Here is a 72,089-nt window from a genome sequence, read left to right as displayed (position 1 = left end):
TTAAAAGGTGGTTTAATTAAGCTAAGTAGTTCACCCTTTGGTGCACCAGTTCTTTTAGTGAAAAAGAAGAATATGGTACTTATTGTATGTGTATTGACTATTGGGCCCTTAATAAAATCACTATAAAAGAATCGATTTCCTATTCCTCATGTTGATGATTACTTAGATAAATTAAGTGGTGTATCTAAAATTAATCTAAAGTCAAGTGTGTATGCTAGAAAGTCAAGTGTGTATGCTAGAAAGTGGTGTTCATAAAATTGCAATTTGCACAAAGTTTGGTCACTATGAATTTTTAGTCATCATGACTTTTGGTTTGACTAATGCACCAGCTTCTTTTTCTCGCATGATGAATTGCATCTTTTTGAAACATCAAGATTGTGTGGTTGTATTTCTTTGGTTTTTAGTAAGAGTGAAGAAGAACATTATGCACATTTAGATTTAGTTTTCAAACTCTTTCGTGAAAATCAACTTTATTTGAATCCAAAGAAAAGCTCATTTTTTAAAACTAAGATTGAATATTTAGGTCTTATTGTTTTTGGTGATGATATTCGTGTTGATCCTAAAAAGATCAAATGCATTAATGAATGGATTAGACCTCAATCTATTCATAAAATTTGTTCTTTTCTTAGATTATGTAGCTATTATAGAAAATTCATTCGAAATTTCTCGTATATAGGTCTAGCACTCACTAATCTTCTCAACAAAAAGAGCACATCTTTTCATTGGACTAAACATCATCACACACTTTGAAATATGCAATTACACATGCACCAATTTTGCAATTGCTTGAACCTTTCTTTTTGCTTATGAATGAGTCATGGTATTAGTGCTATGTTGATGCAAGATAGTCACCCCATTGCATATGAAAGTAGAAAGCTAAAACCTAATGAACTTAATTACAGCACTTATGACAAGGATTTGGTAGCTGTTGTGCATGCATTGAAATTATGGAAACATTATTTGATGGGTTCAGAATTTTTGATTAAAATTGATTCAGTATCAACTAGAGCATGAGAATAAAGTTGTAGATGCACTTAATTACATGCCTTCCATTCATAATATTTCTATGGTATTTGCTGAAACTTTTGCATACATGATTAACACTTATACTCATGACAATGATTTTTCTAACATCTATGCACAAGTTTGTGGTAATGCATCTTTTGTTTATGATTTGTATTCTTTTCACGATGGATATTTGATTTATGAAAAACGATTGTGTGTTACATTTCCTTTTTATGAAATTGTTCTCAAAGAATGTCATGAACCACTGTATGTATGAAACTGTGGAATAGCCATCACTATTCACATAGTGGAGTCCTAATTTTTCTAGCCTCACATGAGATGTAGCCACCTATGTTGCACAATGTTTCACAGACCAGCATATTAAGCATCACCACCATGGTAAGCAACTTAATGCCTTTGCCTATTCTTGATTCCCCATAGCAACACATTTCTATGGATTTTGTCACTGGCTTATCACTCACTCTCGAGCACAACACAACATGATTTGGACCATCATTAGCAAACAAGCTTATTTCATTCGTTAAGAAAACCCTTTCAATTAAGCAAGCAGCTCTTTTGTTTGTTAAGCATATTTTTGTTCAACATGTTATGCCTCAATCAATCATTTCTCCTCTACATTTCATCCTGAGTTCAATGGGCAAACTGAGGCTACTAATAGTATAATTTTAGACTTTTTAAGGGCTTACACACATGATAGATTAGGTACATGGGCTACATACACACATCTCCTTCAATTTGCATACAATAACACTCCCCATTCTTCCATAGGAAAATCACCCTTTGAGATTGTTTATGGGTATTCTTTGCCTACTCCTTTGTCTCACATTTCTAATGAAGTATCACATGTTGATGAAATTGCACAACAACATGCTCAAATTTTAGAAAAAGCAAAACAAGCCATTCACAAAGCACAAGGTTCTTATGTTAAACATGTCAACGAAAAGTGAAAACCCATGGAATTTAAATATAGAGATTTTGTTATGCTTCGTATTTAAAAGTGACATTTGAAGAGTGTAGAGACCGATCCTGTTCTCAAGCTCACCCCTAGGTATTATGGCCCCTATAAAGTCACTAAGGGGTTTAATGCCAACTCTTTTCGTTTAGCCATCCCTGACACTTAGTGGATTCATAATGCCTTTCATGTTAGTCTTCTCCGCCCCTTTAAAGCCCCTTTACCTACACTTTCCATTCTCGATGACCCACATCTTTTAGTTGAAGACTTTGAAATCCTTGTCCCTGAAGCCATCATAGAGCATCAAGACACTTTCACTCACAGTGGCCTTTTGCATCATAAGTATTTACTTAAGTATAGGAATCATGGCCTAGAAATTACTAAGTGGATACTTGAGCGATTTTTTCAACCTCATCATAATGTTTTGGAAGCCTATCAAAGTTCAAGAACTTCATGAGTTAAGAAGCTTTATGGGCATGTGTATCTATTATAGATGCTTTATTTCAAAGTTCTTTATAATAGCAAGTCCACTCCATGATTTGACAAAGAAAAAGGTAAAATTTCAATAGACCACGAAATAAGATAATGCTTTTAAAGAGCTCAAGGAAAGGCTTATGAGACAAAACCACTTTTAGTATTGTCCGATTTTAATAAGTCTTTTAAAGTTCATTGTCGTGATGCTTGTGGTGATAGCATTGATGTGTACTCATTCTCATCCATTCACTCATATCGACGACACATTATCTCACATACACATTCACATTTATTATTCTACATACACATCCATGTTCGTACATCCACATCATACATCCAATCCACATCCACATTCACATCCATACATCCACATCTACATGCATACATCTATTTTCACATCCTCATTCATACATCCGCATCCACATACATACATCCACATCCGTATCTAAATCCATACATCCACATCCACATCCACATTCACATTCACATTCATACATACACATCCACATACATACATCCACATCCGTATCTACATCCATACATGCACATTCACATCCATACATACACATCCACATTCATACATCCACATCCACATCTACCTTCATACATCCATATCACATCCACATTCACATTCACATTTATACATACACATCCATATACATACATCCACATCCGTATCTACATCCATATATCCACATCCACATCCACATTCACATTCACATTCATACATACACATACACATCTACATTCATACATCCACATCCACATCCACATTCACATCCATACATACACATCCACATTCATACATCCACATCCACATCTACATTCATACATCCACATCCACATTCACATCCACATCCACATACACATCTACATTCATACATCCACATCACATCCATTCTCGTCCTATCACAACCCATATACATCTTATCCCATCAGATACACTTCTTACCTCATCCCATACACATCTTATCACATCCTAACTCATCTTAGCACATCCTATCACATCTCATATACCTCTTATCACATCCTATCACATCTCATACACATCTTATCACATCTCATACACCTCTTATCACATCCTATCACTTCTCATACGCATCTTATCACATCCTAATGACTATTTTAAGAGAATTCTTATATTTGATATAAGATTTCTTTACGCATCTATTTATGCATAAATTCCATTTTAAGGAGAATAACACTTTCAAAATAAAAATCAATCTTTTATGCATCTTCCTATGCATAAATTCATTTTAAATGAGAATGACACTTTTGAATTAAAAATCAATCTTTTATGCATCTTTCTATGCATAAATTCATTTTAAATGAGAATGACACTTTTGAATTAAAAATCAATCTTTTAGGCATCTTCCTATGCATAAATTCAATTTAGTAGAAATTACACTTTTAGAATAAAAGAATTTCTCTTATCTAATTTATGTATAAAATCCATTTATGATGAAAATCACACTTTTAGTATTAAAAAATATCTTTTATGCATACCTCTATGCATGAAATCCAAATATGATAAAAGTAACACTTTTATAATTAAAAAAAAATCTTTTATGCATACCTCTATGCATGAAATCCAAATATGATAAAAGTAATACTTTTACATTAAAATAATAATCTTTTATGCATACCTCTATGCATGAAATCCAAATATGATAAAAGTAACACTTTTACATTAAAATAATAATCTTTTATGCATACCTCTATGCATGAAATCCAATTATGATAAAAGTAACACTTTTACATTAAAATAATAATCTTTTATGCATACCTCTATGCATGGAATTCAAATATGATAAAAGTAACACTTTTATAATGAAAAAAAATTATCTTTTATGCATACTTCTATGCATTAAAATCAAATATGATAAAAGTAACACTTTTATTATAAAAATTTATCTTTTATGCATACTTCTATGCATTAAAATCAAATAAGATAAAAGTAATACTTTTATAATGAAAAAAATTATCTTCTATGCATATAATCAAAATGCATCTTTTATGCATGAAAATGATACTTTAGAATATAGAAACCGTAAGGATTAATCTTTTAGAAAGATGAATTTTATCTCACTAATTTCTAAAAATTTCGCCATAACCTCCTTTGTATGGCTGACCCTTTTTCAAATTTTTAAGTCTTTAAGACTAATTAAAAGTGCACCAAGAATATTGAAATTATCCTAAAGTAAATATTTTTTCACTTAATTAAGACAACATTATAAAAACTTGACTTTAATCATTAACCATTCACCTAGGATAGAGAATGGTTGGTTTTACTACCTTGCAAACCAATTGTTGCCACCCCAATGACAATTCAAGACCGTGGTAAGGAAAAGGTAACAGAGTGCTCCGCACCACTTCTTCCAGAGTTAGTTTGGATTCCCAAACGATATCATTACCACCTAGCTCAGGAAGGGGGGAGCCACATGAAGCTTCTAGCTCCTCATGCCAGGCACATACTGATATAGAAGTTTCTACATGCTCTACACCTACTCTTATCAACACCCAAAACAAAACCGATGAGTCTACGTCTCCCCTTGTAATAGTATCGTCGAAAACCATTTCCTCCATTCGTCAATGGGAGCGTACACTACCATCTCTGCAATTGGATGTGGCCACAAGAGTCATTAAAAGCTATCTGCCCACATCACAACCTATGACCCGCTGGACAAATTGGTTTCAAGAGGCTGCAACATCATTGCAAATAATATGATCTACCCAAGGAAAGGGGGAGCATGTACTCACGCTCGACATTCTAATGCTTCCTCCTTAACCTTCTCCCCTAACCATGTAATTGCCAAATTTAAGGGGATGTATATATATAGCTTCATACATTAAAAGAGCAAGAGCACAAAAAGAGTAAAAAGAGCAAGAGCACAAAAAGAGGAGAAATATCCGTATACAATCAAGAACTAGATTGACCTGTCATAAACCTATTGATGCTATATCTGTGTTTGCAGATATGGCAGATGCACGATCATCATACACTTCATCCACTCCCACCTTTGGTGAGAGGTATCATCTGTACCTTTCCCAGATATTTCACATGTGCTATCCTATAATTGAAACTGAATGGGATCATATAGATGTACTAGCCAGAGAAGAAAATGTTAAGGAATTAGAATGGCTAATTCGCCTATTGAACCATGACTGACCCCTACTCCGTAGAGGAAATATCCCCGATAGCCCAATGCTTTCCTTTTCCACAAGATGACTATCCTCGCATGGTTACATTCTTGATGAGTTTATGTGGATGGGAAAATGAAAAGGAAATATCTGATAATGATGAATGGACGGATGAAACTCATGGCACTACTGAGGTTGACTTTATTTATTTGGATGATACGGATAGAGGCTTAGCCTTAGGGCTAGAGCCAGGACTCTACAACATCCTCTTACCGTATCGTCAGTAGTAGTGTGGTGACTGGTAAGTAGGTTAGTGTTTTCAAGTTTTTTCTAGTTTGGATTTCTTAAACGAGTCTTTAATTTTTCACACTAATGTGCCTCTCGAGGTATAGTGCTTGTTAGTTGATTGTACAGGTTGAAAAGTTTGAGGTGGGTTCGCTTTCAAGTCTTGAGATAGCCGCAATGCTTATACATTAATATCTCATCAAATTGCGGGCATTTCTCTCATCGAATCAAGGAGATCTCCAAAATACAGGTGTAATTCTTCCATACCCACTCTCTTTCGTTTTTTCTGTTCAATTAATTGCATGAACTATAATGCATGACCACATGGAAATTGTCAATGTACTGCTTAGTTTTTGAAGTTGCTTGACGTGCTAGTGTAAATCATTGATGAGCTTAACCTTATTGGATATATTCCTGAGAATGCATGCATCTTTAGTTAACCTTGGAATACGATTGTCTTAGGTCTAGGGTCAAACCATCTTAATGTTTGACACCTGGCCAGGTGTGTGTTGACCTCTAGGACATAGCTTTTACCCCTTTGTCGAAAGGATGCAAGACAAATTATAGTTCAGGAGCGAAGATCAAAAGAAATTATTTAAAAAAAAAAGCCTACAATAAATGGCAATACAAGTCTATGATGTGCTTTAATGTTGGCCTATCGCCTTATTGATACTTGGTAGGCGAGAAGTATTCTACTCCACACCGATGCCTTGGTTGGTAGGGGGTAGCCTTGCCTAAAGTGAGCTAATATATTCTTGGATAATGCCTTGTGTTAAACATGGTACCAGGATCGATGTTAGTTTTGCCTTAGGAAGGTCACCATTGTGTATAAAAATTGTCACGTGCATAAAGAAATAAAGGCAAAAGGCTCCTATAACTCTGATGTTTCTTGTGTCCCTAGGCTCGTGGTATTAACTTATTCTTAGAGTAGACACAGTGTGGTCATCTGTTTATTTATTAAGCTTGGTTATTTTCCTTGACTTAGGCCAATTATAAACCTTGATTAACCTTTGACACCTTACTAACTCTTGATTTACTTTCAATAATTTTAAACTCCTCTTAATTTGCTACACTAGCTCATTCATGTGACCCTTAAACTTTCTCATAGCAACATCCATTGTGGTCTAACATGCTTGAATTTATACACTTTATATCTTTTGAATTTCAGCATACTTTCACTCTACTTCCCTGTTTTGTAGACGGTCCACCACAACAACCCAATCGAGCTTACAATACCATAGCTTCCGAGGATGGAATCTACATCAGGAAGGGGGCATGTTAACCTATGACGGACATAGAGACGTACTATATTTTACGTCATTAATTTAAATATTCTGAGTCATGGGCCGGGCTTGCCGGCACCATATGTTAAGGATAAAGGGATTGGGTGATCGCCGATGAGAGGTGCACCTTAAATATCAGCACGGTAAGGGTTAGGATCGGCCGGCCATGTATGGGCGCCCATGTGTGAACGGCCAAGTCACCTATAAGAGTCAAATGTAACCCTAAAACCCTCATTCTCATGTGTTGTGAATACAAGAGTGCTCTTGCCTTATCTCCTTGGTTTCCTTCTCCTGTGTATGAGAGAGAGAGAGAGAGAGAGAGAGAGAGAGAGAGTGAGAGAGCGATCGAGCACTGTGTAGCGGCACGGCGGCGGAGAGGCGGTAGAGCGGGGCGGCTCCTTCTTCACTGCGACGCGGGAATCCTTCAAGGCGGCGGTTGAGCGGTTGAGCGGTTGAGCGGTGAGTGACACACCTTTTGCATTCTGTTTGAGCTTGCTTTCCTGGTTGTATGCTTGCAGCCATTCGTAGCTCGCATACGGTGTTCGGCAAGTCCCCAGTACGACCTGTGTGGCAAAAGCGCACAGTGGTGTGTGTGTGTGTGTAGCCTAATAGATATATAATCTAATATATCTGTATATCCTAAAATAAGTAAAAGACTAGTCTCTTTGTAAATACACACACACACACTAAAATACAAATTATAATATAATAATATAAATATAAACATGTGTGTGTGTGTGTATTTACAAAGAGACAAGCCTTTTATAAAAGTAATACTTAGAACCAATAAATGTATATATTTGTGTATTTTTTTATATATTTGTAGATACATATATATTTGTATATTTTTTATTAAAAAATTTTATTGTGATCATTCTCAATCATGATTGCTCCACCTTGTTTTATCATTTCAACCGCCTACATTCTCAATCGTGATTGCTCCACCTTGTTTTATCATTTCAACCTCCTTCATTCTCAATCGTGATTGTTTGCTCCACCTATTCCTTCGTTTTTATATTTTCATTTCACATTTTTGTCTCTCCTGTCCTTTCTGTTTCACATTTTTGTCTCTCCTGTCCTTTCTGCATCTTCGTATTGCCTTCCCTATGGAGCACACTGTTATCTTTGAGTGGGAGCTTGATGGCTGTAGCAAAAAATCGCAAACTTTAATACTTCTCCACCAGACCACGCTTGTCAGTCTCACGGATATCTACGAGGGTTTTTGCCTTCTTCACACGCCCTTTCTGGAGTGAAAGCTACTAGGACCGATGGAAGCCTTCAGGAAATCATCGCTCATTATGATATGGAGGGCCATAAAGCTGTCGTAAGCTTTAGATCCCAATCCGTGCGATGAGCTTCAACTGTCTTTGTCAAAACATAGATTAATGTCTTGTTTGTACTCTCGGCTTGGCCATTCGCTTATTACGGATAATAAGGAGTAGATTTATGATGGGATATCATGAAATTTGTTGTGAGCTCCTTAATCACTTCATTTATAAAATGCGTACCATTGTCGCTCACAAGTTCAAAAGGACAACCGAAGCGTGTGATTATATTTTCAAAGAGGAACTTGGCTGTTGTCCTTGCATCTGCCTTACGTGTCGGCTTCGCTTCAGCCCATTTGGTCATATAGTCAGTGGCCACAATAATATAGCGAGATTGTGTGTTTCGGGCCGTTGGGCTAATTGGACCTACAAAGTCTAAACCCCACTTTTCAAATGGTTGGTTTACTTTGATTGGATGTAGGGGCATCTGATCTTTCCGTTGGGGTTTCTTGTATCGTTGGCATTCATCGCAACCCTTCACAAAGAGTGATGCATCTTGGAACATAGTGGGCCACCAATACCCTGATTGTAAGATCTTTCGCGCAGTTAAGTCTCCTGAGAAGTGACCACCAGCTACGCCCATATGTGCCTCTTGCAAAATGTATAGATACTCATCCTCTCGGGCACAACGCCTAAGAACGTCATCCTTTCCTCTTTTATAAAGAGTCCCGGCTATCAGGCAATAGGGTTCGCATTCTTTGATCAGCTTTCGAGCTAGATCTTTACGAAGCTCCTTGGGTGGAAAGCCATTAACCAAAAAGTTAACAATCTTCTCACTCCATTCAGGCATTGTCTCCACCATGAACAGGGAAGTGTCAGGTAAGTAATCATCAACCCCCGTAGGAGCCTCACCATTAGGTATGCAAGACAAATGATTAGCCATAACATGTTTTTTGCCAGGTCTCACAACAACAGTGAAATCAAACTCAAGAAGAATCAATAGCCATCGTGTGATTCTTCCTGTGGAGCATGGTTTGTTCACCAGATACAACAATGCTTGATGATCCACATAGAAAACAAACTTGGTGTGGCAAGGAGGTAATAACAAAATTTCCTTACTGCATATATCATTGCCAACCCTTCTCGCTCCGTAGTGGTGTAGTTCATCTCAGCATCGTTCAACTGACTGGCAAAGCTAATGGGGTAGTCTTGCTTGTGTTCTCCAGGTTGAGTTAACACACACCCAATAGCAAAGTTTGATGCATCAATATGCACATGGAAGAGTAAATCCCAGTTAGGCATTCTCAAGATTGGAGCACTCGCCAAGGCCTTCTTTAATAGCTCATAGGCACGGTCACATTCTTCGGTCCAAATAAACTCAATGAGAAGCTTATACAATGGTCGAGCTATCTCGGCGAAGAAGAGAATAAACCTTCGATAATAACCAACGTGGCCCATAAAGCATTGGACTCCCTTGTAGTTGGTGGGTGGTGGCAATTCCAGAATGACCTTGATTTTACTCTCGTCCGTGGAAATCCCATTTTTGGACACTATATGCCCTAAGATAACTTCATGTTTAACCCAAAATTGGCATTTGAAAGGATTTAAGGAGATGCGATATAATCTACACCTTTCAAATATTTTTCGTAAACACATCAAGTGTGGGGTGGCAAACAATCAAAGATGGTTTTGCCACTGGACTTTGTGATTTTTCATTATCTAGCATTTGAGTGTTGCTTTGCAGTAGCCCCTTTGAAAGTAATAATCCTACCCCTTGCTTTTCACCTAAGCATGTGTGTGTGTGTGTGCGCGCGTGCGCGCATACACACACCTATGCCCACGGTGGGTGTGTGTGTATTTATGTATGCATGTGATGTGCGTATGTGTGTGTGCGCGCACGCACACACACACACACACACACATGCTTAGGTGAGTGTTGCTTTGCAGTAGCCCCTTTGAAAGTAATAATCCTACCCCTTGCTTTTCACCTAAGCATGTGTGTGTGTGTGTGTGTGTGCGTGCGCGCACACACGCACCTATGCCTGATAAAAAAACAGGAGCAGGATGTAACACACACAAGAGAAGCAAACCCTAATCCATAACCATCAACCATAAAGAAGGAGAGAAGCCATAGTCACCATCTCTCTCACACACACAAAGGAGAACACAACATAGTGTTATGTCCACACTACAAAGTAAACCTAATGTAATGTCCACACCACACATGACCAGCTGGACGCGGTCATAAACACACCACACGATATCTATCTACCATACTGTCAGTCTGTCTCAGCACCCATGTGCTATCCTCTAGCTGTATACGAGCTTGATATTTCAACACTCCCCCTCAAGCTCGACATGTCCATCTCTAGGACTCCCAATCTAGTACGGAAATACTCGAACTTATCCTTACCAAGTGCTTTGGTAAAGATATCTGCAACCTGCTCATCTGTCTGCACATATGTCAAATCAACATGCCCATCGAGCACCTTCTCTCTGATGAAATGATAATGGACCTCAATATGTTTGGTCCTGGCATGATAAACTGGGTTGCTAGCAAGCTGAATACTACTCATGTTGTCACAATGAATGACAACGCTCATATCACTCTGTAGCCTGACATCATCTAGCAACTTCTTCAACCACATAGCCTCACATGCAGCTATGGCTGCTCCACGATACTCTGCCTCTGTGGTAGATAAAGCAACTGTAGGTTGCTTTTTACTGCTCCAACTCACAGCTCCACTACCAAGGCTGAAAACATAGCCACTGGTAGATCTCCTGTCATATGCACTACCGGCCCAATCTGCATCTGTATATCCATAGACATGCATGTCTTTTCCTGCCTCATAGAAAAGACCATAATGCGCGGTAGTTTTGACATATCTCAGAATCCGTCTCACAGCATCCAAGTGAGGTTTACGAGGACTCTGCATAAACTGACTCACCAAACCAACTGCATAACTGATATCTGGCCTCGTAATGGTCATGTAGATAAGACTACCAACCATTTTCTTGTACATGGTGATATCATCAAGCTCATCACCCAAATCAGCCCTAAGCTTCATGTTTTGCTCTAATGGTGTCAACATTGGTTTGCATGCTGTCATACCATACTTTGCCAGCATGTCAAGTGCATATTGCCTTTGCACCAACCATATACCCTTGCCTGTTCTAATCACCTCAATGCCAAGAAAGAACCTCAAATCACCAAGGTCTTTCATATCAAACTCTTTGCATAAAGAGGCCTTAACCTCATCAATGCCTTTCCCACAATCACCTGTGATAATCAGATCATCAACATAAATGACTATCATCACGATACCATCATGTGTCTTCTTCACATAAAGTGAAGAGTCTGCATTTCCAACCACAAATCCAATACTGACAAGATATCTGCTGATCTTGTCACTCCAAGCACGAGGTGCTTGCTTCAAACCATAGAGTGCTTTCTTTAACCTGCAAACAAAGGTCGGATATTTTGGATGTACATAACCTTCTGGCTGTTCCATGTACACCTCTTCTTGTAGATCACCATTCAAGAAAGCATTTTTGACATCCATTTGATGTAAAGCCCAACCTTTTTGTGCTGCTAATGCAATGATAGACCTCACTGTAGCCATTTTAGCCACTGGGCTGAAAGTTTCATCATAATCAAGACCATAAGTTTGTGCATATCCTTTAGCGACCAGCCTTGCCTTATGTCTCTCTAGGCTGCCATCTGACTTGCACTTTACCTTATACACCCATTTGCATCCAATTGCATTCTTTCCTTTAGGTAACTCAGCCAATTCCCATGTATCATTTTTGTCCAAAGCATCCATCTCTTCATCCATGGCTTTCTGCCATACATGCTCTCCAATAGCCTCTGAATAGCATGTAGGTTCCACATGCTTTACCATAGATGTCATGTATGCATAATGCATAGCAAAATCTCTATATGTCAATCTTTCCACTGGATATCTGACTCTCTGGGATCTCCGCAATGCATGCGGGTCACTCTGTACACCTGTAACTCTGGCATGTGGTGGCACATATCTGTCCTGCCTAGCACCAGGTGTGCGTACAACAGGTATGCCGAGCTCCTCATCCAAACTCTCAGAACTAGAGGACTCATAACCTGTGATCCCAATTCCCTCGACTTTCTTCTTGCCTTTATCCATAGCACTACTCCCAGTGCTCACACTCTCATGTCTCAGACGTCCTGACCATGGACGTACACTGCTACTACTCTCAGCTTCTGCTGCTGGCCCAGACATAGTAGTAGAGCTAGAACTTGCTTGTGATGGCAAGTTCACAGGCACATTAGCCTCAAGTGTGTCAATGACTCCCTCATCTCTTGCTTTGTACCAACTAGCAAGCTCATCAAACACTACATCACGTGAGATGACTACTTGTCTAGTTTGAGGGTTATAACATTTGTAAGCCTTTCGATCCTGTGCATAACCAACAAATACACATTTCTCTGCCTTAGGATCCAACTTCCGTCTTCTTTCATCAGGCACATGAACATAAGCTACACATCCAAAGACTTTCAGATGTCCAATATCTGGCCTGTAACCTGTAAGCCGCATCTCAGGCGTGCTTCCATGAATGGCTGCTGTAGGTGATTTGTTCAGGATATACACTGCAGTAGCACATGCTTCTGCCCAATAGTAATCTGGCATGCTCTTTTCATTGAGCATTGCCCTTGCCACTTCACATATGACACGATTCTTTCTCTCAGCCACACCATTCTGCTGAGGTGTATACCTGCATGTCAACTGTCTTCTTATCCCATGCTTCCGCAAGAAATGCTCAAATGCTTTTGAGGTGTATTCACCACCTCCATCTGTTCTCAGACACTTAATCCAACAGCCATATTGTTTTTCTACAAGAGCCTTGAAATCCATGAATTTTTCCAGCACTTCACTCTTCTCTCTCAAAAAATATATCCATGTCATCCTGCTGAAGTCATCTATAAATGTCACATAGTATAGACTTCCTTTGATAGATGGGTTTTGTGCTGGGCCCCATACATCACTGTGCACTATCTCAAGTGGTCTATTACTCATGTTTCCTTCCCTAGGAAACCTCAACCTTGCCTGCTTCCCAAACTGACAGGCTTCACAAACATGCATATGTCCATCATATTTGAATCGAGGCAATCCACTGACAATGCCCCTTGTTTGCATGTTCTTTAATCTCTGTATATTGACATGTCCAATCCTCTTGTGCCACATGTCAATGTCCTGCACAATCCCATTACTCTTTGAAAACATGGCTGAACTCAATTCTGGTATGCCTGCATCCAATTTGAACAACCTTCCTTCCTTCTTGCCCTTGGCAACCAATCTACAGCCATGCTTAAAATCTTCCACAAAACAGCCTTTCTCATTGAATCTTACTTGTAATCCCTGCTCAACCATTTGGCCTACTGATGCCAAACTCTTTGTAATGGATGGTACATATAACACTTCTGACATATTTTTCACATTTCCATCATGCATCTTCAAAGGCACACTGCCAACATGTGTTATAAGATGCTGAGTATCATCTCCTGTGACCACATAACCATTTGTATCCAATGGTTGCATCTTCTCAAACCACTCACCATGACATGTCATGTGGTTTGAGGCACCTGAATCCATATACCATGACTCATCTCCTGCATTCTGAGAATCCATTGTCCCCATAACATGCTTCATTGCAAAAAGATGATTCGAACTCCCATCATTGTTACTGGTAGATGCATAATTTCCATGTTGTGGTCTTCCATTCCTCACATCATTCTGCTTTTTGTAACAATCTTTTGCCAAATGTCCAAGTTTACCACAATAGTAACATTCAATCCCATTCAAATTTTGTTGAGGACCTTGCCATCGTTCTCTACCACGAGCACCTGTTCCAAATCTCCCCCTATGGGATTGAAATCCACGACCTCCACGTGATCCAAATGAGGACTGTGAATTCTGAAAATTCTGATTTGATTGTGGTTGAGTAGACCTATCATTCCAACCACGTCCTCCACGGCCTCGAGGGGTAAATCTCCCCCTGCCTCGAGAGCCTCTAGATGAGTAAAAAGCCTGATTTCTTGCATGTTCATCATTGCTTGACGAGGATGCACCACCTGTAACACTCATACCACCAAGGCCAAGCTTCAATTCTTCCACAATGAGCAATGACACAAGCTCATTAAAGTCTGGCATTCCTCCCAATCTTACTGAGATGGAAGTGTCAAAAGATTTGTATTCTTTGCCTAAACCACGCAATGTGAGAGCAACCAAATCATCATCATCCATTGGGGCATGGATCGATGACAAGGAATCAGCATAACCCTTGATTTCCTGAACATACTCATGTATACTCCTATTCCTTCGTGTGACACTGTGAATCTGTTGCTTTAGTTGTATCTTCCTTGCACCAGTGTCTATCTCATACATTCGGCACAATATACCCCATGCTTCTTTCGGTGTATTTGCATCTTGGATGTGAATAAGCAAGGCATCTGTTACACATATGGAAAAATAATGCAACACCTTCGAAGACCGCTCTACCCATTGCTTGTGAGCCAGTAACTGAGCATTATTTGGTTGAGGAGGTAGATATGGCTCCGGGTCTTCCTCCGAGACGAGACTCCATAAACCTTTGCCTTTCAAAAAACTCTTCATTCGAAACTTCCATACTTGAAAGTTAGTGCGGTCAAGCTTCTCTCCAACAATCTGTATCGGACCATCTCCCATTGTTGCAAAAAAATAGAGGAGATGTCCCCTTTCGATTACAATGTACGAAGTACCTGTAATGCTCCAAATCTCTCCAAATCACATCAAATGCTTGCAAATTGTGTGCATTATCATCCCACAATGGTTCACCAACAATGTACACTCGATCAAAGTTGAAATCAAATGAAACTCCTTCACAAAAAATTTTCTGGTTTTTTTCTCGCCAGTAAATTCTCGCCAGTACCAGTCAAGATTATGCTCTAAATCCTTCAAATCTTGTCCAAATGCAATGATTCAACTTGCAATAGCTTCCCAACACATTGCTCCAACATATCCTAGAAGGGTTTGATCCAATTCTTCAAGGGGAATGAGAACCATCAATCTTTCTAACCTCTGGTTTGAATTTTTCTGCACCTGTCAGGTACCACCTCTCACTAAAATTGCTCTATCTCCTTCAAATCTTCTCCAAATCCAAAACTTTTTGATTCAAAAGTTTAGCAACTCATAGGACTTTACTTGTACCAAAGGAATTAGGCCAATTTGATATAGACAAAGAATAATGCCTTGATTAAAAATGCTCTGTTTCTGGACAGAATTTCTGCAAACCTGCACACCTCTGATAAATCACTTCAATGAGCTCCAAATACATGAAATGAGCTGCAACCAAGCATCACAAGGCCTTAGCAATGTCTTTGCTAAACTCTCCAAGCTTTAAAGCATTCAATTTGGTGTCCAAATGAGTGAATTAGACCAAATTCATTGCAAACTTTTCAAGAAACTCTTCCAAAAAGCGCCGCCTTCTCTTGGAGCTCTAGGAGAGAGGGGTAATCACTAATGAGTGGATAGGTCTCTTAGCAATGACCTAATCTATCATGGGTATGAAGGGTTTGACTCAATTTTGAGTAGAATTGCCACAATTGATCCTCCACCGGGCATATGTTCTCTGTTTTTGTAGAGTCCAAAAAACCAGAATTTTTTTCTTCACAAATTGCCTGTAATGCATCAATTTTCATGCAATGGTTTGCTCCAGTGTTGCTAATACATGTGCCCTTTCACAATACATGAGAACCTCTGTGTTTCCTTTGTATTTGCACCAATACTTTTGACAAAATACATTCCTTCACAAGCTTTCCATGAAAGCTTCAAAACTAGAAATTTTCTGCTTGCTTTATGCACTTCAATCTTCACTGAACTTGCTCTTTGATACCTGCAATCCGCAGAGGGGGTCTTGCTACACTCACCAATGGTCCTTAGCTCTCAGATCTGATGCCGGTGTGTGCTCCATAGCTTTTCCTTTGCTCCAAGCTCCAATGGCTTCCTTCACAGCTTTTTCTTCTTCTTCTCTCTTCTCTCACTCACTCTCACAACTCAGCTAATGAGCTCTTGGCTCTGATACCATGATAAAAAACAGGAGCAGGATGTAACACACACAAGAGAAGCAAACCCTAATCCATAACCATCAACCATAAAGAAGGAGAGAAGCCATAGTCACCATCTCTCTCACACACACAAAGGAGAACACAACATAGTGTTATGTCCACACTACAAAGTAAACCTAATGTAATGTCCACACCACACATGACCAGCTGGACGCGGTCATAAACACACCACACGATATCTATCTACCATACTGTCAGTCTGTCAGCACCCATGTGCTATCCTCTAGCTGTATACGAGCTTGATATTTCAACAATGCCCACGGTGGGTGTGTGTGTATTTATGTATGCATGTGATGTGCGTATGTGTGTGTGCATGTTTAGTGTGTTTGTGTACACGTGTGTGTGAGAATGTGCATGTGTATGTTTTTCATGTGTGCATGTGTGTATGTGTGTGTGTGAGAGAGAGAGAGAGAGATAGAGATAGAGACAGAGACAGAGATAGAGACAGAGACAAAGAGAGTATGTGTGTGTGAGTGAGTATGTTTGTCGTATGTATATGTGTGTGTGCATGTATTTGAGTGAGTATGTTTATTGTGTGTGTGTGTGTGTGTGTGTGTGTGTGTGTGTTTCCCTATCCACAGCTCCATCCTCACGGGGGTGCCATAGAGTAGTGCATGTTGCTCTATAGCACCCCACTTGCAAGGGGTGCCATAGAGTAGTGCATGTTGCTCTATAGCACCCCACTTGCAAGGGGTTGGGGGCCATTCATGGGGGAAATGCAAGGGAGAAGATTTTCCCTTGCTTAGCCCCCCCCACCCCATTTCAAGGGGCAATCATAGATTAGCTAGGCAAGAGAGGGCTGGAAGCCAACATGCACATACACACACACACAAACACATCTTGTCTGTATACAGACAAATATATAAGAACACCTTGTCTGTAAACACACACACACCTAACCCGTTGGTGAGCGAAAAACTGGGATGGAGCCTCTATACCAACCCGAGAGCACAACACCCACTAAAAAAAGTAACATGCACACACCAAGAAGACAATATAGGGAGCACCACCTTACGTTATGGGAGAGTAAGGAAACCGAACCTCACACACACACACACACACCCCCCAAAAAAAAACATACAAAAGATGAGAAGCTATTTATGAACAACGTGATTTTGTGAGATGATGGGGATGATTAAATCAACTTTCAAAATATGTATACAAATCCACTTTAAGACTCCTCCTTTGCTTTCCTTCCAAACTAACCACTTCATATGCATGTAGTTTTTCTTAGTGCTTCAAAACATCCACCCAAACAACGCTCTACACAAGGAGACCTTCTCCACTTGTGGAGCCAAAACCACCAAACACACAATGGTGGAGGTGATGAATTGAGTAAAAGATTAGTCACACATATGCAAATGAAATGAAAGAAACTAGTTTGAATTAGCACAAAATGGAGAGAGAGCACGAATGTCAAACCTTTTGTGTGACAATGAACGAGAGAGATGATGATGTTCCAAAGCCTCCAAGCCTTTCTCAAAAGAGTATAGAGACTCTCAATGATGGGATTATTAAAGGATATTAGTACATGGATGTAAGCATTCTAGAATGATGGATAGGTGAGGAGAGATTAAGAGATGGGAGAGAGATTGGGTTACCTCCAAGAGAGAGAGCTTGGAGAGAGAGAGAGATAGATTGCAAAAGAGGGTTTGGCTATGGTAAGGGCACTCTTGGAGAGCCTTCTTCAGCACTTAGGGTGAGAGAGTGGTGGTGTATATGTAGAGCTTGCGCAAAACATGGACCAGGGGGGCCTTTTTATGGGGTTTCCAGCCTTGGGTTGAGTAACTAGAGTTACAATTTGACCTTGGTTTAGGGAATTATTATTATTATTATTATTATTATTATTATTAAGAATACAGATCAGAAAACTACCATCCTGAGCTTGCTTTGTATAGAGAAAGTGATCCGTGTCACTCCTTTTGTATGCCTGAGAGAGCATAAATGAGTGGAACTTATGATACCACTCCCTTGGTGCCTATTTCAAACCATACAGGCTCTTCTTTAACTCGCACACCAAGTTCTTCTTGCCCTTCTCAACAAACCCTTATGGGTGGCTGCATATAGATATCCTCATCCATGCTTGTCTTAACATCCATTTGGACAAGTTCCATGTCCTCTCTAGCAACCAACCCAAGAACACACCGCAAAGTAGTCATCTTGACAACTGGAGAAAAGATCTCATCAAAGTCAATACCCTGCTGTTGCTCAAAGCCTTTAGCAATGAGTCTTGCCTTGTACTTTGCTTTGCCATCATTAGGCGTAACCTTTATCTTATAGACCCATTTGCATGGTAATGCCTTCTTATCTTTAGGCAACTTCACCAAATCCCCAAGGTCTCATTCTTAAGTAGCGAGTCCATTTACGATTTCATAGCTCTCTCCCACTTCTTCCTATCATCCATTTGCATGGCCTCTTTATAGCAGGAGGGCTCTCCACAATCCGTCAACATGACATAGTCAAGAGATGGAACATAACGATCACGAGGATGTGAAGTACAGCCTGAACTGCCTACTGTTCCACTACATCACCTTGCACTTCAGGAGCTGCATCAACAATAGGTGTTGGCTGTCTTGCTATTTTTCCATCTTCTTGTTGGAACACAACTCTCCTGATCTCCACTGTAGGTATAAGCTTCTTATGCAACTTATCTTCATTGAAATACACATCATTGTTGCTGCGCGGATAACCTTTCTAGCCTCTAGATCCCATAGACGATATCCCATCTCATCAGAATCACCATATCCAATAAATATTTCGAGGCTTTGGTGCTAATTTGTCCCTAAACTACAATACCTCACGGCCAAAGACCCTAAGATGCTTATAATAAGAAGGTGGCTTTCCTGACCAAAGCTCTTCTGGAACCTTCTGATCTATAGCCCTATTAGGAGATATGTTGATAAGATGAACAGTTGTGGCAACTGTTCCTGCCCAAAATCCATTAGGCAACCCAATGCTTGACAACATACTTCGTACTTTCTCTTGAATTGTACGGTTCATCCTCTCAGCAACACCATTTTGTGGAGTGTTGTTATATGGAGAAGTCAACTCTCTCTTTATGCCTTTAGAATAACAGAAACCTTGAAAGACTTTAGAGATATACTCCCCACCATTGTCCGTGTGTAAACACTTTATCTTTTCGCCACAATGGTTCTCCACTAGTGTTACAAACTTTTGAAACACTGAAAAGACATCATCTTTTCACCTGAGAAGATATACCCACATCTAACGTGAATAATCATCAATAAAAGTAATAAAATATGAAGCTCCACCCAATGACATTGTAGGCGTAGGCCCACACACATCACTATGAATAAGTGCTAATGGCTCATTTTTTCGAGAATCAATGATCCAATCTTTTACATCCTGACCATCTAATGCAACCAGCTGTGCAGTATTCAAATTTGACGTTAACAGCACATCAAAATCTTCATTCTCATCACACAGAATCTTGATCCTCAATGCTTTGGAATTTTCTAAACTCTTCTCATCTTTATCCTTTCCCTTATCACGTTTCCACTTATAACAATCTTTCTTCACATGGCCCTTATTTTTATAGTAATAGCACTCAATGTCCTTCGTGCTGTGCGACCACATGATTTGCTATGAGACTGATTTCTCTCTGTAGGCTTCCCCTTTGCATGGGATCTCCCCCTCACCATGAGGGCACTCAACCCCTTGGCTGGTTCCATGTTCTTTCTATTTACTTCTTCTGTTAGAAAACTGCCTTCAACATTTCCACTGGTAAGACCATCAGCAGGGGCAGAATTACTAAGAGCTGTCCGAAAGGTGTCCCAGCTCTCCGGCAGTGTGACCAACAAGAACATAGCTTTCATAGAATCATTAAACGTAATGCCCTATGCTGACAACTAATTGACAGCTGATTGAAAATAGTGTTGAACTCATTAAGGTGGTTGGACATGGATGTTCCTTTCTGCATCTTCAAATCAACCAATTGTTTTAGCCAATAAACGTGAGAAGCTGCACTCTGCTTCTCATATAAGTCACATAATTTCTGCCATAAATCATAACTGGTGGTCTTGTCTTTGACATTGAAGTAAACAGATTTAGAGAGTGTTAGCACAATGGTAGACCTGGTGAGCTCATCCAAGTCTTGCCATTCCTCCTGTGGCATAGTTTCTAGTTTGACTCCTTTCAGCTTGATAGGCTTAATCTGCTTTTTCTGCACCAAGACATTATAACTCTGCTCTTTCTAGAATGGGAAGTTAGTGCAATCTAACTTCTCAATGTTGAACAATGTATTCTCCGAAGAGGATGCCATTTTTAACCCTGGAATAGCTCACGTGCAGATTTCTGTGCAGCCCAAAATTATGCACAACCAAATTTTGACTGCAGAGTTTTGGTTGTATTTGGATATCACAACCAAAGCAAACTCTAGTATGGATTGTATAATCGCTGAGAACACTACTCATCTATACACATAAATCAACTGAGAATACCACTCAACAAACGCATATACACAGCAAAGTGATACTGCAGTCCAATCTCACTGATGACTGACTACCACATGTCCATACATAGGTACAGCTTTAAGGGGTTTATCGAGGGATCGCTGCAAAAACCTATATCACCGAAGAGATCTCAACATCCGAGAATCTCCCAGCTCAATAAAACCTCACCTCGACCCTCACAAAAGGCTGCAATCCATCTTTGTAAGCAAGATACATTCCACAGTTTCATACATAGGGCAAACCATAAGCCAGGTAAGCATACGTCTGGCAATGCCCAAAAATGTATAACAAGCGCACTAGTAGCAGGCGTCGTAATAACAATGCATAAACGCATATACATAGTGTTTTCCAAGATTTACTGTGCCAATCACTCAAATCTGAGCCATAAATCCTGACTCTAACCAACAAAACAGCAACACCTAAATTTCACAATCTGCGTGACGACCTGTAGACCTGTAACCTGTATTTCTGTGACCTGCAACCTGTAGATCTGAACCAATATACCTAGTTCTTGCTACCTAGAACCTGTCTTTCACTCAGAAAGACCAAATCTGCAGAATGTGCAAAAAATTGACCTACTACAAAAAATGACGAAAATGCCTGTGCAGCACTTACAGTGTCGAAACGGGGCCTGAAATGACCTTAGATGCAAATTTAGAGCAGACCAAGGGCTTCACCCATTCCCAAATGTATGTCGACCTTGATGCACTCGTCGAAGGGCATCTCATTCTCAGAACATGACCTTGTGTGCTGGTGGTAGTACCCTAGAGCTCGAACCTCGCTTTGATACCAATTAAAGTGTGCACGCAGAGCGTGTGTATGTGTGTGTGGAGTAGCACAGAAATGGAGAAGAAGAAGAAGACACAAGATGTGGACTCCTTGTCACAATGGGTGACTAGGGTTTGAGAGAGTCCTTATTAGTTAGACTACAAAGAATGGTGTCCGGTCGCCCACTTACTTAGGGCTGGCACAATGGGCTTTACCACCCTAACAATGGTGGGTATCCAATTGCCCCAAAAGTCGGTACGGGTACCCTCGCGGCTTCATAAGTAGTAAAATCGATGAAACCTGGCTGAGAGGTATTCCTTTGTAATTTTCTTGCCTTGAGTGCCAATTCCACGATCCCATTTAGCATGGCTGCCTGTAAATCCTGGGTGAGCAGAATTCAGGGTTATCCATCCCTTGAATAAAATATTCACACTGTATTGGGATGGCCAGCTGTTCAACAGTGGGTAACCGATTCAACAGCTGACGAAATTTGGCAGCATATTCATGGATAGAACGGTTTCTCTGCTCTATCTGAGGAAGGTGAGCCAAAACATGAGCATTGGTGTGCTCCTGTTGGAAAGCGTCCAAAAATTGAGTCTTGATCTGTGTATATGTTATAAAATTTCCAACCGCAAAATTGTGAGACCCACGCCATTAGCCGGCCCTGCCATTTGGGACACAAAGGTCCTCTTCATAGCCAAAACTTCAGTGGGCAGTCGGAGCAGTAGGATCGGCAAATGGATGGTTAGTGAGATAGGCTTCCTCAAAAAGTGTGCAATGCTCATCAGGATCTTCGGCGCTCAAAAATGTTTGATACTTAAGCCCCATGTCTTTCTGAACAATTCGAGCTACGAGGGGTTGAAAAATTATAGGAGACTGTGGTGAAGGTGGGGATGTCGGTGAATATGGCGGTACACGTGGAGGAGATGTATTCACGGAAGCTAAAGAGGTAGGTTAACATTGTCCATGAAATAGGTGGTACTCCACCACTTGCTGAAAAACAGGACCACCACTAGGAGAATCAGGGTGAAGGGTCCCTTTTGCTTGCTGGCAAGGAATGAGCAAAGGGATCATACCAAGTCGAGATGGTGCGGCGGATTCATGCGACAAGACAGATTCCTCTGTTAAAACAGTGCCTTCCTCTGAATCAAATGACTTGACGTCGTTGGTGTGTGCCCATCGGCGTTGTTGGCGGTGGGAGCATTCAGTGGGGTCGCTCATGAGAGTGGCATAAACAACAAGGACAGGCCCGTTTCATGAAGCTCTGAAATGTAGCAAGAGCATTGCCCATTCCAAAGGGAATTACTGGTGTGCTGCGAAGGGCTCATGGTTGAACGGCTTCGTCCATAGAAGTCACCCAATTGGCAAATTCCGCACACAGGTTAGAGGCAAATGTCTGGTATTCACGTTGAACCTCTTCTTCTGGGGTTAGCCAATTAGTGAATTCCCGACACAGAAACAAGGCAAAGGTTTGATATTCTTCTTCCTCCGTGCACCAATTGCTAAATTCCTACAACGTCCATAATGGAATAGAACATCATCTGACAAGAGGACCCATAACGGCTGCCGAAGAAACAGGACGGAATGAAGAATGCTCTTAAACATCATACATGTAGTTAAGGAAAATGAAAAAGAACCAAACAAAACATCTCTAAAAAAAAGAAACAGAAAGATGCCATGATAGTAAATTAGGTGATGGTGTTCATCATGGTCGCCAAAGTGTTACCAACTAACTTACTCATTCATAATTGGCAACAGAATCTAATCTACTTGTTAAATTAAACCCATCTAATAATTCAAATAACAATGAAACAGACAATAAAAGAAACACATAGAACATGATAGACAGAACAGCCCATAAGAGTCATTCTCATCGCATCACACAGATTCATACATCCTTCCAAGAATATTGCGCTGGCAATTATATAACCAAGGATTCAGATACAAACTCACATAACTGCTTAACTACTTATCCCGTGACTCTTCTATTTGCATGACATCATTATCCTCGGCATTATATAAAAGAAAGAATAAAACACCCTATAACACAGGTTGTATGGCTTCGTTGTCTACTTGGAGATTTATTGGCTCCTCGGCCTTCTGCTACTCTTGTCTAGAGCGATAATCAGAGCTACATTGCGATTGTGAAGAATCCTATGTTCCACTCGAACAAATCATATCGAGGTACATTATCATTACACTCGGGAGCAGATTTGTTCTCAACAATCTTCATTTATCCTATTGTCCTACTAAGGATAATGCTGCAGACATCTTTTACAAAAGTTATACCACACAGTTTGTTGCTGCATCATTTGTGCACTCTTGGAGTTTGCTCTCCATGAGGATCTGAGAGGGGGTGTTAGTAGAGTAGGTCATCTCCCTATTGGCTAGCACAAAATTTTGGTCAATTTTTTATCCTTCTAGGTTTTTTCCCGGGTTCTCTCATTTTTTTCCCAGGGTTTTATGCTCACAGGACTCATGCATTTCACTCACATGCACCTTCGGCGCCGCCCAGCCTTATCATTTGGGCCCCTCAATCTAATGCATTTATTAGGTATCAGGTTTTTTGTGCATTTCTAATTTATTATTAAAATTGGATGGTGGAAAGTTGACAACTTTCTAGAGATCCTTTATGGCCATATGTAAAGGTTCTCTGGCTACCATTTTGTATCATCTGACTATCTCATTAATAGAGTCCTAGCCTTCTCTCTCTAGGTGCCCCTTGTCTCTCTCTTCCCATGCTCTCTCTAGCATTTCTCTCTCTTCCCACACACACACACACTCTCACTCTCACTCTCTCTCTCTCTCTCTCTCTCTCTCTCTCTCTAGCGTTTCTCTCTTTCGCCTGCTGCCACTCTCACACCCACTTACCCTACATAGTTGGTGCCAACTCACTTGTTCACATCATTGGTTCTAGGGGGGATTTGTTACCATGATATGGTAGTGATGTGTGTGAACACACTTAGGACCGCCGAGGTAATTTTTTCCTTGTTAGGAGGTTTTTTGCCCATGCATGTACTTGTGGCCAACTAGGGCTACTTCGTCTTTTGTACTTGGTATACTTAGCAATCTTATCTCCTTGCTTGTCTCTGCTCTCGAGCTTCTTGATCTTGTTGTTGTTGGGTGCATGTGTGTGTGCTTGCATCCTAACCCTAGATCCAACAACCCAAATATGGAAAATGTAGAGAGAGAAGGGAGAGTCAAAGAGGTCCTATGTGGAGAGGTATAAAGAGGAGAGTTGTGGAAGGGCAGCCAAGTGTAGAAAGATAGAGAGAGAAGGGAGAGTCAAAGAGGTCCTATGTGGAGAGGTATAAAGAGGAGAGTTGTGGAAGGGCAGCCAAGTGTAGAAAGATAGAGAGAGAAGGGCGAGTTGGAGGCTGCTAGGGTGTGGGGGATCCTCAATGTGCATCAACATGTTTAGGAGATGTGGAGGGTGGTTTAACCACTATATATACCACCTCCATTTGCATTGAGCTTGTAAAAGCCAACTAGTTGTCAACTTTTCAATCGACTGTTTCTAGTCATCCTCCAAATCTCGAGGGTTATGGGAGTGTGGCCTTTTAAAAAGGTCCAATGTGGAAAGGCAGAGAGAGAAAGAGAACATATTACTTATGAACAAGTCCATGCTACATATACTAATGAAGGATGTTTGAGTTAGATGTTGTGTAATGATTAGTTGAGTGGTCCAATTCCTCTTTTGTGTCAATTGATATCTTCGGCAGTGCTTAAAGTAAGACTATGGTTTGGACCAAGCTAGGCCTACGGTAAACATCAAACCTTAGTCTTTCCTAAAATTAGAAGCACTTGCCATTAAAAGAAAATAGGAGAGGCACATGACATGACCAAGCCTTCCTTAAACTTCATTTTGCCCCATCATTCAATGCCACTCACTTGGAATTAATTTAAAGGGTCTCTCTCTCTCTCTCTCTCTCTCTCTCTCTCTCTCTCTCTTTACTCTAAAAAAAGAGAGCTCCTCCCTTTTTGTTTTTGGTTGCAATGAATTAAGTCAAAACAACCTGTTAAAGATTTAGAGTATATGGTATGCTCCCGCCCATCAAGAAGATATTATGAGAAATGCAAGGAAAGCTTTATAAGAGCCCCCTTATGAAAAAGAAAGTTTGAACTTTGGAACTTTTAAAAAATGGGTGGAAGGACTTTTTTGTATTCATTCAATTAAAATGGGAAAAATCCATAAGTAGCTCATTAGCTGAGCTCATAAGGTGTTTTGGTGTCAAAAACTCGCTGGTCAAAAACTCGTTGGCTACCCTGATGGATGCTCTTGCCCCTTCTTTGTGGGATGTTGCTAAGTTTCTTTCTAATGCCAACATTTGAAAGAAAACTGGGAGAAAACATTAGTCGAGGCTTTTAGCGTGGGAACCAAGCCTAGTTCTACTGGTATCACTGAGAGCGATGGAAAGTGCACTTGACCATGAAAAAAGTGAAAGGAGAAAAGAGATGCCACGTGGCAAGATAGACTAGTTTTGCTAGTGTCCAGACTCATGAAAAATATCAAAGATGGTGCTTGATTTCCGAGGAGCTCGCTCTAGCAAGATGGCATGAAGTAGCAACAAGCTTGCATGCAGTAGCAGGGCTTTCCCCTGCTTCCCTTGAAGCTTCCGTCCACTATGGCTCTTGCTACATGCAAGCACATCATTCAAGCTCCAGTCTCTATGCCTAATTTCATTGAAAAGATTCAGGAGCTCCCCCCTTGCAGGATCTCACTTCTGCACAGAGAACCTCTTAAGAGGAGGAAAAGCAAAGGCTCTCATAGAGCTTCAGCACCTCCTCAGGCCATCTCAGCTCCTCCTTCACATCTTTCTTCTTGCCCTCCAACAGTTTCTGCTGTCGAAAACCCATCTCTGAGAGCTCCAAAAGGGCATGCCATGAAGGCAGTTGAAGAAGCAGAGGATGAGAACTTTTTGACAGAGCTTAAAAGATCAGAATTGGAGAGCCAATGGGCATGTACGGATGAACATACCCGCAACACCCACAGAGAAATGGGACATGAATGTGGTCGGCTCTCGGCTAGGCAACGCCGCTTTCTCGCAAGGAAACAGGGAATTTGCAGCAGCAGTGTCTTGCATGGGATGCCAACTCAGTGCCTCGTCGATGCCAAGTCACCGCAAACTCAGCACTATGTCAATGCCACATCAGCTTCCTCGGCCTCTTCTAGCTCAACTGCTGCAAAGGAGAGCTTGCTAGAGGCGCTTCAGAGTGTCAGCACTCTTGGTTTTATGAAAAGCAGGATAAAAAGAGCTCTCCTTACCAAAGAGGAAGAAACTCTGCTCTCGAAGAAAATGAAAGTGGGTCAGAATTTGAGAGCTGCTAGAAAAAAGTAAGCTTTTCTTACACCCTGTTTCTAGTACATTTGTGGATGTTATTTTCTGTATGTATGCAATGGCTAAGAAGGGTCCTCATAGACCCAGTGTGAGGGGTGCATGGGTGTGTGTGCATAGTGAGACCTTTAACGCAAGGGGCACCCACTTTTGGCACCGTCTGGCTGAGCTGGGGTGGGGTAGGATCCTTCATATCCGCAAAGCTGCACGAATTTTCTATAGCAGGTGAAAGCGTCATCATAAGTATTGAGAAAGTTTGCATTCTCCCAATGCATTTGCAAGTTGTTTTAACAACCTACTGGTACCTTCTATGGAGCTCGATGCATCATTTGGAGGATCCTCTATTGAAAAGGTCTAGGTTCTTCAGGAGGAGTCTTATTGGGTGGCCTGCAAGTCATCAATATGAGCTTCGGCCTCCCCGATTGATAATTTTGTCATTTGACAACACAGGGGATGGCTCTATTTTACGTCTTCTTCTTCTTCTTGTCATTTACGGATACTCTAAATTGTCAACTGATGGTATTGATATGGCTCTCCTTTTAAGGCTGCTTCTTGTTTACATATTTACATTTTGTCAATGATGGACTTTAGTTTCTCATATGAGTGAGATTGATAAAGCGATGTATCTAGTGAATGTCGACATGGGCCATCTTAATATTAGCAACTATGACAGGGATAAAAGGGATGCTGGAGTATAAGACAGATATATAAATGAGCAAATCCTTATATATAGCAAAAAATGTTGTTGCCATAGCCAGAATTTAACTCTTGCAGAGGCTATAACTAAGGCTACCGTATGATAAGGCTTTCATCAACTACAGAAAAGAGTGGAGTGCGTTGACTATACTAAGGCTACCATGTAATATGGCTTTCATCAACTACAGAAAAGAGGGTGTTGACTATACTTATTACCCGTTTCAATCGTGAGAAAAATGAGGTAAGTACTTTCTCACAGTTTCTAATACCAGAAGGGAGCGAGGTTACAAATAAGGGTCGTCATAGTGAATATGAAATGTAAAATTTGAATCCTATCTTAAGTGGTGCATATGCCCTATCAACTATCTCTTTGTTGTATCATATCTTTCTATTTGTTGTTGTTCCCTTAGTGTTAGGCTTCATTATGGCTGAGTCTGTCTTGCATCTCTGGAGAATGTGCTCACGCGTGCGTGCGTGCGTGCGTGTGGACTGCAAGTGAGAGAGCATATCTTAATACATAGTTCCTACACCCACACTTGGGCACTGACGACGTTAGTGGCGATGTTGTAGTATCTAGTCTTTGTACTATGCATAATCGAGTTGATAGTTATATTGTCTTGTAGAAGACTACTGTGAGTATATAAAATGCACATTCCTAAAATGTGAATTTGGGTATGATCCTTCCTATGCCCACTTTCAAGAAGCAACGGAGGTCAAGCATACACGAAATTTAGCTTCTCTTGGGCATGACTATTGTAGAGAGTGAGGAAAGTCAAGGATGTGCTGGCAAAACAAGGATATTAAAATGATGGATTGGACGTACTTTGAGATATCTGCGGATTGAGGAGGCTTATGAGTATTGGGAAATCTGTTTTTGTACTGAAATGATGGCTGCAGGGTGTTTGAGTAGGGATAACTAGCAAGTTCTGTAGGTGCATAAGTGAAATTTGTAGCACAGTAGCTATGAGGGGAACTGGCCTAGGACTAGATTCTTGATACAGTTTGAAAACTGGCATATCTTGATACAGAGTTCTATACCCACTATTGGGCAATGATGATGTTAGTGGGGACGTGGAAGTATTCAGTCTATAGTATGCACAATGGAGTTGATAGTCATATGGGTATATAACATGCTCGTTCCTAAAAGGTGAATTTGGGCATGATCTTGGATTAATTTGGGTACATAGGACTCAACTTTATCTGGCATCATCATGTAAGAAAGTGTTGGTGAGTACGTTTTTGGTTTTGGGTGGTATCATGATGCAACGATTCTTTGTGAGTATGCTTTTGGAGAGAGCTTGCTGGATAGGATCTCACAAGAAACAAAGCTCTGATCTTTACTGTTTGGGCCCATTCCTAAAAGGTGAATTTGGGTATGTTCCTAGATTCATCTAGAGAGAGAGTTTAGCCGTATTAGCAGATATGCTGATTTCACATTTCGAAGTTTTCGTCCGAGTTGCGGCCAATTCTTTCTATCTTTAGCGGTGCATTTGCCCTATCAACTACTTATTTGATGTACTAATCCTTTCTATTTGCTACTTCTTGTAGTGCTAGGCTTCATAATGGCTGAGTCTGCCCTGCGTCTGCGGAGGTTTTGACAGAAACTCAGTACAAAGGCTTTTGTGTGAATATATGTGCACACATGTGCGCGTGGAGTGCATGTATGAGAGCATATCTTGATACAAAGTTCTACATCCAGGGTTGGGCAGTGATGATGTTAGTGGGGATGTTGTAGTATGTAGTCCATACTATGCATAATGAAGTTGATAGTTATAGTCTCGTGGTTGACTACCTTGAGTATATAACATGCACGTTCCTAAAAGGTGAATTTGGGCATGATCCTGGATTCATCTAGGTGTATACAATTTACTTGTTTTCATAAAGTTTCCAGTTATTTTGGTCTCTTTGTTATTTTGATCAAGCTCATTTGTGGTTTCAGGCTGACGAAGACTTTGGGCTATGAGCCTTCAGATGAATTATGGGCCCTCAACGTCAAGCTTTCTTATAGAGAACTGCAGTCAAAGCTAATTGAGGCAGATAAAGCTAGAGATTTCATGTTCCTCGCCAATCTACGGCTTGTCATATCAGTTGCAAACAAGTACTCCCGTTTTGGGATTAGTCTGGCCGATCTTACTCAGGTATATTATCATTTCTTCATAGCATTGCTGACAATTCCAGATGCATGAAAACACCTGAAGGCTAGCTAGCCTAGAGTAGTAATACGCCTCCACATTCTTTTTGAGAGAGTCTTCTGTCTTAAGCTAGGAAGGTGCTGCGGGGCTCCTTAGAGGACTCGAAAAGTTCGACTACACCAAAGGCTTCAAGTTGTCAACCTATGTGCATTGGTGGATTCGCCAGGTACATGATGTGTGTGGTAGGAAGCATCTTAGCCTTGTGTGACCGTTGATGTTGGTTATCAACAGGGTGTTACTCAAGCCCTTGGAGAGCATTCTAAAACTGTGAGGATACCGCCATATATGCATGCGAAGCTAACGCTCGTCTACCGAACAATGGCTAAATTGAAGGAGGAGGGCGTACCAGTGTCTGTAAAGGTATGTTGCGTTTCCATCAAATTTCAAGTGCTTGTATTGTATTAAAAGGTGCGTGCTGGCTTGCTGCTCCATTTGCTCATTTTGGCCCTTTTTTCACCAGCTCGTATGTATGCTGTAAATTTGTCTTTAATCATGGATGTATCAAGATATACCGTCATTCTCTATCATATGCTAGAATGGGATTAATGGGGTCAATTGATTCTTGTAGAGTTTTTATTTGATTAGTATTGAATATCGCAGATGCGCACAAAGATTATCTGCCTGTTGTGGTTTGTAGAAGCTATTGCTTATTCTCTTGACTTCGTGCTCTATCCACCAATTCAAAAAGTGAGCCAGAAAACAAGGATAAAATGGCAGTGATCATGAAAAGCACGGAGGATGTCACAAGCTATCAACCCTTTTTGGAAGTGCTTTGAATGGTTAGCATGGTCACTACTCATTGAGGACTGATGGAATTTGGATGCGGAGCACAATGGAAAAGTGGATGTGGATATCTTGTTTTGAAGTTCTGCAATTGCGAACCTTTAAGCACATCAGGGTTATAGCTTAGCGAGTGGCCCAGAGGACCACACCAACCTTGTCATGGACTGACGCAACAAGTTTTTGGCATTTTCCCTTGTAGGAAAGAGGCCCCCTTTCCCTTATGTTTCCCTATAGTGTTCAACATCATGAGCTTCTGCAGACAAGGCTCTGCATACCTAGCTAGGTGCAGTAGGGGGCAGGGGGGCTGCCGCCCCCCCCTCCTGGGCCAGCCCCGTCACCCACTGCACCTAGCTAAGTATGCTCCGCCCCTCCTGCAGAAGCTGATGTTGTCATCGTAATACATAAATGGGGAATCCTAGTGGAAATTATGTTTCTTTTTGTTGCCTAAGCCTACATAGATATCCTGTTTGCCCATAAAGTCCTAAGCGCAGGTGGCGCCGGTAAGGAAAATTCCTGTTTGCCTTTCCCCCTCACAACCCCACCTTCCCCACTTCCCCGCCGCCCACGCGCCCCCCCCCCTCCCCAACACCCCTTGCCCCCACGTCTTTTCTCTCCCTCGCCTTCCTGCTCCTCAAAAACAACAGAAGAATCATTTTTTCCAGCTGAGCATGGCTAGAGTGGGTTAGATAGGGTTGATGTGGTCGGTGGCTACAACCAAAAGAGGAGTCTGGCTGGAGCAGGACTATAGCATCTGAGATTAGAGGATGAACTTGGATAGAATTGACAGACGGTGCAGAGTGACGGATGGAGTCGAGTGGGGAGCTTTCCCTTGTGAAGCCTGTTGAGAACGAGTAAAGCCAGCTAGTGTGAGGAGAACTCTTTGATACCATGGTGGAGCAAAACTTGCCAGAGCGGAGATTCCATGTTAATGGATAACCTCCACACAGTAGATAATTAGGCCCCTGTCGCATATGGGCACCCAGACAGCCACAAGAATGGGGTGTCCTGTGCTTGTGGTGTCACACTGGGCACCCAACATTAAAAATCATAAAAAGCTGCCATTCATGTTACATCCAATGAGGTTAGTCCAGTTGGTGTATCTGTTCACGTGGGCCAGATTCAAGTTTTGCAAGATGCAATCACACCCTTTTTGAGAAAGTTGTCTGCTGGGGGGATCAGGTTGGTCGAAAAAAGCTTGGCCCAGACATCTGACACCACCAACAAAACTTTGCCCACTATGCTTGTCCGTGTGCCCTAGTGTGACAGCAGCCTTAGCCCTAGTTCTTCTGCTTTACTTCGAAATCTGATCATGGGCATGAGTCGTAAGGATTTTATAAGAACATGCTCATTTTTATGAAAGGGCCTCTATACTCCAGTTTCATTTTTATCAGCAAATTTCTTTGCCCAATTCTCTTGTACTCCCAATTTGTTTCTTTATTTTGTTCACATTTCCACGGGGTTCACTCGGCTCATCTCACCATATGAAGCTCTTGGCATGGCTCCTGTCTCTCCTACTTCGAAACAACACATTTGTCATGCAAGGTAAGCACGTAGATATGCTCATGCAATACAACATTGAAATAGATAATCCTCGTTTGAGAGATTATCCCTTATGAGCATATATGGCCAAGGTTTTGTTTTACTACACAAAGCATAATTGATGATGCTGGTCATGCTCTTACCTTTTCTGCTTCCAGGAGAAAGTGACTCCTGGGATTGCATTATCGTCCTTTGTGGAGGAAAGTTCAAGCTCAGCTACTACGTTATCCCCCCATCCCTCAAGATATTGTGAATGATCGTCTACTGGATTGGATACTTAAAAAGGAAGGACGTCTCTTGGTTTTTACCCATAAGAATGGCGACCTAAATCTATGCATCATGTGATTATAGAGAGTCCCTCATTTTATGAACATGCTAATCTTATCTGGGGGATGCGAAGGTCGCATAAATGGTGGAGCATGATGCTTCAAACAATACTTCATGAAATCTTTTTGTCACTGAAAGAATGCCTCTCTCTGTGGGGTCATGTTGCATAAGTCCTCCCCGTGGGCATATTTCTATAGGAACAATGGATCACATCAACACAATATCATTCCTTTCTGGCTTTAATGGAAACAATTCCCCATGTGTTTTGGAGTTGTTCGATGGTACACACATTCCTATTCCAATGGGGGTCTCCCTTCACGGGCCCCTTCTGGATTTTTGAAGTTCTCCCTGCCTCTTTTACACAACATGAATTATCTTTAAATGGGTCGCACTTTTATGCTAGGTTTATTGAGCCTTACAAGTGCATGTCTGCCCGACCACACGTGTGAACTGCCAATTAGCACTTAACTTATTCACTTATTTATCCATACTTATGTGATTGCCAGGTGGCAGATTGTACTTCACTCTTATCTTGTGACGAGGTCTAAGGCCCTCACACCTTGTATCATGTCACTTATTATTCATTTTATCATTTTTATGAAGTTGAGTCTTTTCACCTCTTGTGTGGTTCAAACTTCAGTCTCTCAGCTAGATGCGTTCTATCTTCTCCATGGCTTGATCTTATGGTGGGTGCACTCAACTATGGTATCAAATCAGACAAATATATTCTTCATCTACATCTACAACCCTTTTCTCTCGCAGACATCTCCACATGATGCCGCTTCTGCAAAACCTAATTCTAGTGCAAAAACCCTAATTTCTGCAAAAAACCTAATTTTAGCTGAAACCTAATTTCTGCATCTGAAACCCTAGCCTAGGCTGAAGCCCTAATTCTACAAAAATCCTATTTTTTGCACAATATGACTTTCTAGTGCGCTCCACAGCTTCATTGTAGCCATGGATGGCATCAAGTCATATTTTGAGGACTCGTAATTTCGCACTCGTTTGGTGGCCTCACCTTGTACTTCTAACTTGGACAATTGGCAGACCCAATTGATAGCACTAGAAATAGGTTGCTCGGTTAGTGAACAAGACTTAGATGGGATCTCGTGCTTATGCTTATACCAGAGCTTCTATCTCATGAATAGGGTTGTTTTGGTACGGCATACAGATCAATTAGTACCATACCTTACTGTGTGTATTAGTAACATTTCAAACCAAATTTTGGGGTACCTTTTTTCTTGAAGTTCTAGATTTTAAGGGATGCTTGTATTATATCTTTCCTTTAATAAGTTATGCCAATGTGACTTGAAACAATGTGTCTAGCGTCTATTGTTTAGAAATGGTTGATATTGTGCTAATTCTTTCTATCTTTAGTGGTGCATTTGCCCTATCAACTACTTATTTGTTGCTCTCATTCTTTCTATCAGCTACTTCCCTTAGTGCTAGGCTTCATTATGGCTGAGTCTGCCCTGCATCTATGGAGGTTTGACAGAAACTCAGTACGAAGGCCTTTGTGTGAATATATGCTCTTATGCGTGTGTGTGTGTGTGTGGAGTGCGTGTGTGAGCGCATATCTTTATACAGAGTTCTACACCCACTATTGGGCAGTGATGGCGTTAGTGGGGATGTCGTAGTATCTAGTCCATGCTACGCATAATGGAGTCGATAGTTATATAGTCTTGTGGTTGACTACCATGAGTATATAATACGCACATTCCTAAAAGGTGAATTTGGGCCTGTTCTTGGATTCATCTAGGTATATACACTATAGAATTAAGTATGCTACTAAAAAAAACTCGTACTGTACGCCAAGGAATCTTGTGGTACCAATTAAGAAGAAGAAGAACAGCACCTTGGTCCTCAAGTAACAGATGCAAAAGAACACGAGGGTAATATTAAATTTCTCCATGTCTATTTACATGCTGCACCATTGAACTGCTTTGGAAAGTATCTATATTGGTAGATGTCCCTCCGATTGAGATTCTTGTAGCTAACAGAGTAGTTGCATAGACACACGTGTTATATCCCACCCAATTGCACCTTTTGGAGTCCTTGCTCCAGTTGTGAGTCCAGCTGGTTCTCACCATGCGGATGCTCATCAACAACACCAGTGCGGCTGCTCTTCTACTAAGTATAGCATCCTAATTTTCCCTGTTGAGGATTGGGAATTATTTTCATGCAAGGGGTGCTTTGTTGGCCGTTCCATCATTCAGCTTCTCCTTCCCTATAAACCACCTTAACGTTTAAGAATTTATTATCCATCTCCTTTTTGTCAAGGGCCTAGACATTGCTCTAGTATGAAGGAAGACCTTCCCTTAGGACTGCAAACTTTTGTGTTGATGGCGTTTTCCATTATCAATTGTTAGGTTTATTTGGCCTTATAAGTGAGTGTCCGCTTGACCATGTGTGAAATACCCCTTAGCCACTTAACCACTTATCTTATCCATACCTATGTGATTGCCGTGTTGCAGATTGTACTTCACTCTTATCCCATGACCAGGCCTATATAATGTGGCCCTCACACCTTGTATCACATCGCTAATTATTCATTTTTATATATCTATTAAGTTGCTCTATTGAGTCTTCACACCTCTCATGTGGTTTCACTCTCTTAGCTAGATTTATTTTTCCACTATTTCTAGTAGTACCACATGTACATTGGGCCTCATTAGGACACTTGAATTAATGACATAATGGTGTTTATTAAAAAAAACCAAATGTGTGTGCATGTGTGTGTCCTATAAAAACAAGTGGCTTGTGTAGATGGACACATCATCTGCTATCATGGGGGATGTCTCTTCCCATGACTGTATAGTAGAGAGGGCACCGTTCTTACAATCTGTACAGAGGCTATGTAATCAGATTTTGTTTACACAAAATCAAGATTTTTGTCACAAAACAGCTCAAGTCTAGCTTCCAATTCTGTGCACAGCTTGAGAAAGGCTTTGTAGAGCACATTGCCTGATCAACTTTGTGTTTGCTTGCCAATTTTCTATTTTGATCAAAGCCGGACTTGGCTCATGCTGATGTGGTAGATACTTATGAAAATTGGTGGGGTGGTGTTTGCAGAGCCTCTCAAAAGCTTTGAATATGTCGAACGATATTGTGTCTGTCGTACTGAAGGTATTAGGATTTGTGGGATTGATTTTTATCATAGTTTGATTCATAGTTTTTTCATACTCAGACATACGCATACGGGTATGAAAGTATGGTATTTTCTCATCATCTGAAACGTACGTGAACCCTCACAAGAAGTTTTGCCAATTACAACATCATGAGCTTTTGTAGGGGAGGCACCGTGTACCTAGCTAGGTATGTGGTGCCTCCTCTACAGAAGCTCATGATGTTGAGTACTATAAGGAAAAACTAAGAGCATTTATATTGATTGATTTTATTTTTTTTCATTTGCATTCATTCACCATATGTTGCATGTCTACACAGTGAAACATACGAGTGTGAAAAAAACTATGGTTTGAATTACCTGGACTTCAACAATGCTTCTTAAGATCTTGCATGATGGTCTTTCTCAGGCTTCGAAGCGAATGACATCACTTGACAAGCCTAAAACATGGGGCAGTGTTTGTCCAGAAGGAGACTCCATGCATAATGTAAGGCTTTTGGCAGACACAAGTGTCAATTTCACTAGAGTCTTTTCCTATTCGATCTTTCATTTCTTTGTGGTGGACCTTGCTGCAGTATATTGCGGATCCTTGTTCTGAAAACAACCCTTGGAATGTAGTCGACAATATGTTTTTGCGGGTAAGTTTTTAGTAGCTTAAGCTTGTGCTAATGTTGGGAAATGTTGAGTGATCACTTTCTGGGTTTTCCAGGATCACCTAGATGGTCTCCTAGAGTCAACACTAGGCGAGAGAGAGCAAGAAATTGTTCGGTTATACTACGGATTCGACTGCCCAAAAGGTCATGGCATCTCATTCCAAAGAATTGGTGATAGGTGAGGTTGCATCATTTACCATCTTTTTATCCTCAAGCAGTTTCCATCAGGGTATGTCCCGTTACAGATCGTCTCTACACAAAATGTCTGGATGAATACTTCTGCCTAGAAATGACCTGATTGTGGCCAATGAAAATATTTATGAAGCGATAGAGGGGGGTTGATCAAGGTGCCTTTGAGGTTTTTGAAATACTCATCACCATAGTTGAGTTGTTTAAGGTGTTCCAGGAAGAGATGTGTGAGCACGGAAAGGGGAAGAGAGAGAACTTACATATATAGGCATCCATGCCTTGGAGTAGGGTGCATGCTACTTATTCCTAAGTTTCCTTAATATGCGGTGCATACCTGCACCACATTGCAGAGCTGAGCTAACCTCATTGCTTACTATTTTCTTTACTAAACTTGCATTATGCTGTCGATTGTGTTATAATTATGAAAAGCCTAACATTTGTAGAGCTGTTGCTTGCCCTTAATGCACCTGAATACATACGTACATACATACGTATATATCTATATGTATGTATGTATTGTGTGTGTGTGTGTGTGTGTATATATGTGTGTGCGCGTGTATATGTGTATATATGTGTGTGTGTGTGTGTCTCTCTCTCTCTCTCTATATATATATATATTAATAATATGTATTTATAATATGTTTTATATATATATATATATATATATTAATAATATATATATATATATGTATAAATAATATGTATTTATACATATATATATATATATATATATATATATATATGTATGTATGTAATGTAATGTATTGTGTATATATGTGTGTGTGTGTGTGTGCGTGTGTGTGGTTTGAGTGTGTGTGTGTGTGTGTGTTATGTGGGTGGTGTGTGTGAGTGTATGTGAGACGGCGGTGGAGACCTGCTCGCCTGCTCCCTCGATCTGCTCGCCTGCTATCTAGACTATCTGCTCGCCTGCTCCGGGTGAGTACGTGTGGTCAGGCGCCTCTTCCTGGACTGTGTCGGGCTCCTTCCTGGTCTGTTTTGGCCCTGCAGCTCTCTTCGCTCCCTTCTCTTGTTCCCAGTTGCGCTGTCTTATCATCATCGATCTGCTCTTCTTCCTGTCTTCTGCGACCTGCGTACGTGTATAGGACTGCCTGTGTGTGTGCGTGTCTGTGTGTGTGTGTGCGCGCTCCTTCTGAACTGTGTGACCTGCACGCTTGTGCGCCTCTGTGACTTGCACGTTTGTGTGCTTGCGTCCTGCCAAGCTGCGACCAACGACTTGTTCTTCTACATTCTCATGTGTGCGCCTGTATCTTGTGTCTAGCGTCCCCTGAAATCTACAGCTTCTCCTGTCCTTCTCTGTACATCCCTCTGTGTGTGTGTGTGTGTGTGTGTGTGATCTCTGAGAGAGAGAGAATTTCATGGCTTCTCCTACAAAATACTATGCTCATAAAAAACAAAAGCAGGCTATGGATCAGAATGACCCTGTGCATGAGACGCCGGGCTGATTTATGAGGTAATGCATGAAGGATTTCAGGATACACGCAAAAATTGGAAAGATCCTGTTCCTATGGTGGGGCTTGCAGTGGATGTGGATGAAATCATAGATCCCATTCGAGAATATGCGAAGCATGCTGTGATTATCTTTTTTCCAGGCAGGATGCCCGTTGCTGCTGATGTCGGGAATTGGTTAACACGGACATTGGGTGGTTGTTTTGTTCGCAAAGTCCACTATGTGGCAAGAGGTTTCTTTGAGGTCATTATGGTGGATGAGCACCATAAACAAACGCTTTTAGAGCACTCCCCTCTCTTCTATGGACAACGGATGGTTCATGTATTGCCATGGTCCCCCACCAGAGATTATCAGGCTTTGATTAAGCATCGCTGTCCTGTTTGGGTAGAAGTGGTGGACTTCCCCCAATGTTTGGCCTCCTTGTTACCTAAAATTGCAGCATCTCTAGGAAAGGTTGTATGCCCTCCTAGACCAAATGGCAACTCAAATTGATTCTGTATTTTATGGGACACAGATCAGCCCACTCCGGAATCTTATGCTGTTACCATAAATAACGTTTCCATGGGGAGTGCATTTTTCAGACTCAAATGGGGTCTTTTTGCAGGTGCATGCTTTGAGTGCAAAAAGTTTGGACATATGGCATCTCAATGCCCTCTGGTCCTCCATAAGATGCCGCCTGATGCCTTGCCCATCCCAATGCAAAATAAGGACACTCCTGGTCCTTCAGGGATTAAAAACAAAAGTATGAAGACTCCTGTTATGCCTCAAGAAAAAGGCAAAGTGCCAGTCTCTTCTGATATGAATGTAGCTGTGGCTAATCCCTCTACTTCTTCACCAAAAGGAAAAGAAAAGATACTTCAAGAAACCTCTCAGCCACCACGCAGGACAATTATCCCCAGGCGTCCTTTACCTTCTAGAACTTGGAATGGAGCCTCCTCCAGTGGACATACCCCCGAAGAAAATTCTGGAATTGGCATCACCTGGGCTACTGTAACTGCAGGTCGTACTCTGTTTCCCGAAGAAGAGGCTGCTAGCTTGCTAGCCACCCGTCTCATAGATATTCCTCCTCCTGATCGAGGTGCAGACCCTGTGGAGGAAATGCAAGCTTGAGCTACTTTTTTTGTTCATGCTGTACATACACTATAAATATGATGTCATATATCACAGTTTTGACTCTCAATGTACAGGGTTTGTGTGACCCTAAAAAGTGGAAGATGGTTTGGGCATATTTGAAGCATATGCAGCCAGATATCGTTGCTCTTCAGGAACACAATCAACATCACTATGTTGGACAGCAAGGCCATTATGCTGGTTATGATATTTTTTATGCAGGCCACCATGCCTTTTCGGGTGTACTTTTTCTTGTGAAACATCATTTGCAGCCAGTCATGGCATTTAATGACTTCCAAGGCAGATGGATGGTTATGCAGTGCTTTATTCAGGGTGAAATCTTTGAATTTGCATCGATATATGCACCTCAATTCTCTCAGGCTAGAGGACAGATATGGCAACAAATGAAATTGTACCCTTGGAGACAGAAAGCATTCATATGTGGAGATTTCAATAATGCCCCTCAACCTGGTGATAATACATCCGGTCGTACACATATGCTTGCTACTGAGAGGTCTTCGTGGGCAGATTTTGTAGCAACGCTTAATCTGATTGATATTTGGAAAGAATCTCAGCCTCTGATGCCTGGGTATACCTTCCAACATAATGCTCAATCCACTTACAAAGCTCGATTGGATCGATGGTATCAGCTTGATCCGTTTCATTATGATACTCTCACAACCAAATTGTGGCTAGATTATACATTTACATATTCAGATCATGTACCCTTATGGCTCAGAGTTCATCTGCATGACATGCCCGATGACAGATTGCCACTTCGAAGGTTGCTTATCATCAATAATAGTTACTTGGAGCATGATGCATTCAAAGCACTGATACTTGAGGCCTGTCAGCCACTCTTTCCTCAATCTTTCATTGACTTGGATTATGCATGGACAGCTTTTATTGCTCGCATGCAATCAGTCATCCGTGATTATGGTAAACAGTATCTGAAAGGTTGGAGACAGACTGTTGCTTATGCTAAGCAAACATGCCAATCGTTAATTGAGCTTAGTCATCTTCGCTCTCTAACTTTGGCTGAAGCCACTTCTTTATGTCAAGCTCGTCACTGTATTCAGGTAAATGATCATCGAAAGCTTGTCAAATGGGAGATACGGGCACGACAAAAGGCGCTTTTGGACAAAGGCTGCTCTTCCAAATTTTTTTTCAAGAGTTTACATTCCAGAAAACAAGCTGCATCTATATGTCGCACTTTAATTTCAGATGACACGTGGACCTCCACCCGAGCACAATTGGCTGCGACTTGTGTTGCCCATTTCTCCTCTCAATTTGATGAGGATGATTCTCACGCCATGGAAGTGTATGATGCACGTCATCAGTTATTACAGCATGTATCCCCCATTCTTTCTGCTACTCAAGCGCAACAACTAGAAACAAAATTCTCTGAACAAGAATTGTCTGATGCAATCAGGTCTTGTGGCCGATGGAAAGCTCCAGGATGGGATGGCCTTACAGTTGAATTTTTTCTTGCATATTGGGACACCCTCAAATTACCTTTGCTGCGTATGGTAAACATTACCTGGGAGACAAGGCAAATGCCAGCTTCCTGGAAAAAAGGATTAGTGAAGCTGTTGCCTACACTTATGTCAGTCTTTGGCAGACTGGAGACCAATTACCCTTATGCCAGTGATATACAAGATTATCAGTAAAATGGTTGTCGATCGCATTAAGGGTTACTTGAATGATGGACTTCATTCTGCACAGTATGGATTTATTCCTCGCAGGCACATTACAGATAACATTGCAAATGCTTATATCGGCATTGAATATGCCAAATACACGCAGCAGGATGTCTTATTATTGCAAGTGGATATTGCTAAGGCTTTTGATACTATTAAATGGGGGTTCATTCAAGAAACCATGCGTGCTCTGGGATTTGGAGAAAAAATGCAGAATATCATTTACTGGCTTTTAAGTGCTCTTTTGTATGCTATAGCGACGCATCCCATGCTTCTTTATATGGATCATTTGGTTGATACTGGCAGTCTTCATGGATTGGACATTCAGAATAGACGTCAGTTGGTTGCTCAAGCTTATGCTGACGATTCTTTTTTTCTTCCTCGCAATACACATCAGGATCTCTCTACTTTGATGCAAGCTCTTTCTTTGTTTGCACTTGCGGCTGGCCTACAAATCAATTTTCAGAAATCTAAATTGTTGCCTTTGCATTCAAAACAGTGGCATGATTTGCTATGGCCAGGGAAATAGTTCACTCCACTCATTTGATTCGGCATTTGGGATATCCTTTGGGATGGACAGTCACTTGCCGTCAACAAACAGATTGGGTCTTGGCAAAGCTCAAGAAAAAGTTGGAATACTGGAAACTTGCAACATGGCCTTTGCATGTTCGTTTACGGATTCTCCAATCCATCTTGGTTGCCTATATTCAGTTCTACCTTCCTCTCATCAGGTTTTCTCAGGGGGAGCTGAAATTCTTTATGTCCACCATCTTGGAGATATTCTGGAGATCGAAGCAGGGGAAAAAGAGTGTACGTTTGCTTTCGGCAAATCGTTTGTGTACCCCTAAAATGCATGGAGGCTTGAATATCCTTAATTTATAGGTGCATATTCTTGCCCACAGAGGTAAACTGATGCTTCAATTTCTGGAAGGCACTCAGCCTTGGACAGGGATGATCCGTCATTTATTACTTTATCTGACGACTTCGGCTTTTGGCCATTGGCAACCTACTCATTGGGAATTTATTCTTGGTTACATTACTGGCAAAATTAAGGGCTGTCCTCTCATTTCTGGCTTACTTGCTGATTGGAAGCTTGTCCTTTCAAATTTAAAATGGAATGGTCGTGACTCCTTACAAGGCAACTCTCTCCGCGCTAAGAGCATCCATTGGTCCAAAGCATTTTCAGTTCCCCTGGCGGTGCAAGAACCCCGGCGTTCATATTTTCTCCACTCAAAGGGTGTTACCTCTGTGGGAGATATCATCCATCGTGATGGCTCCCCTCTTTCTTTTCCACAGGCTGCTGCACATTATGGCTTGGGACCTCACTATCGTCGTCTTTGGCGTGATATAATTCAGATGCTTCAGCCTTTTTTGCCGATTCCACTGTTGGAAATTCGATATCGCCTACAGGATTGGACTATCTCCTCTTCTGATTCTTCATGCCATCCCTTGAGGCTATCTGATATTACAGTTGTTGGTCTGTATAAACATTTGTTGCCATTCCCTTGGGTTTCTGAACGGGCAAATCTCTTCTGGCATATGCATCGGTCGTCTTTGTGGTGGAAAAGACGATTGTGATCTCTTTGGCATTCGAAGCTTCCTCTTTGACAACAGCTTTTTTTGTGGCGCGTTCTTTTGGCTGTTATTCCCTCAGGACAGTTTCTGGCACGCAGACATATATCCTCATCCACTTGCCATAGATGCTCTGCTTCCAGGGAGACAGTCATTCATATTTTCTGGAACTGTCCTTCTTCTCGTCAGTTTTTTCTTCCTATCGTCCAGCTTCTGCGGGCTAGATTTCCAAATATGAAATTTGGAAAGTTTTTTTGGCTATTTGGTCTTCATTTGCCCAGACCAGAATTCACTCTTTTCTTCTCATGGGTGCGCTACTGGGCTTTATGGACACTATGGAAAGTTCGCAACCATGGAGTTTTCGGTGATGCGGCTTTTTCTGCTTTTTCTTTCTTTCGGTACTCCCTGCATCAATCTTTCTTCGATTGCATGCAGGTTGACCAAATAGATCATGATGTATATTTGTCTTATATTGACATCTTCAGTTGATGTACTTTGAGACTATCTACTTTGGATAGTCATCTTGTAAATTTAATATACTTATGATTCCACAAAAAAAAAAGTGTGTGTGTATGTGTGTGCGTATATATATATGTGTGTGTATGTATGTATGCATGTAATGTATTGTGTATATATATGTGTGTGTGTGTGTGTGTGTATATGTGTGTATATATATGTGTGTGCGTATATATATATGTGTGTGTGTGTGTGTAGATAGATGGATAGATACACACACACACACGCACGCGTGCATGCGCACACACACATACATACATACATATATATGTGTGTGTGTGTCTATTGTGTGTATATATATATATATGTACACACACACACACATACATATGTGTGTGTGTGTGTATGTATGTATGTATATATCTATATATCTATTTATGTATTTTGTACACACACTTTTTTTTTTTTTGGTAATGTCTAGTGCAGTATATTTATATGTTCACAAATTTACAAAGATGGGAGATCTCCATAAAGGAGAGGAACCCAAATGTCAGAAACATAAACAAAAGAGCTCTATGCAAGAAGCATCCATATCACCCTCATGGCAGGCATCATATAAGGATTGCCGCAATGACAAAGAGCCCAATATCTTGTTGGGTTTTATGCTGTGTATGCACCCAGAGGAGTGCTAGTGATCATCAGTAGGTTACTGGGGCACTTTTTACTTCAGTTAGTGGAGGTTTTTTCCCCAGTTTAGTTCATTTTCACTTATATGCAGTTTATAAGTGTTTTGGTCCACCCGGCACATTTATGGCCTGACATGTGAACACTTATCCTTTAGGGGTCACTATCATGTGGCTTGTACTTGATTTTTGATCTATCATTGAGATATACAGCAGTCGTGTTCACTCCCTCTCCTTGGTTTCCACGCCTGTTTGCTTTCTGTAAACCCTAACCCTAACCCTGTTTTGTCTTCAATTGGTATCAGAGCTTTGAAGCTCTACACTACCTTCCAGTACACATCCTGCGCCGCCTTCAGCAGAGCATTGAAGCTCTGTATAGCTGCTGCCCGTACAACTGTACCTGCCCGTACAAAGCCTGCGCAGCCTTCAGTAGGTACACTGCAGGTTCCGTACAAGTTCGCCGACTGCGCCATCAGTACAGTACTGCACGTCGCCTTCAGTCGGAGCTTGTGTACCAGTCAGTCTGCGCCACCTGCCCGTGTCTAGTCGCCTCCAGTTGGCCTTCAGCCCGTACACCTGTGCGCCGTCAGATATACTCTGCGCCTGCTGCCCGTACCTGGTCGCCTCCAGTCGGGTACTGCATTAGTCAGTCGTCGCCTACAACTATTGTGAGCGCCGACTTCAGCACCGACTGTACCTGCACAGTACTGTGGTCGCCTCAGTATCCGTACTGTACCTGCTTGCTTACATAGGACTGTTTTCGTACTTTGCTACGAGTACCTGCACAGTACAACAGTCTACGAGTACAACATTAACTCATACGCAGTGCAATCTCAGCTGGTAAGCATTACAGTTTTTGAGTTTTGGGCATTCTTATTTTTCTCTGTGAAAAATATACAGGCACAACAGGCAGTTTTTCTAGCAAGAAAAATATACAGGCACAACAGGCAGTTTTTCTAGCAAGAAAATATACAGGTTTTTTGCACAGTTTGGGTGCAGCAAATTTGGGCATTTTTGGGGCATTTTGGCATTGTGTACGCCATTTGCTGCTCTACTCAGTCATTGGTGCATTGAGCTGCACATTCAGAGGATTGAGAGTGCAGGCAGATTTGGGTGAACTGTATTCAGTGGAGTACAGTTGTTATCAGGGTTTTTTGCTATTGGGTTTTTTGGTAAACAGGTACAACATTGTGCGTAAAGCATAATGGCAAATCAACAGCAAAGTGATGTATTCACATATTTGTCTAAGGAAGACAAATTGGATGGCACGAACTACTCCTTGTGGAGTTTTATGCTGAAAAATGTGCTTGTGGCAAAAGGTCTTTGGGATTTTGTTAGTGGTGATGAACCACGTCCAGGTCCATTGGCTCCAGAGACTCCTCCTCAAGGGGGTGCTCGTGGACGAGGACAACAGGTACAGGCTCCAGGACAGCCATTGCCTGTTCAGAGAACTAATGCTCAAAAGACATGAGATGCCAGGGATGCACAAGCTTTGTCACTCATTGCATTGTCAGTTCAGAGGTCCATTATACCTCATATTCGTTCAGCTGGCACTTCACAGAATGCATGGGTAACTTTGGAGCAAATGTATGCTGCTCGTAATGAGGCTAGGATCTCATTTTTGAAAAGAGAGCTGGAAAATCAGAAAATGAATGAAGGAGATGATATGTCTAGCCACTTAAACAAGCTGCAGGATTTGAGAGAGCAACTCATCAATGTGGATGAGATTATTCTTGAGACACAGCTTGTGTCCACCATCTTGCACTCTTTGCCAAGATCCTACTTGGCTTTCCATACCTCTTTGAACCTCAGCATGAGGAATGCTGTTGAACCCCTCAAGTATCAGGAACTTGTTGCTCTCTTACTACAAGAGGAGCAAATGAGGAAGAATATGAATATGAACACAAATGCTGAACAAGCATTTACTACAGGTCAAAAGGGAAAAGGGAAATCTCAGCCAAAGAGTGCAAATCAAAATTCAGGTGATGGTGGTTCTTCACAGGATACCAAGAAAGGTGATGGACAGCCCAAGAAGAAGGGCAAATGTCATTACTGTAAGAAGCCAGGTCACTACATCACGGAATGTAGGAAGAGGATTGCCAAAGAGAAGGCAAAGGAAGCTGGGATGTCTGTTAATGATGCTCCTAAAGCTCCTCCAGAGACTGCTTCTTTTGTTGAGGACAGGGATTACTGTTTTTTTACATGCAGCTATGATGCCTCTTGGTCTTCACAGGCACTCAGTTTGACAGAGCATGCATGTACTTGGTATTTTGATAGTGGTGCCTCAAAGCATATCACATCTCGCAGGGATTTGTTTACTCATGTTGGCCCTGCCCCTGTTGGCAAAACTGTTCAGTGTGCCAACAATGCTTCATATCCAGTTTGTGGCATTGGGGAGATTCAGCTTACAGCCATTGATGGCTCTATTCTCCGCCTTACAGATGCCTTATATGTACCAGGGATAAAGAAGAATTTGTTGTCCATTTCTTCTTTAGCACATTGTGGAATGTAAGTCCACTTTGATGATGATAAATGCATGGTCAGAGACAAAGCAAATGCCTTGACCTTGATGCTTACTGGTACATTATGTCATGGACTTTATGAGTTGGATGCATTTCAGCCAGTGGATCAGTCTGCTTATCATGCATTCACTCTTACTCCAGCTATGGTTGATGCGGAGTTATGGCATGCTCGCATGGGGCATGTAAATTTTGGTAGTCTTATGCTTATGCAGCGACATAATATGTTTACAGATCTACCTCTCATGGAGAAGCCTCCAGATCACATTTGTGAAGGATGTATTTTGGAAAAAATGCACAGGTTTTCCTTCCCACGTGATCAAACTCTAAGAGCAACTGCAAAGTTGCAACTTATACACAGTGATCTTTGTGGTCCCATGCAGACGAAGTCATTAGGTGGTTGCTTTTATTTTGCAACATTTATTGATGACTTCTCTCGTATATGCTGGGTCTATCCTTTGACACAGAAATCACAGGTATATGATGCATTTTTGGCCTTTGTAGCACTTGCTGAGACAGAGTCAGGATGCAAGGTGAAGACTCTCCGTTCTGACCGAGGGGGGGAATATATGTCACATGTGCTGAATTCCTTTCTTGGGAGTAGAGGTATAAAACATCAGTATACTACTCCTTACACTCCACAGCAGAATGGGGTTGCAGAAAGGAAAAATCGGTCACTCATGGAGATGGCCAGATGTATGCTAAAGGCAAAAAGACTACCACATATCTTTTGGGTGGAAGCAGTAATGTGTGCTTGTCATATTTTAAATCGATGTCCCACAAAGGCATTGGTTTCTATTACTCCTTTTGAGGCTTGGCATGGCCGCAAGCCTTCTGTATCGCATTTTCGTATCTTTGGGTGTCTTGCTTATGCACACATACCCAAAGAGTTGAGGAGGAAGCTTGATGATAAAGCCACAAAATGCATTTTTGTTGGGTATAGCCGTGAGAGCAAGGGCTACAGGTTATATGACCCACTATCCAGGAAGATATTCATCAGTCGAGATGTGATTTTTGATGAAAAATCAGAAATATCCATGGCTAGTTATGAGGCAAATCAGGCTGAAAATGATGTGTTTGAAGGTCTACTACCCATGGAGTTTCATTCCACAGTTGGTGATCCAACTCATGAGGGTACTGGACAGCCAGCAAATGATGTAGGTGGTGCAGAAATTCAGCAGCCAAATGAACCAGAAGCTGAACCAAATATGGGACAGCAGGCACCACAGGTCAGACATATACCTAGATGGTATTTGAGGACATTACAGGACAGCCATTTAGAGGGTCCTCTTGCTGGTCGTACTCGTAGGGAGACAAGGACCAATGAGCATGCACACATCATGGATTTGAATCTGGTTATGGCAGCCAGTTTACAGGATGATGATGAGCCTGATTCATTTGTGGATGCACGAGATAATGTGCATTGGAACAAAGCCATGCAGGATGAGATTGATTCTATTAAAAAGAATCAAACATGGGATTTGGTTGATCTGCCCAAAGGCAAGAAAGCCATTGGTACTAAATGGGTCTATAAGTTGAAAAGACATGCAGATGGATCCATTGACAGGTACAAAGCCCGTTTAGTTGCAAAGGGCTATGCACAGAAGAAGGGCATTGATTATGAGGAGACATTTGCTCCTACATCCCGTATGTCGACACTTAGGTGTGTCATTGCATTGGCTGCACATCGTGGTTGGGTTGTTCACCAGTTGGACATAAAGACTGCATTCCTACATGGGGACCTCGAGGAGGAAGTATATGTATTTCAGCCCATGGGATTTGCAGAACATGGTCATGAGGGGAAAGTATGCAGGCTGAAAAAGGCCTTGTATGGTTTGAAACAAGCTCCACGAGCTTGGTATGCAAAAATAGATGCTTTTCTACTCACTCAGGGATTTGTGAACAGTCCATCAGAGGCCACTTTGTATGTGAAGAAAGAAGAGACAGATCTGCTGGTCATCAGTCTTTATGTGGATGATCTCTTGCTCATGGGATCAAATGATGACAAAATTGCAGCTTTTAAAGAGATACTGCAACAGACATTTGACATGTCTGACTTGGGCCTTGTACATTACTATTTGGGCATACAGTTTGTGCAGGATAACAGAGGCATTGGGTTGTTGCAATCACGTTATGTTGCTAAACTTCTGGAGAAGTTTAAATTTCAGGATTGCAAGCCTATTAGTACTCCTATGGAGCCTGGGATGAAACTGTCACTACAAGATGACAGTGTTTCCTTTGATGCCACTACATATGCTCAGGCTGTTGGGTGCCTCATATACTTGTGTAATACAAGGCCAGATATTCAGTATGCAGTCTCTCAGTTGAGCAGATTCATGCACAGCCCACGGTTGTCACATTGGCAAGCTGTGAAGCGTGTATTCCGTTATTTGCAGGGTACCTTGTCTCTTGGGTTGCTTTATCCTGAGGGGGGTGACATGCAGTTACATGCTTACAGTGATTCAGATTGGGCTGGTGATTTTGATACCAGACATTCCACTAGTGGGAATTGTTTCTTCCTTGGCGCTTCATGCATTTCTTGGCTAAGCAAGAAACAGACCACAGTGGCCACTTCATCTTGTGAGGCAGAGTACAGAGCAGCCTACACTACTACTGTTGAGTGTGTTTGGCTGCGTCGTCTTATGACTGATATGGATATTTCAGTGGAGGAGCCTACACCTATCTATACTGATAGTCAGAGTGCCATTGCTGTGGCTAGGAATCCTGTGTTTCATGCTCGCACGAAACACATTGAGATTCACTATCATTTTGTTCGGGAGAGACTCCAGGCAGGAGATATCAGTCTGATCTACTGTCCTACAGATCAGAATGTGTCAGACATCTTCACCAAGGCATTACCACGTCCGAAATTTGAAGCATTCCGCAATGCTTTGAATTTGTTTCCTTTTGGTGGATGATGTACAGTGATCACATATCACTCCAGGGGGGTTTGTTGGGTTTTATGCTGTGTATGCACCCAGAGGAGTGCTAGTGATCATCAGTAGGTTACTGGGGCACTTTTTACTTCAGTTAGTGGAGGTTTTTTTCCCCCAGTTTAGTTCATTTTCACTTATATGCAGTTTATAAGTGTTTTGGTCCACCCGGCACATTTATGGCCGGACATGTGAACACTTATCCTTTAGGGGTCACTATCATGTGGCTTGTACTTGATTTTTGATCTATCATTGAGATATACAGCAGTCGTGTTCACTCCCTCTCCTTGGTTTCCACGCCTGTTTGCTTTCTGTAAACCCTAACCCTAACCCTGTTTTGTCTTCATATCTCACCCAGAAAAGAAATAGTGAGTATTGGGACAAAGACTGCAATAATCTGCCAAAGAGCCAAAAATGTTTCCCAAATCTGTGACTCGGGAATCGGAGCCGAAGATAGCCTGAAATTCTGGTGAGGAGGGTCCTGGAACAAGGACATTGCCACAGCAGATGAAGAAAGGTTTCTGAGGGAGCTGAACATCTTAGACATGTGGATGGTGCAATGTGACGTTTGGCAAGTGTGACCCCAGCTGATAATGTGCCTGTCAAACATCTCCAAAGAAAGAGTCTTTGCTTCAGTGGCATTTTACACTTCCATAACATGCGGAGATTCTTCCGCCACCAAGAGAGAGGCTTTCTCATATGCCACAAAGAATTGGCATGTTGCTGAATCCATGGGGGAGGCTGAAGAAGCCTGTAAGCTTTGATGGAGGTCAAGGCTGGAAGGGGAACAGGATGAGTGCTTGCAGTAGATGAGCACAATTGCCAATCCATGAGCCTGTCTGTGTCAGCCATAGTTGGAATAGGTAAAAAAGGAAGCAATATTTCAGCAATTTTCTTCCATATTGGCCTATGATGCATTCCCAATGCATAGGTAGCAGTGGCCCGAGGAAAGGATAAGACATATCCTCGATCATCCACCACATCATGTATGTACCTAATTCCCAGTTTCATAAGATTGTATGCCCGAACAGGTTCCTGCAAGGCAAGTGGAGTGTCAAAAATGGCACTCCAATGAATACTTTCCTTCCTCATGGAGTTCATCCCCAAGCAATTACGAGGAGCCCATTTGACCTTAGAGAGAACTTGTTTCCAGTCAAGTATTAAGGCAGTGGAAAAAGGACAGCCAGGTATCCTGCCTTGAAATCTCCCAATAACAACCTCCCAATGATCCGTAATCCAATGACCATAAGCTAAAGTCCTCATGTTGACACACATGGACGCTAACATACAAGTCCATGGCTGTTGTTGGCAGAAGAAAGTGTGCAACATAGTAGCCTTCCTTGCAAGTACATGATATCTTATATTGAGAATATTGAGTCCACCATGCATCTTTGGGGAACACACCATTTCCATCTTCATCAGTCTCAAAGCTTTAACAGCAGATTTTGTCTTCCATAATATCTCCATAGCTTGAGACATAAAGGCTGAAATATCCCTGGAGGACCAATGCAATAAAGGCAAATAGAACTGAACATAAGACATCACTATGGATTGCACAATTCTGAGCCTGACATGAAGAGGCCAAGTAGATATCTTCCAGTATTCCAGCTTACGATGGAGTTTTTGGAAAATCCATTTTAGTTGCTGCTTTCTTGAGATATGCCATCCAATGGGATATCCCAAATGTCTGACCACTTCTCTGGAATGCACCACCTGCCCCGGCCAAAGAATAGAATGCCAATCACATTCTTTCAGGGGTATCAATTTAGATTTATCAAAATTAATATGCAATCCAGCTGCCTGTCCATATAATGAGAGAGTGGCCATAAGCTTGCAAAGTTCCGTAGGAGAATTCTGTGGCATAAAGAAGGAATCATCTGCATATGCTTGTGCCAAGAAAGGTTTAGCCCCTGGGATTTTAAGACCAGTCATCTGTCCTGAGTCTGTAAGATGATCAAGATACATCAACAGAGGATGAGTGGCAATTGCATAGAAGAGAGCACTAAGAGGACAGCCCTGTCTAACCGATCGACCCAATATCCATGATCGAGACAAATGGCCCCCAAGAATGCATTGAGCAGTAGCGTCAGAGTATAGCCAATAAACAGCATTTGCCATCTTGGGACCAAAGCCCAGCTTTGTCATAATCTGAGAAATGAAATCCCATTGAACATTGTCAAATGCCTTAGCAATATCCACCTGCAATATCAGCACATCCTGACGAGAATACTTAGCATATTCAATTGCAGTCAAGGCATTGGATATATTGTCATGGATTTGTCTTCGCGGCAGAAACCCATACTGATGAGGGTGAAGACCTGCATGGAGTATACCATGAAGCCTATGCACTAACATTTTGGCAATAAGTTTGTAAATTACCGGCATCAATGTAATAGGCCTCCAATCAAATATGTGATCACACAGATGGTTTTTGGGCACAAGCTTGACTATGCCATGTTTCCAAGAATGTAGCAACTGATTTTCTTGCCATGCCACATTGATCATTCTCAAGAGGACCTCTTTCAAATCATCCCAAAAAGAAATGTAGAAATCCACCGTAAGGCCATCCCAGCCAGGGGACTTATATTTACTGAGGTGGAACAATGCATTATCCAGTTCTGTGTGAGTAAAAGGCCTCTCCAAAGCAAGAGCATTATCCGGCTCAACTATTGCAGAAACATATTGGAGTAACTCAGTCCTTGCATCAATTACTTGATTAGATGGGAAAGGAGGAGCAGAGAATAATTTCTGAAAATAGTTGTGGCATTCATCTTGGAGATCCAAAAAAGAATGAGTCCAAGAACCATCCAACTTTCTAACCCTCAAGCATGAGTTTTTCTTTCGAGTAGCATGCAACCCTTGAAAGAAAGCTTTTGATGAGCAGCCCTTGTCCATGAGGGGCTTCATTCTCGCCCTTATCTGCCATTTGTGCAATTTCCTCTTATCATTAGCAGAAAGTTTTGATTGAGCACGTGATAGGTAATCCTTTTCTGAATCCGTAAGTGGCCTAGATTGGGAAAACTCAGTCAATTGTTGCACTGTCTCTTTTGCCCCCCTAATCTCATTCCTCCATTCAGTCATATGCCACTTGCCATACTCCCTAATGACATTTTGCATACAAGAGACAAAGCTGTCCCAAGCAAAATTCATGTCCTCCTGGGCATGCAATAGCAAAGGATGAATAGCAAATTTAATCATCTGCCGGAAATATATGTGCTGAAAATATGCGCTGTTAACATGCAACAATCTACTCGGGAAAAGTGGCAAATCATCCAGAGGCATGCCAAGCTGTAAATTCATCCACAATGGAGCATGGTCTGACAATCCCAATGAGAAATCTATCAGTAGATGAGGGCTGAAATCTGCAAATTGTTGTGGATAAAACAGATACCATCTGTCCAGCCTTGCCCAATATGTGGTAAGTGCATTATGGTGAAAGGTATATCCAGGGACCGACCCTTGAAGAAGTAGCCATAAATCTTCAGCCTGCACAGAGAGAAGCATGTCATCCCATTTCTGCCTTTCCAAAGATAGCATATGAGACCGTTTTGTGGTGTTATCCCTAGGCAGAGGGGAATTATTAAAATCCCCACAGATGAATGCATTGGATCTCCATGGATATCTACATATAGAGTCCCACAATGTGGCCCTCATGGCCGAGGTCTGGGAGGCATACACTGATGCAAACTCAAAAATATCACCATTGACATTACATTGTATGACAATCCATCTGCCACTGCTGTCATTGAAGGCCAACTGAGGCTCCAACTCATGTCTCACCAGTATGCATACACCTGAATAGGTAGCGGTACCAGCATAATACATATCATAACCATGCAAAAAGCCATGATGTCCAGCCATGGAGTGCTGATTGTGCTCTTGCAAACAAACAATATCTGGCTGCATTTTATGTACATAATTCCATAAAAGCCTCCCCTTTGAAACATTGCAGAGGCTCTGTACATTATATGTAAAGCACTTAAGTGTTTGAAGCATAAAAGGGGTATGTACAAAAAGGTGAGGATGAAAGGAGAAACTTCAAAGAGGCTATACCTCTGCCTGCATAGGCTGCATGCCTTCACTACTCATGTAGGACATAGCATTTTCCCCCTCCTCTGAATCACATATGGGGATGCCTTTCTTCAAGACCCCCACCCAATTTTGAAGGACAGGGGCGGAGGCTGAAGTAGAAGTCTGTCCTGGCGAAGGAGAAGAAGCATCCCATTGACGAGATTGAAGAGGGCGTTGCTTCAGAACAACTACCTTCTTAGGTTGTTGGAAACCATCCTGATCAATTCCCACAGATTCATTCAGCTTCTCTTTCCCTTTATCTTTTCCTTTTCCAACAAGCAAGTGTACCTGATTAGCTGATTTTGCATTCTTGGCTGCATTTGTATTTGCTGCCTTAGCTTGCAAATTCTCATTCTTTTCCCGGGGCTGAGGTGGCAAAGCATTTGGAGGGGGCTGATGGAGAACCATCGGGCATTCAGAAGCTAGATGCCCAAACTTGTGACAGGTAAAACAAGCACCTGCAAACACACCCCACTTCAATTCAAAATACTTTTTGCCCAATTGCACCCCCTCAACTTCGACTGCAATAGAAGGAGGGGTAGGTATATCAGTGTCCCAAAGTATACAGAATCTGTTACGGTTTCCCATGGGGCGTGGAGGACAAATAACCTGTCCCAAAGTGGCAGCCAGGCCAGGCAACTCTTCACGCATGTAATCCGGAAAGTTTGCAACCTCAACCCATACTGGGCAGTGGTGCCGTATCAGGCTTTGGTAATCCTTGTTGGGAGACCAGGGCATAGCATGCACCATTTGCCTCCCATAAAACAGCGGAGAAAACTCAAGAAGCCTCTGTTTGCATGAAGCATCTGATAGATGCACCTCATAAAAACCTCTGGAAGCAAAGTATACTCCTTCTACAAAGCATCCTCCAAGGATGGATTTGATCCATTGTGCAACATCACTGGCTGCGGGAATTCTTCCTGGAAAGAATATTATGACCGCAGTTTGAGAGAGCTTCCTGAGGGGATTCACAATGGACGGCAATTTCAACTTATAGGTGACCTCTGGAATGGGTTTGCCCCATTCTTGGCGAGACTGCTGGAAGTCATCTTTAAGAGTGTCATATACATATTGAGCTTCTGATGTAGATTCTTCCTGCAACAAAGGAGGCTCTGATAAGCGACGTTTCGCATCTGTATTTCTTTCTTTCCTGGCATATGTACAGACGTCCATTCCTTGAGCCATAATCAAAGCACGCAGGAAAAGGAGAGAAAGGTTGTCGAAGGAGGCAGATGAGATATTGACAGAGAATTCGAGCAGAGGGCAGAATCAGCAGAAGTGGATACGCAGGTACGTGGACAGATAGGGGAGGAAGATTGAGGGCTATTTGGCGGTCAGAGTGCAGAACAGAAAAGGAGAAAAACTGGAACAAAAAACTGCGAGGCAGAAAACAGAAGCGTAAACAATGAAAGAGGGCAGCACAGGTGCGACAGACAGACGAGGAGCAGGGAGGATGATGAGCGTCAGTCTGGGAGGCGATGGTCGGAAGCTGCAGGCCGCGTTTAGCAGGGCAGAGCTTGCAGCGGGTATCCTCTGTCGACGTCTTGAAGGCAGGCAGCAGGGTGCTCTCTCTCACCACGCGCGCGCACACACACACACACACACTACATACGTATTTTGTACACACACACACACACACACACAATATTACATACCTACATACATACAATTATGTATATATATATATATATAGAGAGAGAGAGAGAGAGAGAGAGAGAGAGAGAGAGAGAGAGAGATCTTTCTATCTACACACACACATATGTATGTATGTATGTATGTATATATGTGTGTGTGTTTATGTATATATATATATATATATATATATATATATATATATATATATATATATATATATATGTATGTATGTATGTATGTATGTATGTATGTACACACACGCACACACACACATATTTATGTATGTATATATATATGTGTGTGTGTGTGTTTATGTATGTATGTATGTATCTATCTATCTATCTATCTACACACACACGCGCACACACACACACATATGTATGTATGTATGTATATATATTATATATATGTGTGTGTTTATGTATGTATAAATACATATATATATATGTGTGTGTGTGTGTGTGTGTGTGTGTGTGTATGTATGTATATATATGTATATATATATATATACATACATATATATATATGTATGTATATCTATGTATATATATATATACATACATATATATATATATATATGTATGTATATCTATGTCTCTCTCTCTCTCTCTCTCTCTATATATATATATATATATATATACACACACACATACATACACACATATATATATGAGTCCATTGACCATCAGATTTTTTCACCCTTCTGATGCATTCCTTTTGTCTTGAAGCATGTAGATTTTTGAAAAAATCTTTAAAAGAGCAACCCTTATCTATGATAGCTCGATATCGCGAACGTGTCAACCATTTTTGCAATTTTCTCTGATCATTTAGCATGAGGAAATGCTTAGCCTGCATTAAAGATTCTTGTTCATTGGTATTTCAAACCCGAAACTGAGCAAGATCGGCCATAGATTGACATGTTTCTTTAGCCTGCAAGATCCGATCCCGCACGTCGGCCATGTAATAATGACCATAATCACAGATCACAGCTTGCATGCGCTGAACAAATTGAAACCAAGCAATGTCAATATCCTCATGCATTTGAAGGGACAAAGGCTCAATGGCTTGCAAAACCATTTCCTTGAAATCAGCATGCACAAGATAACTGTTGTTTAAAAGCAACAGCCTATGTTTCTGAAGAATAGAAACATCTTGTGGCATATCAAAATAAAGGCCTAACCATAAAGGAGAATGATCAGAGAGTAACATGGAATGATCAATCCATAGCTTGTAAACAAAATCATCGTATTGGTCAGCATGTAACAAGTACCAGCGATCCAAACGTGTCCAGATATGTGGAAAAGCATTGTGATTAAAAGTAAACCCTTGCAGATGAGGGAATACATGCTGCCATAGGTCCAAAATATTGCAGGAAGAGAGCAAATCATTCCATGTTCTGCGTTCAGCTCCGAGCATATGAGTTCTTCCCGTGGAATTAAATTCAGGAGATGGAGCATTATTAAAATCTCCACAAAGGAATGCATTATGGAGCCAAGGATATGCCAACATTTGTGACCATATATTTGCCCTGTCAGCTGAGCTTTGTGGTGCATAAACTGCTGCAAATTCATAAATTTGTCCATACAATAAGCATTGAATGGCCATCCATCTGCCAGCAGAATCATTGTAGGCCAACATTGGTTGCAGATCATGCTTAACAAGCATAAAAACTCCCGATTAATGCTGAGTGCCCGCATAAAATATATCATAACCAGCAAAGTGACCTGATTGACCCACTAAGGTATGCTGATTGTGTTCTTGCACACACACCAGATGAGGTTGCATTTTATGTACATAGTGCCAAAACAATCTAAATTTACCAGGATCACAAAGTCCTCTAATATTGTACGAAAGACATTTTATTGGAGCATCAAACATCAAATCTGTACAAAGGTATATACAGTGAACAGCTAGCAAAATCAATGCTGCATAACAACAACTGAATCAGGGAGAGAGCCTTCGCCCTGAATCAAGAGAGACTCATGCATATTCGTATCAACACACATATCCAAAGCATTTACATCGGTATCCATACTCGAGGAAGCACCTCGAACTACATCCGACCATATTCTAGAAAGCATGGTCGATGAAGTGGAAGACTGTGCAATAGTGGCAGATGCAGTCCAATTACGTGAAGGAACGGGAGCACGACGAACCATAGTAGCTTTTTTCGGAGTTTTCCATTCAGCCGAAGATATTTTATCTTTTCCTTTATCCTTAGGTTGATTAGGCACGGCCAAAGAAGAAACAACTTGTGGAATAACTTTAGCTTTTCCTTTCTCTTTCTCCTTTTGAGTATTTTCGAGTGGCTTGATTTGTTGGTATCTCCTTAACTTGAGTTGACTGCACATTCGCTGAAATGGGAGGTACAGCAGATAACGGCGGAGGATGCAGCAGAGAAGGACATTCAGAAGCCATATGCCCAAACTTATGACAAGTGAAACAAGCACCTGCAAAGACTCCCCAATTTAATTTGAAGTAACGTGCACCCATGCCACGCACATTTTCTACTTCAACAGCAATTGCAGGTGGTTGCTCATGGTCCGTATCCCACAAGATGCAAAATCTGTTTTTGTTTCCTTTAGGACGAGGTGCACAAACCACTTTGCCCAGAGTGGCTGCTATACCTGGCAAATGTTCCCTCAAATATTCTGGAAAATCCACGACCTCGACCCAAACAGGACAACGATGCCTAATCAAGGACTGATAGTCCTTGGTCGGGGACCAAGGTAACACATGTACCAACTGTACACCAAACATAAGGGGAGAAGTTTCAAGCATCTACTGCTTATATTGACCATCGGACAGTAATACATCATAAAAACCCCTTGCTGCAAAGTGAACTCCATCTACAAAGGGTCCACCTAGAATGGACTGAATCCATTGAGCTACTTCTTGCGCAGAAGGCATTTTACCCGGAAAGAAGAGAATAATCCCTTTCTCTGAGTATCTACGCAGAGAAGACACAATCGTCGGCAATTTAATCTTGTAACTGAAAGAAGGAGGCGGGTCCTTCCATTTGACACGACTGTCTACAAAGTCCTCACATAAAGCCTCATATACAACCTGTGCATCCGACGAATCTTGCTTAATCATGGTGACAGATTCAATTACAGCATGCTGCCTCTTGTTACTGTCTGCTGCATTATCCCGGCGAGCATAGGTCACAACAGTCTCAGACATAATTGCAAGAGTAAAGTCTGTACAACACTGCTAAACAACTTTTTTTTTTTGGAAGGCGGTATTCTGTATACTGGAACCTTTAAAATTTCTGAAAAGGAAGGCGAAACTCTTCGCCCACGAGTGTAGTGATTGCCGTGTGCGTAGAAGAAGCTGTCGGCAAGCCAATACGCGAAGAAGAGCTCCTTTGTAATCCTCCAACGCACCTCTCACCTCCTTTTCACACACACACACACACACACACACACACACACACACACACAGAGAAGCAGATTACCCCACACACACGCACACACACGGACAGTCCTATACAGGTCGCAGAAGACAGGAGGAAGAGCAGATTAATGATGTGAAGACAGCGCAACTGGGAACAAGAGAAGGGAGCGAAGAGAGCTATAGGGCCGACACAGTCCAGGAAGGAACCCGACACAGTCCAGGAAAGGGCGCCTCGCCACACGTGCTCACCCAGAGGGGGCGAGCGAGTCGTCTAGGGAGCAGTCGAGCAGGTCGAGGGAGTAGGCCGTCTCGCTCTCTCTCTCGTTGGTCACCACACCTCTCTCACACACACACACACACACACCACACACACACACACACACACACATACATACATACATACATATATATGTATGTATGTATGTATGCATGTATATAAATATGTGTGTGTGTGTGTGTACACACACACACACATACGTATATATATGTATGTGTGTGTTATATAATATATATGCACATATATGTGTGACATGTGTAATAGTCTATTGGCATTTCGGTCAGACGTTTCACCAAGTACTTAACTTGCTGCTGAAGAAAACCTGCGAAATTCCGTTGACACTGTGTATTTCCGTCGACTGCGAGATTCCGTTGCCTCCGTTTGCTAGTCCAAGGCCGCCGGCGGACCCTGCCCGACTCCAGCGCCGTGCACCCTGCTCGTACTGCTTCCCTACGCGTGTTTGCGCCTCTCGCTGGGACCCGACGCTATCCGTGAATTCCGTCCGGCCATTCTGCCGTTGCTCCAGCATCCGGCCGCCAGAGACGGGCGGCACTAGTGGAGAGCCCACCGCCTCCGCCCAGCTCGCGGGCGGCACCGCCCTCTGCACCGGGCGTCCCACCACCGCCTCCGCCCAGGTCGCCTCCCACCTGCCGTCCCGTTCCGTCGACGCCTGCAGGGTAGCCGCCACGCCGTCCGTCCCGGCGGGTCCTGTCCACCTCCAGCGCCTTCGTCTGCTCCGTCCCGTATGTCGTGCCCACCTCCAGCGCCTCCGTCTACTCCGTCCCGACGGGTCCTGCCCAACACCAGCGCCTCGTCGCCTCTGCTGGTCCGCCACCGCCAGCGACTCCAGAGCCGTGCCCGTTATCGGCTTCCGCCTATTCGACTGCTCAACGCCCACGCTCTGTAGGCCTCCTCGACGACTGCAGCTCTCCTCGACACTCTCTTGAAGCCACACCATCTTCGAAGTCCGGGGAGGCTGGGCGGTCCAGATCTGTGAGACGCTCGAAGCTGCCATCGTTGTACAGAGTCAGCGAGCCTGGCCAGTGCTCCATCGTCACTCTCCCGTTAGTGGGCGCCTTCTTCGTTTCCCCGTCAAGGTGGATCCCGTTTACAGAGGCTTGTGCTTCCGCCATGGTATCTCCTCTGAGATTAGCTAGGCGTTGCTGAAAGTATGTCACGTGAGAATGCTTCAAACAAATCCAACGCCCAGGATTTTTCAATTTGTTTGCTCCAAGCCTGTTGCCCTTGCCTGAAGGTATTTCTCTGTACAAATTTTTGGTCAAACACAAATACAAGATTTTGCAGCCATTCCAGTGCAGGTCATATGCAGATTTAGCAGACACTTCTATGCAAGTCAAATTCACAGGAAAATTGCAGGTGCAATTTGGGGGATTTCTAAATTTCAGGACAAATTTATAAAATTGGGCATGTTGCTTTGCCTGCAATTTGGAGGTTTTTGAAATTGAGGTCAAAATCAGCAAATTGAGCCTCTTTCATTTGTAGAAATTTGGGGCTTTTGTGGAAATTGGCCAATTAGATGCACATTGAAGCGATTGGAGTGCATAAAAATTGGGGATTTTTTGATTGGAGCATGTAATTGGGCATTACAGCTGCGATTTGTCGCGTATGTATACACATTGTGTGTAATTGGACAATTTGGTGCAGGTTTACACTTGCTTTGATTTGCAGGCATACATTTGCACAGGACATTTGGTTGCCTGGCAGTGCACATTGGTGCTTGGTTTGCTTGTAGGTATATTTTATTGACATGGCATAGAATGCTACAGATGTATTTGGTGTGCTCACCCAGGAGGATAAGCTGGATAATCTAACTACTCCCTCTGGAGTGTCATGATTTGTAATTTGCTGGTAGCCAAAGGGCTTTGGGGCATCGTGTGTGGTGATGACACACGCCCACTTACCATACAGCTAGCCACGCCTCAAAGGGGAGGTGCTCAAAGAGCTCCTGATGTAGATCGTGCTCCCACACAAGAGCAGAAGAGATGGGACTCTAGAGTTGCACAGGCCATGTCATTGATAGCCCTTTCAGTGAAAAGGACTATTATTCCGCACATTCGTTCTTGCAAGACATCGAAAGCATGGGACACATTGGAAGCAATGTATCAGGTACGCAACGAGGCAAGAGTTGCCTACTTGAAGAGGCAATTGGATCTTATTTCTATGGATGAGGGTGACTCCATGGCAGATCATCTCACCAAAGTGAAAGATTTGCAGGAACAATTGCTCGACATTGATGAGGTTATCCCAGACAGACAGATGGTCACCAACACTCTTCATTCTTTACCGCCTTCCTACTTGGGCTTTCACACCTCTCTCAACCTCTCAATGAGAGGAGGTGCTGATCCCGTCACTTTCGAAGAGCTTGTGGGTTTACTCTTGCGGGAAGAGCAAACAAGAGCAAACTTATCGAGCAACCGTGGTGGAGACAAGGCATTTACAGCCAAGGATAAGGGTAAAGCAAAGAGCTTTAGGCATGGGGGACAACAGTCTAGCAAGGCTGGTCATGGACAGCCCTCTTCCAGTCGTGAAAAGTCTGACAAAGGGGATGCAAACAAGCCCAAAAAGAAGGGCAAATGTAACTACTGCCATAAGCCTGGACACTACATCAGTGAATGTAGAAAGCGGATTGCAAAAGAGAAAAGGAAAGAAGCAGGCAATGTAGTAGTAGACTCTTCGGATGACAAAGCACAGCAATCAGCTAATGTAATCCAGGAAGAGTACACTTTTTTGGTCACATGCACTAGTGACACACCAAGTGCTTCAGACACTGATATGTCTTGCATTGCATTTGACAGACAGAATGCATCATGGTATTTTGATAGTGGTGCATCGAGCGACATCACTTCATGCAAAGATGTATTTCAGCACTTGGATATGGATATTTAAGTGGAGGAGCCTACACCTATCTATACTGATAGTCAGAGTGCCATTGTCGTGGCCAGGAATCCTGTGTTTCATGCTCGCACGAAACACATTGAGATTCACTATCATTTTGTTCGGGAGAGACTCCAGGCAGGTGATATCAGTCTGATCTACTGTCCTACAGATCAGAATGTGGCAGACATCTTCACTAAGGCATTATCACGTCCGAAATTCGAAGCATTCCGCACTGCTTTGAATTTGTTTCCTTTTGGTGGATGATGTACAGTGATCACATATCACTCCAGGGGGGGGTTTGTTGGGTTTTATGCTGTGTATGCACCCAGGGGAGTACTAGTGATCATCAGTAGGTTACTGGGGCACTTTTTACTTTAGTTAGTGGAGGTTTTTTCCCCCAGTTTTAGCTTAGTTTCACTTATAATAGTTTATAAGTGATTTGGTCCACCTGGCACACTTTATGGCTGGACCATGTGAACACACCTTTTAGGTCACATCTTCATGTGGCTATTGTACTTCATTTTTATAACTACTCAATACATGAGAAGTCGTGTTCCTCTCTCTGTCTCTCACGCCTCTTGCTGAAGTACCTTCCAAACCCTAACCCTAACAGCTGAATCCCTTTAGGGGGGAGAATGTTATATCCATGCTAGGATATAACATCAGCTACTACTACAAAGAGGTCAAGACAATCATGGATATGCGCCTAACTCTGGGACAGCTGGGGTGCCTAGAACATATGCTATTAATAGTGGACCTATTAATAGTGGGACCTATGTCATATAAGTGAGGGCCATTCGTCACTTGGGGCCATTCTCAGGAGAGGGGCCTCCTAAAAGACCCAACTTGATTATACCCGTTCAGGCCAGTATCTCCCTAACGACAACCAGATTGGCTGGGGCTGCTTAGTATGGGATGCGCAATCTTACCCAGGATGGACTTCGGTGGTTGCTTGAATTATTGCTTAAAGCTCTTTTTCATGGGTAGGCTACCTGTGTTATGGGTCAGTTAGCTTTTTGCTGTTAAAAGCTACCGGTCTACCCACTTGGAACAATGCTGCTCCAAGGGCATAGTTGCTAGTATTCATTTCAACCGCAAATAATTTACTTGGTCGCATATAGGAGCTATGGTAAGTGTAGGCTTCGATTCCTTAAAACACTTATTCAGCTACTCTGTCCACGCCACAGGTTTATGTTTATTGTATTTTCCCTTTTCTGCCCCTTTGAGCAAATTTGACAAGGGCAATGCTATTTTAGCATAATTCTAGATATGAGACTGGAAGAAGTTAACAAATCCCAGAAAAGATTCGACTCTTGTATTTATTTTGAGGATAGGCCACTTACATAGCTTTTTGACTTTCTCATAGTCAAGATGGACATCATTGTGCGAAATGACATGTTTGAGGTACGTGATCTCCTGTTTTAGGAAATCATACTTAGTCATCTTAGCGTAGAGCTTCTCATGCCTGAGTATGGTCAGCACGATCCTCAAATGCTGCCCATGCTGTACGAGAGTCTTGTTATAGATGAGGATGTCATCCAAAAAGACCACCACAAACACTCTCAGATACTGATCAAATAAATCATTCATCATTTGTTGGAATGTTATAGGTGCATTTGTGAGTCCAAATGGTAAGACTAAGAAGTCGTCATATCTCATTAGACATCCTTCTCATATATCCGTATCTGCTGATAGCCTGTTCTTGGATCGATCTTTGTAAAATACCTTGCTCTGCAAAGCCGAATGAGATCGTCCATTCTAGGTAATGGATACTTATTCTTGATGGTCAGGCGATTTATAGTCCACGCATAGACACATCCCCGAGTCTTTCTTCTTAACCAGAATCACTGGTGCACCCCAAGGGGATTTGCTAGTTCTAATCTGATCCAGCTGGGGGTATTCTTGAATTTGCCTTGCAATTTCCTCCTCCTCCTTTGGACTTGTTGGTATGGTTGCCTAAACATAGGCTGTGCACCAGATACCAGATCAATCCTATGATCAACGTTCCGTTCCGGAAGTAGACCCATGGGGAGTTTGGAAACATGTCTGAATAGTCAGACAACACATTGTGGATAATCTAAGCCTCGAGTAATTCCTCACTCCAAATGCTCTTTTCTAAGATCTCTACTAACTTGAGAGCCCAAGAGGAAGGTCCAGCCAACGGTTTAGCCTCATCTATAACCGGAACAGGCGGATATCCATCCAAACCTTAGTATGAGACACGCTTTAAAGGTGTGCTTTTCGAAAATCAAACTTGAATCCTATTAAAATAGAATTGAGGTTTCTCTATGCACCAATACACATCGTCTCCTGATTGCAATAACTCGTGTTTCCAAAGCAGAACAAACATGCTGATCACATAAACCATTTATTTCCATATCAACATGAGAAGCCATTTTAAACATGGACCAGACAGATCGCCAGGAAGAGTAAATAACTTTTCATTAAATGGAAATTGAACAATATGATTCTAATTTCTTATAATTAATGTCTACATGATCCTTGGAGTAGAACCACTCCCAAAAGGTCTATTCGTCTAGTCACAAAACATGGAAAAGGCAAAGCCTCCGGGTACTCTTGAAACATCCCCTCCTAGGAATCCACCGGATTTTCTCTATCCCTGTACTACCTTGCCATAGAGCATACAACACTGGGACACATGGTAAATGGGCTAGTGCGGCACACCACCGAACGATAGGTTCATCGAAGCCACTCCGGAGCTAGAGGTCAAGCAACCGCCGACCGTAGGTAAGACTGCGCATCCCACACTATGCAGCCCTAGCCAATCCGGTTGTCATTAGGGAGACACAAGCCTAGATGGGTACAACCAAGATGGGTCTCTTGGGAGGCTTGACTCTTGAGAATGATCCCAAGTGAGTAATGACCCTCACTTATATAGACATGGGTCTCGCTATTAATAGATCCACTACTAAAAGCATATGTTCTTGGCGTCTTAATTGTCCCAGGGTTAGGTGCATATCCTTGATTGTCCTAACCTCTCTGCACCAGCCAACGTTATGTCCTAGCGTGGACATAACAACACACACACACACACACACACACACAACATTATATTATATATATATATATATATATATATATATATATATATATATATATATATATATATTCGAGCTCTTCCTCATTGAGTTGGGGGTTAACATTCCTACCACGACGACCTCGATCCATGATCCTATCAATACGAAAATTCTTGTTAAGTCCCTTTTCCCCAAATTAACCAAGACGCTCAGGTGAAAGACCACTTTATTTATAATTCAAATCCGACTTTAGATCAAACTGATTCTGGGGTTCTTTAAATTGATTAGCCCTCCACAGAATCATGGGATAAAGATCCCTTCTACAAGAAGAACATACAGAACTCATTACCAGAGAATAATTCAGTCATATTCTTAACATAATAATGGTCTATCAGACCGAAAATTTCAGCTGATCATTCCTCCATGGGAATTTCAGTTATGCAGGTTCTCAATTTGTCATTCCTTAATTAGATCCATTGGGTCAAAGGTCAAACAGCAACAATCTGTCAGATATATATATATATATATATATATATATATATAGAGAGAGAGAGAGAGAGAGAGAGAGAGATAGATAGAGAGATAGAGAGATAGATATATATATAGATAATGTCTATATTATATATTATATACATGTATAAAAAATATATATATTGTGTGTGTGTGAAACATATAATATATTATATAAATGTGCGTGTGTGAGAGCATATCTTGGTACAAAGTTCTATACCCACTATTGGGCACTGATGACGTTAGTGGGGATGTCATAGCATCTAGTCCATTCTACGCATAATGGAGTTGATAGTTATATAGTCTTGTGGTTGACTACCATGAGTATATAACACACGTTTCTAAAAGGTGAATTTGGGCATGTTCCTGGGTACTCTTATATATATATATATAATGATGATGATAGTACACATTTCATGTTTGGACAAGCACTGAAGTAAAGGTTACATGATGGTGGGCTTTGAGGACGGAGGCTTATAATTCATTGTTGATGCTTGGTTTTGGTAGTGCCTTATATATATAATGATGATGATAGTACACATGTTTGGACAAGCACTGAAGTAAAGGTTACATGATGGTGGGCTTTGAGGACGGAGGCTTATAATTCATTGTTGATGCTTGGTTTTGGTAGTGCCTTAATTCGTACTTTAGTGCTCGCTTATTCTACTTTTCCCTTTAGAATGAGTTTGTATGATGTTAGATGGCACAATTGTCTTGATGGATTTTTGAAAATTTGTTGTCCTTCCAGGATTGGAATCTCAAGGGAAAGGACAAGGCAAGTGGAAGGCCGCGCATTACGGAAGCTAGTTGTTGCAGGACGACAAATGGATTTGGGTGTTCCCCTTTCATATTAACTAGTACTCAGAAATTCTTGTTAAATGTATAATCTCCTCATTCATCACATGATATGTAAAAATGTCAGCATAGTTTCATAACCGAACAATGCTTTTTTGAGATTGATGCTGCCTCCTTGGAATGCTTAAAAAGCTGCATTGATGGTTGCAGGGTGTTGTACAAGGTGACTGCATATATCAATAAACTGTAGCCATTAATCAGCTTGCTTGGACCTTTGTTTAAAAAGTTGTCATGAACGCTGGTGTCGTAGTCTATGCTTTAAACATGTACGCTAGAAATGCTTTCTACAAGGTGTGGTGAACCCCTCTTGGGTGGCCAACTCATCCTCTGATCACTAGTCCGGCAAAGGTGGTTCACGCACCAAACCTCATGACAGAGACTACTTGTGCTCTGTGCGTGAAGTGTGTGCCTAATGTGTCTGGGTCGGGTCCCTTTCTTTGGCCTCCAGTGACTTCCGTCCTAAGAGATGCAATTGAGTCCCTTTGTCTAATCAATCACAAGTCTTCGTAAAAGATGCAATTGAGTTGGTGGAGAAAAGCTGTTCCTCAAAATTATGGAAGACTAATTCACAAAGCGCACAAAGCAAAGCGCATATATATTGCGTTATGGATATCGATCTTGACTTTTTAAGGCAACATGTCATACGAAGTGTTTGTACACCAATTCTGTACATGCTTCTATTACAAGTTGATGTTTCACACTGTACAAACTCTTGTATAAGCTCAAAGAAAGTGGATGTTTGCATTTCATGTTGCCCGTGTACGTGATTGAAATCGGGGCGCTAAGAAACTGCATGCCGTTGAGTCTCCACCTTGGAGCAAAATCTTGCCTCAATAATATGCCTGCTCATCCATATCCACGCCTTCTTGTTATGCTGTTATGTAAACACGCTAGTAAGGTCATATGCAAATGGAGTAATAGTTTCTTTTACACTAGTTAAGATTAATCTATTCTCAAAAGTGTGCTTTTTAACTTTCTACCATCTGATATTTATTATGACGATCATCTTTATATTTTTATAGCTCTGTTTTTTAAAGGAAGCAATCTCCAAAAGGACCTATTTTCTTTCTCTAATCCTGCCTCCCCCTCTTCTCTCTCTTTGTATTGATATATTCATCTTACACGCATGTGTGTACATGGCACGTGTGCACGCGCACACATGCATGCACATACATGCATGTACTGTTTTTGACATCTAAATAGTGTATTGGAGTTTCGGGGTCAATCACATCATTCTTGGAGGCCCCTTACCTCTGAGGTCTTCGTACTCACTTCATTAATACAATAATACTAATTTTCCTTTATGCTTCAATTGTTGTTCATAATCTTCTTGGTCTCATTGTTTAACCACCTATTTAGGGCACGAATTAGCGTCTCTTATAATGATTGTGGACGTTTCCTTGAACATACTAGTCAAGGCATCCATGTTGACATCAATCAACGAGTACTAGGACTAGTATTAGTGAAAATAGTAGTACTTATAAGAGTACCACCAAGTGTCTTTTCTATTTTGGAAGTCTTGTTGGGGAATCATCAAAAGGGAGTAGAGTATTGAGAGGTTCTCTTGTGTGGGAACATTTGAAAACGGAAGAAGAAATTGGTAGAGGTTAAGAGACGCAAGCGACTCGTCTTGACTAATAGAGAAAATAGATGATCAACATGTGTGCCCCTTGAAGGCTTTTGACAGGGAAGAGATAGTGGATTATCTTCCTTAGACCTTGAAATGCATAGCCAAGAAATGGTACTTTCATTATCTTCCTAACCAACATACTTAGCCATTAAGAAGTGAATTTTGTTGACATTTAGAGATGAGAAAGTGGATGAAGATTTATTGTGCGACCTTGAGAAGATTTTTATCCACCAACAATTTGATGCGGCTTTTGGTGGAGAGCACTTCACCGAACAGTCCAAGCTTCGTCATGTGGCCATGTACATGCAAAGGTCCGCTCGTCAATGGTGGGCGAGTCTTCGAGCTCAAGGTTTGCGGCCCAAAACTTGGCGGGAATGTAGAAATGCTATCATGAAGCAATTTCTAAGCGACCAAGCTCAAGATGATGTGCTAACATCATGGCATGCTCTTATGCTCGAAAAGGGAGAGAGTATGCAACACTACATAGACAAGTTTTGGGATTTACATCTCAAAGCTATTGTCTTTATTAAGAAGATAAAACGGAGCAAAAGTAGGAGTTTTTGGCTGGACTCCATGAAGATGTGCGTGGATATGTTCATGCACAAAAGCCAGCAACTATCTCCGAAGTCATCCATCACTCATTGGTGGATAGCAATATTTTCCCTTTCAACAAGATGACTATTAAGTTATATGAGAAAGGTGAAAAGACTATCCACAATGAGCGGCCTCCTCAAGACTTTAAAAGTCAAATGAAGAAGAAGGAGAAAGGGGTGTACAAGGGGCAGAACAAGCTCTCACCCGAGGAGCTTGAAAGGTATAAGAAGGAGAACCGATGCTTCAAGTGTGGAGAGCAAGGGCACTCCTACCGCGCTTGTCCCACAAAAGTCATCAAGAAGGGTCCTCCTCAAGCCACACAAGTAAGTTTCCCATCAAATACGCAAAAAGATGCTAATCAATTATATGCTATGCATGGGGAAAAGTTAAGAATCAAGATGCTTTTATATTATTTGATCTTGGCTCATCCCATAATTTGATTTCATTTGAGTTAGCCCAAAAGCTGGGCATCAAGACTGAAGAAATGGGACCTGTACTACTCGATGCTGACGGAGCCTTTAAAGGGCCACAAGTCCCTGTCATGCCACTGATTAGGAAGCTCAAGATACACGTTCAAGAATATGTTGATCAAGAGGAGTTTTATATATCCCCTTTGTTGCATGAAGATGTCATTTTGGGGGTGCCATGGCTTCATTGCATGGCCATCCAACTCACCTATCCTAATAGGGATATCACTTTTCATCAGAAGGGTAAAGCTATTAGTATTAGAACGGAGAAGAAGGGAAGCACCATACCCCTTGTATCTAGTGATGCTATACAAAAGTCAATAAAGTCTTCTCTTTTTGTGTACATGATTTTTGTTAAAGACTCTCATGAAACACTCTCTCAAGAAGCTAATACTGATATGAGCTCCAATGAGGAAACGCACTATATGTCTTTCCTTCAAGCATATAGTGATTGTTTTTCAGACTCTATCCCTAGTGAGTTACCTCCTTCAAGAGGAGACGATGACCATAGAATTGAACTAGTGCCAGGTAGTGCACCTCTAATAAACCTCCATATCGTGTTTCTCATGCTCAACAAGAAGAGACTCTCTCAAGTAAACGAGCTTCTTGAGAAGGGGTTTGTGTTGAAAATATAAGTGAATAGGGTGTGTGGGGGAACAAGCCCTTGGTTAGAGGCTGTAAAAGAGGATGTGTAAATGTGAAAGAACCTGTGAAAAGGTGAGAAGAATCTACTAGGAGAGAATAAAGGGTAGCATGAGAAGATTTAGGAAGTGTGGAGATATTCTGGGAAAAGTGAAGAGGTGGAGAGAATCAAGGAAAAGAGGTGGAGTGAATCATGGAGAAATCAGTGGGATTAGATGCTTGATGTAAACTCTATAAATTGAGGCATTGCCCTAATGAGAATTTGCTGGTTTTTGAGTATCCATGCCTACATTAATCTATTTACTAATTATCCACTAATTACATCTTAAAATTATTTACTAATCACTTTGTTAATGATGTTGATTCTAGTGTTTGATCCACCATAGCTCATCACAATGCCCTAATTTCAACATGGTATCAGAGCCATGCTAATTTGTGAGCCCATTATCTTGCTAATTATTTTACTAATTAGGATTAATAAAAAATTATAATTTTTCCTCTTTTTTCAACTCATCTCTGTACCCCCAGCCAATGGAGGAGCTCCCTCTCCTTGCACACATCACATTTGGCCAAATCCTTCCAGCCATAGCTAGCCAACATCATTGGGCTCCAGCCTATGCAAGAATCGCAGCAAACCGCCGAGTAGAAGCACAGATTTTCGCAGATTAAGGGGTGCCATTTTTCTGAGCTGTTTTTGACATTACTACTTCATCAGTTCAAATGTCTCTAATTCCTCTTAGCCCAAGGTGTTTTCAAGCATGCTCTACAAGCTGGTGAAGACAGAATTCAGTTTCATCAAGTCTACAATGAGATCCAAGCTCTTCATCAAATCTGCAGGTGACTTTGGTAAAACAGAGATTAAGCTTTCAATATTTGGTCAAATCTTGTGTTTCTTGGCTTAATCCTCTACTAGACTCATTGCTATTGATGCCTTTGAAAGCATTTGAGCTCATTTGAAGTCTAAGGCACTAGATCTGGACTCCCCGCATACTCTGTTTTTTGTACATAAAACAGTGGATTAATCAATGCTAATCACTATATTTTGGTACAATTGAGGGTTTAAATGAACCATTAGGTATCTGATACAGATCCCTATAACTTCAGATTGCAATTCGGAGTTGGTTTGATACTCCAACCATCCCGTACAAATTGGTTATCCTTGATTTAATGTAATTTCTGGTGATTTTCTGTTGATAAATTTATTGTAATCATCTATTAAACACCAGATTGAGTTGTAAAAGGGTAGACACTGTCCTTGAATCTTGAAATTGGATCAAGAGGTAAGACTCCCCTTCACATCACCATGAGTTCAGCACAAGAAATAGCCAAATTTAATGGGGAGCAATTTTATACATGGCAGACAAAAACCATGTATTTGCTAGGAATGAAAAAGCATTGGGACTTATTGCACTCAGTTTAAATGATGAAATCATTCATCACATCAGAAGGATACAATGGGCAAAAGATGCATGGGATGAACTCAATAAATTATTTGGCATACAAGCAAAAAATTCAAAGATAAATCTGTTAATGCAATTCTACAAATTGGACATGAAGGAAAGTGAACCTTTAATCACACACTTGAACAAATATAAAAGCATTAAGTAATAACTAGCAGCTATTGGCAAAAAGGTAGAAGATGATGAGGCACTAGCAGTGCTTCTGAAGAGTGTGGACAAAGGTGAATATGAAAATATTGTAGCAACACTAAGAATGTACTTGAATTGAAGCTACACGAGATAGAAGCAGCTCTACTAGAGCAAGAGAGCAGAGGCAAAGAGAAGAAATGGCTCGACTCCACAGCAGGAGAAGAAAAGGCATTCTTCACTCGAGGAGGATTCTCTCAAGGACGAGGACGAGGAAGAGACAGAGTAGGAGGAAGGACCTTCACTTGCCACAAATGTGGAAAGCCAGGACACATGGCGAGAGACTGCTACAGCAAACCCAGTGGAGAAGGAACATCGGCAAACTTCATGGAGGCTCCAAAGGAAGTGGAGTCAGATCATCTTTTCTGAGAGAGAGAGAGAGAGAGAGAGAGAGAGAGAGAGAGAGAGAGAGAGAGAGAGAGAGAGAGAGAGAGAGAGAGAGACCCCACAACCCAATGTAACCTGCCCCAACAAAGTAAAACCACCTCTGAGCCACCGATGATGTAGGCCACGTGGTAGATGTATGTGTGAGTACTTTAGTCAAGGTCGCGGGCAGTTATAGTAGCCTTGGACACATAGAGAGAGAGAGTGTCAAGGACTATGGAGTTTAGGGACTTGAGGCACTGGTCTCACGGACTGTCAAGTAAGAAAGAAACTTGATACAGGGTCCAGGTGTGCTAAGATAACTTGAGGGGAGGAGTAGACACTGGTCGCGGACTATCAAGTAAGGGGAGGCAAACTTGGTATAGGGTCTAGGTGTACTAGGAGTATTCACTTGAGGGGAGGTGTTGAAAATACAAGTGAATAGGGTGTGTGCGGGAACAAGCCCTTGGTTAGAGGCTGTAAAAGAGGATGTGTAAATGTGAAAGAACCTGTGAAAAGGTGAGAAGAATCTACTGGGAGAGAATAAAGGGTAGCATGAGAAGATTTAGGAAGTGTGGAGATATTCTGGGAAGTGTGGAGATATTCTGGGAAAAGTGAAGAGGTGGAGAGAATCAGGGAAACGAGGTGGAGTGAATCATGGAGAAATCAGTGGGATTAGATGCTTGATGTAAACTCTATAAATTGAGGCATTGCCCTAATGAGAATTTGCTGGTTTTTGAGTATCCATGCCTATATTAATCTATTTGCTAATTACCCACTAATTACATCTTAAAATTATTTACTAATCACTTTGTTAATGATGTTGATTCTAGTGTTTGATCCACCAAGCTCATCACAATGTCCTAATTTCAACAGATGGTACAACCTAGTTCGTCTCCTTTTTGTTCACCTGTGTTATTAGTACAAAAGAAGGATGGATCCTATCGCATGTGTGTGGACTATTGTGCACTAAACAAGAAC

The 72,089-nt window shown here is 41.7% G+C and overlaps 2 protein-coding genes across 3 annotated transcripts; one reads left to right on the top strand and one right to left on the bottom strand.

Moving 5' to 3' along the window:
• The first annotated feature begins 26,305 nt into the window (after window positions 1–26,305).
• Window positions 26,306–65,991, top strand: LOC147630811 (uncharacterized). Of its 2 annotated transcripts, XM_086809201.1 has the most exons (9): window positions 26,307–27,141; window positions 29,778–29,976; window positions 30,104–30,196; window positions 30,262–30,390; window positions 35,752–35,805; window positions 36,213–36,290; window positions 36,379–36,441; window positions 36,513–36,634; window positions 65,660–65,991. In XM_086809201.1, the coding sequence occupies exons 1-9, from the start codon at window positions 26,432–26,434 to the stop codon at window positions 65,763–65,765; spliced, it is 1,554 nt and encodes a 517-aa protein (XP_086665327.1). In that variant the 5' UTR covers window positions 26,307–26,431; the 3' UTR covers window positions 65,766–65,991. The 2 variants fall into 2 exon arrangements, with proteins under 2 accessions (XP_086665328.1, XP_086665327.1); XM_086809202.1 differs by lacking the exon at window positions 35,752–35,805 and having other exon boundaries at window positions 26,306–27,141.
• Window positions 43,952–50,682, bottom strand: LOC147630812 (uncharacterized). Its single transcript, XM_086809909.1, has 2 exons — window positions 49,441–50,682; window positions 43,952–44,098 (listed from the first exon to the last, which is right to left on the bottom strand). The coding sequence occupies exons 1-2, from the start codon at window positions 50,626–50,628 to the stop codon at window positions 43,952–43,954; spliced, it is 1,335 nt and encodes a 444-aa protein (XP_086666035.1). The 5' UTR covers window positions 50,629–50,682.
• Window positions 65,992–72,089: the final 6,098 nt, after the last annotated feature.

The sequence above is a fragment of the Cibotium barometz genome, chromosome 15 (genome assembly GCF_041138505.1).
Source record: "Cibotium barometz isolate CiBa-2024 chromosome 15, ASM4113850v1, whole genome shotgun sequence".
NCBI lineage: Eukaryota > Viridiplantae > Streptophyta > Polypodiopsida > Cyatheales > Cibotiaceae > Cibotium > Cibotium barometz.
Note: the sequence above shows the minus strand (reverse complement) of the source record. Positions and strands in the feature narration are given on the sequence as shown.

Coding starts and splice junctions, on each gene's coding strand:
- LOC147630811 (XM_086809201.1), top strand. CDS start 26,432: ATGGCTCTTGCTACATGCAAGCACATCATTCAAGCTCCAGTCTCTATG. Junction 30,391..35,751: donor GCGTACCAGTGTCTGTAAAG/GTATGTTGCGTT, acceptor TGGTGTTTGCAG/AGCCTCTCAAAAGCTTTGAA. Junction 36,635..65,659: donor TTCCAAAGAATTGGTGATAG/GTGAGGTTGCAT, acceptor TTGTCCTTCCAG/GATTGGAATCTCAAGGGAAA.
- LOC147630812 (XM_086809909.1), bottom strand. CDS start 50,628: ATGTCTTATGTTCAGTTCTATTTGCCTTTATTGCATTGGTCCTCCAGG. Junction 44,099..49,440: donor ACTCACTATTTCTTTTCTGG/GTGAGATATGAA, acceptor CTGATGGCGCAG/TCGGCGAACTTGTACGGAAC.